Consider the following 70,515-nt stretch of genomic DNA (forward strand, 5'->3'; position numbering starts at 1 on the left):
AAAGTACAATACAGTACAGTAGGCGGAACTTAGGGGTCTGAGAGGCTTTTTTTTAGAGCAGGTGGAGATGGATATGTGGGATACATTTCAAGTCAATCTGACATACTGGCTGAGGGGCGTCGACTGTCCAACTTCTCGGGGGCACTAGAGACATTTTTTAATACACAAATATGACACCTATATCAGATGTCTATCTTCACCAAGCCTGACAAAGCGTGCAACATTTGGTGAGTTTTGGAGTATGGCAAGTATCCCAAATATTGCGTCCTTAGAATTTCAATAGGGTCCTCCGGACTGTGTCAGTGCCCGGACCCTAATAAACATGACAGTTAAAATGGGGCCTTCACTGGCCCGACTTGGTCGTTGCTCGGGCCCTAATTAAAAAACATCGGAACGCACAAACATACTCTATGTAGACGCTCAAGTGTTCAAAATCCTCTTCAAGCATTCCTATGAATGGAAATCAGTCATTGCACTTTTCATCTTTTTTGAGTGAGATGAAAGGGGATTAAAGCTGTGCTTGTTTTCTGTCTCAGAGGTATACAGATATGCATCGATATCAGATGTCGGGCTGATACTGACTCATATAGCTGGATTGGGTATCATCAGTGACAAGGGGCAAGTGACAATTTATTTTATTCGCACATTTGTTGCTGCATTAAAAAGATGTGCCTGATATCTTATTAATTAAACACTGTCATATTATCAGCTGATGCCCAAAGCCCAAGTATTTGTGTTCTTATCAGGATGGAAAAAAGTCAGATCGGTGCAACTACAACATCCTGGGTTCAATTATGGCTTTAGGGCCTGTTGTTATGCCCCTTTATCCCACCTCCAGTCTGCCTCCACCCTCTCATCTGTCTATTAAAGCTGAACAAATGATCGTTTATGCCCTCTTTAAAATACAGTAAATAAAGAAGAAGTGAGGTTTTACAATATATTCTATGCAGTCTTGTAGTACCTTATTTATTCTTAAAAACTCCCTTTATTTTGGTTGTGTCATGTCCTACCGTCCACCGTCAGTCAGATTTGAAAGGATTCTGTCTACCAGAAAGGTTTTTTTATTTTCCAAAATCTCCTTGGACCGTTGGAGTTGACTAGGACTGTCCTTCAAATCAGACACACAAGAAGAATACTTGTTTTTATTACTGTTAAATCATAACATTATGATAAAGCATTATATTTTAGCTTTGTTGTGGAGTAACTCAACAGACCTTTCTTACAGAGAAACTTGTGATGACACAAACAGCACAAATATATGTAACTAATGCTTCTCCTGCATTTAATACTTTTTAAAATTAAAACGGTTAATACTGAATACTAAGATTATTATCTTTTTCATTCAGTCACTACAATAATTGTTGGGTAATATAACTACAACATTCACTTTCATTCGCTAATGGTATGTTAGGTTGTTTCTTAATTTTTGGATTGTCTGATGTTTTAGAAAGTGTAAGGTTTTAGATACATCTGATCTTCCGTCACGTGTGACCTCCGCTCAGGGACTACAGATGAAAATGAGCTTATAGCTATATCTGGGAAGATATATGTATAGTACAGTGTCCCGGCTCAGTACAAAAATTAAAAAGAAATAATATGTATGAAACCTGAACTTTTAACCTCATCCTCTTAAATATGTATCACACGAGAGTCTCTTAAACCAAAGAGTCTATGAAAACCACCAAGCTGTGATGTCATGGAAGGTCCCTCTGGAGAGTACAAATAGATCGAGAGATGAGGAAGCGCAGCAGAGTCGAAGTGTGACTGTCTGTGAGATGGAAGTGAAGCTGCAGCTCAGTGTCTTCGTGTTACTCATCCAGGGTGAGTCCTTCGTCATATAAAGTATACTGAAATGAGACAATGAGCTGAATCTGATCATTAAAAAGGCAGAAGAACCAACTTGGAAGTGATGGTTTTGCTCATGGCTTCTTAACATATGACAGTTACAGTACTCGTCTAAATGTGAGTGTTCATCAGGGAATATTTTGGCCAAGTTATGAACTCTGATGCTTCTGACAAATCAAATGGTTGTACTTCCATAAAAAGCCATGTTGCCTGAGCTCTTGCTTTTTGAGGCGTTAGATTTGTTTGTTTTACATGTAAAGTTTTTAAAGTAACAGTGCCTTTGATGAATTGCATTCCCGTTTGGATTTTTATCCAAATTCCCCATGTTATATTTCACGCTTTTTAAATTTTATTTAATTATTTTGTATATTTCAATTACCCACATTCTAATACCTTCTGTATTCAATTCAGTTTATTTTATATATATATTTATTTTATGCATGTATGTTTACTGCAAATATTGTCTTATTTGCTCTTATGTGATTCATTATTTAATTTACATTGCATATAGTATCTCCTGTAAAATGAAATGTTCTTTATAAATCAGGTTTTAAGAACTTTAAAAAAAGTCTGAAGCCCAATAACTAAAGTCTAGAGAAAACTCTCAAAAACATGTTGCATACAGTAAAACCAAAAGGGTGTAACTCGTATAGTTTTCCTTTGTTCCAATGTTCAACTAATCAATTGTCATATCTATAACCCAACCAACGCATGTAAAACACTCTTCAAGCCCACTGCCCTCACTGCTGGTGTCAATATGCCCCCACAAGTGTGTTTTCCAATCAGCTCGTCACTCTCCCCCCATAGGAAAGAAAAAGCGCACAAAGCCCCTGAGAACAACCTGCAGCATTTCTCCGTTACCCACCTTTACTTTCTCTTTCACCGTGAAAGAACTGACCACATTACTTCCTGTCACATCAGAATATGCATGATGTGTTTGACAGGGGGGCTGCTTCTTTTGTAGTTGCAGTACAGTGAAGAACAGTAGTGTTTCTTTCCTGTCACCCACACACACACACACACACACACACACCTACACACACAGTCCCAAGCCAGGGGTACAGACAGGAATTAGGTAGAAGGGTCGCTGCCTCGTATTGGTGTCATTTTATAAAATGTTACATGTATCATTAAACTGCATGGAGGGAAAATAACGTTGTGCTCTCAGTATAAATGTACAAGGACATGGACGTGTCTATGTGTTTGATTGCAGTTTCACTTGCGGTGTGGCAGCGTGTGACTGTAAGAAAAGGTCAGACGCTCAGCTTAAGCTGCCCAATAACTGACGCTCACATCAACCATGTCGACTGGAGGAACCCTGAAGGATATGTTATGTTCTTCAACAACCAAGAAGGTGAATATGACATATCTTGTGCTTCAATCACTCAACACATCTATAAGCAGGAAGATAAATGTTCTCTGATATTAAACATCTTTTTATTTCCCTTCACTCGCTCCCAGTTTTAAAGGACAAGCGCTACAGCATCAACAAACTGTCTCTGTCGGAATTCACCATCAGTATTTCCGACATCACCTTCAAAGATGGAGGCATCTACACATGCTCTCAGTATGACGCTCACACAACAGAGAAGAAAGTGGAGGTGACAGTGTTAGGTGAGGATAACTGAGTCACAGATTGCATTATTGTTAAAGCCAGCAAACGATGTGACGTTGACAAGGATTCTTACTACCCTTCGCTAGGACTCATCCTGACCATTAATGATTTGATGAGCATTTCAGAATAATGTCATAACATCTGCTCTGGTGTTGATTGTTTTAAAGGCCGTCCCAAAATGGAAGTAGCAAAGAATGAAGGAACGTTTGTCATAAAATGCACTGCTGAGGGGAACCACTATCCTCCCCAGATCTCCTGGAAATTGGATAATGGACCTGAAATTATTGGTATGTTTGTAATAACTGAAGATGTTGACTGACTTAGAATAAACGGCAAAATACACTGTAATGAATAAGTGAACCAAAGTGAGGGATAGAAGTTAAAATAACATGAATCTGCCGTCTTTAGCTGCATGTCTTTGCTCACTGCTATTCTGAATCTCTACTCTACTTAAAGAAGCTGTTTTGCTCTGTTGAGATGAAATGTCACCTTATGACATTGTCATTGTTTTTGAACAGCCAGCCCTTTGTACTGGCCTTTCCATTTGCACTTTTGAAGGTTACACTCCACAGAGTGGGCTCTTCTTTCTGTGACATCATCTTTACCACCTAAGGTGGGTTAGTGGATTGGCGGATGTTATTTCATGCCCTTAATGGCCATAACCTTTACCATTGTTCGTTAGTGACAGAACTGGATTATATAGATTATAGATATGGATTGAAAATCTTTGGACAGTTCTCATCAATGTCCTATTTTGATTGTTCTTTGACTACTGATGCCAGCTGGTTCACCAGTAGAAATGATACTAATGACATCTGTCCCATTCCACAGCTCATGGCCAAGAAGAAGTTAGAAAATATGACGACAAGAAATATGTCACAATGGAAATGCTACAAGTACGCTCAGTGGAGAACAGGATCACTGTCAAATGCCTTGTTCGCCATCCAGCTCTGTACTCACGTCCTCTGATGAACTTTGTCCAAATTGGACCAGACTGTGAGTACAATTTATTCACTCTCAACTTTCACTAGCAGAGAAAATAAGTAAAAATGGCGTTTGCATTAACCAAAACTTGTTTACTTGAAGTACTTCTGCATAAAGGCGGCTATTTGAGGAAGAGTGACAACGTAGTTATGTCGTCACAAAGCATGGAAAGCCCTGGAGAGGGTTTTTTCCCTCTATGACACTGTCCACAGCACCAGGCTGTGAAACTGACCAAAATACAAAACAACCCCATGTGATTTCCTCTTCTATGTGCTGCAAATAGTCGGGTTTGCTGTATTCTAATAAATAAAAAAAATACGATTGTGTTATGTGCATATTGTTAACATGTCAGCAAGGGTTTTTCACTTAGCCTGTCCATGTATTTAATGCTGCTTCTGCTTCTGAGTAATAATAATAATAATCCCCTTTCCGTCACAGCAACAAAGCCCTGGGGCACAACCACGACCAGTTCCCCCAGCACCCAGCCTAGAGGGTCAACAGAGGTGCCAGGAACAACAACCGTCTTCAAACACGGGAGAACAACTGTGTACCTTGCAACCAGAGGCTCAAAGGGGCCTTCATCAGAGAGCTCAATAACGACGGTCACAGCACCCAGTGGACGTCCTCTGGTCCCTGTAAAATCCACAGGCTCACATCTCAGCACAGACGGTGAGTTGCTCGGTTTTTATTTATGTATCATTTTTATGTTATGTGGACCTTAAGTGACAAAATATTCCACATCGGATGATATGCAGACTTGAGAGGGACACACAAAAAGTCCAAAAGAATCTTTAAACAACAACAACAAATGTTTTTTTTATGTAACATCAGATTCAAGTAGTAGATTATGGCATGCCCCGAAGACTCAAAATTCATAAAATATAATAAGAATGTCGAAATACATTTAGTTTTATCAGTTTTTATTTATTCTTATATTTTTTTCTTTCTCTTATTTTTCGCATTATTAAAACACCTGAATATAAAACAAACTGTCAGTCCGTTGGATGGAAACTATAGATATCTCAGCTTTCACAATGCAACTAGATCAGGCTGTCTTTTATATAGCCCAAAATCACAAATTATTAATTTGCTTCAGAGGGCTTTACAATCTGTACACATACGATATCCCTGTCCCAGGACCTCACATCGGATCAGGAAAAACTCCCAAAGAAATAGAAAAAACCCTTTCACACTCCTCTGTTGCTTCAGGAGAGCAACAGAGGAGCGCATCAGGGCCATGGCAGGAGGCCGGGGCCAATAAGGCCAGGCCTTTGAGGCAGGAGGCACAAAGAAGGAGGCAGGGCCATTGGGAAGGAGGCCAGGTCCAGGCCAGGGGCTGGATGCAGGAAGCAGGGGCAAGGGGTCAGGACCCAGGACCAGCTTCAGGCACAGCCAGGTCCAATGGACCCTATGAGGCAAGAAGGCACAAAGACTCTGGGGAGGAAGTAGAATTAGTAATGTGAAATGAAGAGACGTAAAGGAGAGAGAGAAGAGGAGAGAGGAGCTCAGTGTATCTTAAAACGTCCCCCAGCAGCCGATAAGCCTATAGCCAAAAATATGGTGCATCACCAATCAAGGCTTTGTAGGTGAAGAGAAGAATTTTAAACGTGATTCTTGATTTTACAGGGAGACTTATTAGAGCAGCCTGATAGATTTATGAAAACAATTTTGTCATGAGGCTTATTCGTCAAATTACAAATGACTCAACAACCTCTGTGCTATTAGGCTCGACCAGGAGGAGGAACGACACTGTTAGTAATGCAACCAGCACAACAGCTATGATATGAGTGTATTGTACGATTATATTCAAAACTATTGTTAACAGATGTCTACCCCCACCTAGTGGTACATCTGAGCAACCACAGCTGAGTTGTTCCCTTTAGGAAACAGGGTTGACTCAGACTGCAGCCGCTTGTTTATTGTCTGTCGTAATTATTCCACCTTTCTTCTCCATCAGGCCTACAAGACTGGACGTCTGTCTCTGAGACAACAGAAGACATCACATCCAATAACAGGACACAAAACCAAACAGGTACGTTCACACTGTTAACAGAGGTTGATTGAAGTTCAGTTGCCCTGGTATGAATATGATAATGAGATAACTTTAAAAGGGATTCAGGTTGTGCTGAACTAACTAGCATTGTGTACATTTTTTTAAGGGAGCTTTAATGACTCAAAGATGCGGACAGGAACCGGAGGAAGTTCATCATTACTGGTCTTCCTGGTCACATGCCTGATCTTCGGTCTACTGGTGGTTGTCATTTTCTTTGCCATCAAGCTGAGGAGAGCGCACATCGCCTGGAAGAGAGGTAAGCAGACCGTATTCCCATTTTCTGCAGAGCATCTTGTAACAATGCATGCTTTCTTTTTTTAATTATATATTTAAAAAGACATGACAGTTTTTATTGTTACAGAGAATGAGGATACTGATCCATCAGAGGAGAGCAGTAAATCAAAATCAAGCCAAGAAGAGAGGAATGCCCAAGGACAGAGGCGAAGAGGTGAGCAGATGATTCAGCACTCTTCTTAAAGCCTGAAGAAACGTGGAAAAGTACTGCAGGGAAACATTTGTGCCAGCAGAGACTGTAATACAAGTGCAAACATTCAAATGAAGCTCAGGAAAACATGGTTACGTGGAGAGTGTTTGCTGACTGTAGGAACAATGCACAAGCTTTCCACTTGGAAATAATTTGATTCAATTCTTTAATTCCCCCCCAAAAATCCCTTTTTATTTCACAGTTTTGATACATTAAACTCGCAGTACTGGTGACACACTTGTCTTTCCTCAGAAACAGGGCAGTAACCTGTTTCTGAAATGAGTCACTGATGTAAAAGTCTCGGGCGATGCAGGGTCGTCCTTCAATCGATCGGCGGTTCGATCCCCGTCTCTGCTAGTCCATGTCCTTGGGCAAGACACCTAACCCTAACCCAAAATTGCTCCCGTAGCTGTTCTACGGCGTGTGAATGTGTGTGAAGATGTTAGTTACTGCTGATGAGCAAGTGGCACCTTGCATGGTAGTGTGTGAATGTGTGAATGATGTCATGTAGTGTTAAAGCGCTTTGAGTGTTCGGAAGACTAGAAAAGATCTCTACAAGTACAGGTCCATTTACCATCTCTCTCTCTCTCTCTCTCTCTCACACACAGGGCTCTTCAACACGGCATTCACAAAGTACGTCGTTGAAAAACCAGCAGCGATAAGCTCAGTGATAAACACAAATGCGATGGCAGCAGCAGAGATAGATAAAGATCAGCCTTCTCAACCTCAAACCCTTCAGCCAAGTGTGACATAAAGGAGACAGAGCTATGATAATCTGTCAAATACAGTACAATATCAGTAATATCATTAGCCCCATAAGAATGCTCACAGATTCAACTGATTAGCTTTTTACTGTAAGAAAGAGTGTATTTTTACACAGAAAATCATATGGGGAACTTGCTTATAACGTGTAAATATTGTATACATTTTGTCTTCACATGTACCAATAAAGTATGTTTTGCACACTGGCATATTTTGTTTGAACCTGGATGAGGGATTTTTAGGGCAAATGGTTGTAACTGAATGTACCTTTGCCGAAGACCATCATGTCTTTGATCGGCACCCTGAGACAAATCTTTGCACCAGCGTTCAAAAGGTAGTGACATCAGGCTAAACCACTGTAAATCATTGTGATATCTTGCAAAAACACAATATGTTCCGCTTTGAAAGCTTTATAAGTTATTCTAGCTTAAAGCTGATTTTTTAAAATGCCTACATGGTCATGCCCCTCCCTGCTTAATGAATGTGTTACAAGACACCAGCAGAGTGAACACACAGGCCTCAGGAAACGGGAACTGTCGTATTGCTATGCACAAGGCCTCATTGGGACAATCAGTTTTCTCTGTTCAAGGAGCAAAAGCATGGAACTGTCTACCAACAGAATTGAAAATGGAACACAATCTGAATCTTTTTAATAGAGGTATTAAATCATGGTTCAAAGAGAAACAACATTGTTCTCACACCTAACACCCCTGTAAACACACTTGTACTTTGTACTATGTATCTGTGGATTTATTTTCTCTTAAATAAGAAAATACAGGTGTTGTAAATTAGCGTTTCGCTACAAGCACTTAACACAGTGTGTCTAGTTATTGTGCAAATTATAATGCCACTGATGTCCATATCAATTACAGTCAAGTCAAGTGAAGATAACATACAAGACCTTTTGGACGTTGGACTTCAAGTGCTAACAGGCAGCCTTCAGATTGTAAAGACAAACTGGGGGAAGGGAGGAGGTAAAAGAGGTCATCAGCTATAGCTCTACCCAGCCTTTTCCTTGTCTACGTATGGTCTCGGGTGAACATAACGGTTGAGCTGAGGCTGCAAGGATTGATTCCCCTCCCTAGGACAGTCTGACCACCTCTCATTGTTCCTTCTCCTTGAGTAAACACATATGAAATGACAACAACAACAACAACATTCCCAGAATCAGAAGCTGTGAATGAACAGGTAGGTTTGATTACCGCTTTCCGATCAGGTGCTGTTTAGGCCTCCAGCTCATCCAGGACAAACTTGAAGAAGGGCAACAAGAGAGACATGCGAAGCCACAAGCCAAGGATTGAAAGCAAAGGTTGGACTTGGGGGTGGAGAGAAGGACGGCTTAGGTGGATCTGAGGGACTGAGAGGGTTGGTTGGGGAAGAGGAGGTCTGCAAGGTATGGGCGGTGGTGGACAGTTGGTAAAGGGCTTTGTGGGTAAATACCAGCATTTTGTAGTTGATCCAAAGGGACACAGGAAGCCAGCAGAGGTTTTGTAGGACACGATGGAGTTAGCACTGATGCCTTAGTGATGTGTTCACACTGTGAATACTGTCCATACCACGTTAACATATTTTTATTCTAGGTATTGCCACCAATACATGTGTACATTGCTTTGCACTTTCTGCTTCTTGCTATTCTGGTTTAGATGCTAAAGTCCAGAGCCCTAAATCACCCCTGCTTATTTCCTCAATGGAAAAATAGTATAAACATATTATATTGTATAATTATATAGATACTTAGTTAATATGATCTTGAATTACGTTTGCATAACTGCATACATCACGAGATGATTATCTCGACAACAGCTGATTATGAATGATGTGATTATGAAACACAGATCATGAAACAGGAAGTATGCTGGGTCGTTACTAACGTCATCAACTATACTACGGGTTATTGGTGGACCGTTCGGTACAGACTCCAAGCCTCGGCGTCTCATTGGCTGCCTTGCCGATCATATATAAAGCTCCGATAACGGTAGCTCCTCTCATGTCATTCTCATACCGGCAAGGACAAGCAAGCCTCGCCGCTGCCCATTCCAACACAGCACTTTAAGTCACATTTGACTCATCAATTCGGTAAGGTATTCTTTTAGTGAAACTTCTCACATTCCTCGTAGGTCGTTTAAATGGGGTGAGTGCTGTTAGCCCTAGCGTATTGCTCACTCGCTGTCTGTTGTTTACGTTATTTACAGACATACGAAAGGTAATTACTGGTGCTGAGTTGTAACAAACAAATAAAAGATTCTCTCGCGAACATTAGCTAACGTTAGCAACTTAGCAGTGGGGGTAAGAATGAGACGTTGGAGAATGTTCGCGAACAAACGATGGTAAGCTAGCCGTTATGAATTGACTTCCGGTTCATTTTTCAGAACAAAAGTCTTTGTATTGCCATTCGCTTGAGAGTATTTATATGCTCTTACAGTTCAGTCTTAACTGGTGTATGATCAAACGATTTTATGGTAATGTATCGAATAGTGTATTGCGTTGTTGTAGCAATAAACGAACCAGAAAGTTCCTTTTTTTTCAACTTCCGCTCCTAACGCCGTCGGTCTGTGGTACATTTGATGTCCCGTTGTCACATGATCAGAGCTAGCGTGACGCTCTCTAGCTGCTTAATCAGTGGCAGTTTAGTTTATTCTCTGCGCAGTGAAGCCGGCTGGGCAGACAAGTGGTAATGACGCTCGGTCTCCCACCTAGGGCTGTATGTCTAGGATTTTAACAGACCAATTCGATTTTAAATGCTTTAGAAACTGGTAACTCTTCAGTTAATAATTTGTAAATTGTCTATGCCACTCTTCAATTCGTCATTTATGTTTTAACAAGTATTTGTACTTGAGTGTCATGAAATGACTCAATGAGGCTAACAAATAAACCATTTATTTTTTTTGTGTAGGAAAAATGTCCAAGGGACCAGCAGTTGGTATTGATCTTGGGACCACCTACTCCTGTGTTGGTGTGTTCCAGCATGGCAAAGTTGAAATCATCGCCAATGACCAGGGCAACAGGACCACACCCAGCTATGTGGCCTTCACAGATTCAGAGAGGCTGATCGGAGATTCAGCCAAGAATCAGGTTGCCATGAACCCCACCAACACAGTTTTTGGTATGAATTCCCTCTTTAATTTATTGTAATAGTGATATTGTAGTCTGTCATTCTTGTCACACTTGCCTGCTTAAAAATTGTAACATATTTATTTCTTATGTTTTTTGCACCTTGACTGCCTGGTACCTGGTGTTAAGTTTGTATTATATTTTTTTTTAATTATTAAAAAGACCCTGGTAAAGAACTTTTCCTGCCATTCGTAGTTTCCACCAGAGGTTGAACGACTAAAGATGGCTTAATTCCTTCCTTGGATGTCGGAGTGAATTTAATAGAAACTGACATCAAAGTACATTTTCAATAAAATAAAAAAATAAACTTTTTTAAAAATGTTTAATTTAACAGATGCCAAACGACTGATTGGTCGCAGGTTTGACGACGCCGTTGTGCAGTTGGATATGAAGCACTGGCCATTTGATGTCATCAATGACAACACTCGCCCTAAGGTTCAAGTTGAGTACAAGGGAGAGTCAAAGTCTTTCTACCCAGAGGAAGTCTCGTCTATGGTGCTGACAAAGATGAAGGAGATTGCTGAAGCCTACCTCGGGAAAGTATGTAATTTGGCAGCGCCAAGAGTAAAAGAAAGCAATCTTTGATTGGAATTATGCTAATCTATGGCTTGTTTCCTTTTTAAGACGGTCAACAATGCTGTAATTACGGTACCTGCCTACTTCAACGACTCTCAGCGACAGGCTACTAAGGATGCTGGGACAATCTCTGGCCTCAATGTCCTGCGTATCATCAATGAACCAACTGCTGCTGCCATCGCCTATGGGTTGGACAAGAAGGTAGAAAACTTGGAACAATTCCAATTTGTATGATCAATATTAAAATGAATGAAAAATATTTTATATTTTAGTGATGTCCAATGTATGTTCAAATGGAGGAAGTTCATTATGATTGAGTAGCTTTGGAAAATGTTGACATTAGTTTTAATTTCAAGGTTGGTGCTGAAAGGAACGTCCTCATCTTTGATCTTGGTGGTGGCACCTTTGATGTGTCCATCTTGACTATTGAGGATGGCATCTTTGAGGTAAAGTCCACTGCTGGAGATACACATCTTGGAGGGGAAGATTTTGACAGCCGCATGGTCAACCACTTCATTGCTGAGTTCAAGCGCAAGTACAAGAAGGACATTAGCGACAACAAGAGAGCCGTCCGTCGTCTGCGCACGGCCTGCGAACGGGCGAAGCGCACCCTGTCTTCCAGCACCCAGGCCAGCATAGAAATCGACTCTTTGTATGAGGGAGTCGATTTCTACACCTCAATCACCAGGGCTCGTTTTGAGGAGCTCAACGCTGACCTCTTCCGCGGCACCTTGGACCCTGTGGAGAAGTCACTCCGTGACGCAAAGATGGATAAGGGGCAGATACATGACATTGTGTTGGTCGGTGGCTCAACCCGTATCCCCAAGATCCAGAAGCTGCTCCAGGATTTCTTCAATGGAAAAGAGCTCAACAAGAGCATCAATCCAGATGAGGCTGTGGCTTACGGAGCTGGTAAGTGTCTTCAGCCAGGTGGATGCACACATTAGTTCATATGTCCTCTCAGTTGCTTGCATTGGGAGTGCTGCACAACTATAGCAGCTCAGAGTCATAGGTCTTGGTGACCTAAACTTAACTTAGTTGCCTTCAAATTGTCTTGACGTCTAACCATTGTTTTTTTTGTTTGTTTTTTTACAGCTGTCCAGGCTGCCATCCTGTCTGGGGACAAGTCTGAAAATGTCCAGGACCTGCTGCTGCTTGACGTCACCCCTCTGTCCCTGGGTATTGAGACTGCTGGAGGTGTCATGACTGTCCTGATCAAACGAAACACCACCATTCCTACAAAGCAGACTCAGACCTTCACTACCTACTCAGACAACCAGCCCGGTGTGCTCATCCAGGTAAGCACACCACAAACTATACCTGTATTTTATTTCGCAGTGATGATGTTTATTCCTGCCATTCGTAGTTTCCACCAGAGGTTGAAAGACCAAAGATGGCCCTGACCTTCCTTGGATGTCTGAGCGAAACAAGTTGTCAGGACTGTAGACTCACCGTTCCAAAATTGTCTGATTAACCCTGCATACCTCAAACAGGTGTACGAGGGTGAGCGTGCCATGACCAGAGACAACAACCTGCTGGGCAAGTTTGAGCTGACGGGCATCCCTCCTGCTCCCCGTGGTGTTCCCCAAATTGAGGTGACATTTGACATTGATGCCAATGGCATCATGAATGTCTCTGCTGTAGACAAGAGCACTGGCAAAGAGAACAAGATCACAATCACCAATGACAAGGGTGAGTTTATTTGGACTCTAAAATCCAATCTCAAATGTGCTCTGACTAACAACTAACAATACTAACAATTTGCAATTTTCCCCCAGGTCGCCTCAGCAAGGAGGACATTGAACGCATGGTCCAGGAAGCTGAGAAGTACAAGACTGAAGACGATGTTCAACGTGACAAGGTGTCTTCTAAGAATGCCCTGGAGTCGTATGCCTTCAACATGAAGTCCACGGTGGAGGATGAAAAGCTTGCTGGCAAGATCAGTGACGACGACAAAACAAAGATTTTGGACAAGTGCAAAGAGGTCATCAGCTGGCTGGACAAGAACCAGGTAAAGCTCTCTTTTTGTAGGCTTTTTCTTTTTGGGCTATTATAAATTGGCAAAAAAAACTTGAATGACATGTTTTTTTTTTTTGAAGACTGCCGAGAGGGAAGAGTATGAGCATCAACAGAAAGAGCTGGAGAAGGTGTGCAACCCCATCGTCACAAAGCTATACCAGAGTGCTGGTGGTATGCCAGAAGGCATGGCTGGTGGCTTCCCTGGAACTGGTGGTGCCGCACCTGGTGGTGGTGGTGGTGGTGGTGGATCCTCCGGACCAACCATCGAGGAGGTTGACTAAACAGTCGAACATCAGCCGCTACTCCTGGATGTTTTCTAAGAAAGTAACCCTCTTTTTGCACAATTGCAATAAGCTAAAAGAGTGTAATTAAAGACAAACGGGTTCATGGATCACACTTATTGCATGGTTTGGGACAACTGGGAACAACTTGTTTGCACAATTGAGCTGTTGGTTAATGCGTGTGTGGTAAATTGTTTTTGTACACTGAGATGCCACTGCTGTGACAATAAAACAATCTTGTTAACCCTCTGCTGACCAAATACATTTGTATGCTCTGTAGAACCCATCAACTCACAGCAGACACTGACTACCATAATAGTTTACATGGTAGATAATCTGTTTTTATAAAAGTGTAAACAAAAGCCGTGTATATGGCTTGTATGCGGGAAGCATTAGACTGTGTGCAGGGAGTTATACTTTGGGATTTATAATTTTTGGGACAGTCACATTACATGACTCACCAACTGCTTTATTTCTGTCTTGTACTTAGATTCTTAGACTGAAAATGAAAGCAGCTGGTGTAAGATCATTTGGGTTTATAGCGACATCTCCTGGTGAAAGTGGCGTTCTGTACCATCAGCCAGTACGTGAACCCGTTTTTGTCATGCCATGCCAGTTGATGTTGGTACTACGAAGAGCCGTGGTGTGCAACACGTGAGACGTTGAGGGTGATCCTTCATATCATGGTCTAGTGGGCTTGTTGAATAATTTGACGTCAGTAACTAACGAATGTACGGAAGACATTACTTTTTTTTTTTACAAGCAGCACCGAGGGACGAAGCCGTTCATTTGTAGATTAAAAGACACATCTGCGCCGAAAATAAATATATGATGAATTCTTGGTGTACTGTTTGACCTCTTGTAACAAAAAGTCGGAGGTTTTATAAGGAGCACGTGAAGGCAACGTTTGTACGTCTGCGTTTCCATGGTTGCGTTGCTGTAGACTACCGGGAGGCAAACAGGTCCGTATCTGAACGTGTTAAATTTTCTCTCGATGTTTATCTAACACGCCACATTTCACTGCTGTCTTCCGTCACTATGAGGAAGGCGGTGGATATTGTCACGTGGTCTGAAGTTTCTTCTGTTTTTACCTCAACGCTCGCGTCGTCTGTCAAAACAGCTGCTAAGCTAGCTGGCGGGTAGGGGGTGGGGGCATTAACCTGGTACTAGTGAACTAACCTAGCTAGCTAGCTAGCTACATTAGTTTGTAGTTAAGCAATGGGAAATAAAGAGACATACCTACTGGCTATTTTTCACCTGTATAAGGTTTCCTCTTTACAGTACGGGCCTCATTTGAGGAAAACGGCCCAGCTGTTAATATCTACCGTTATTTCATTTGACGTCACGTATTCATACCCACAGTCACTCTATTCCTCCACGTCTGTATGGGACGTACAGCTGCTGGACAATTATCATTTACTTTATAAAGGTATGTGCACCTGTGTGAACTGGGATATTGAGTCTTTGTTTTGGTTTTACTCATGCTGTTTTAAAAAAAAGAAGTTGTTATTGTCTTTCACTGTTTTATGTTGTATGTCTGAAACGTTGTTTAACTGCTGTCTTGGCCAGGACACTCTTGTAAAGGAGATTTTTAATCTCAATGAGGCTTTTCCTGGTTGAATAAATTTAAATAAATAATATAAAGGGACGCTTTATACATATTTAGTTCTGGAAATAAACGTCTGTTTGCTGTTCCTTTTAAGACATATGCTGGCTGGTCAAACTTGGCTGTAACCAACGCCATTAAGCTAGTGACGTCTGCTTTCCATTCAAATGCGTGACTTCCAGAATTTTTTGATTTCAACTTTTATTTTTGCCCTCGCTCAATCAAGTACATACATACATACATAGTGCATAGTGGACATTTTGAAACGTGGGTAAAACACAGGTGTAAATAAAAGAAATTGAAAAAGATGGCCATTTAAGTGTTTCACGGTTCACTGGAACACTTGGGTTGCGGCCTAAAAATGACCTAAAGTGTAACCCTAACCACTTTGGAAAACGTCACAGGGTCAAGAAAAGATGGAAAGTTAGAAAAAGACAACTGCGAATCTCACTAATTGACGTAGTTATGATGCGACGGCAGGCGAATGTTAGTGACGTGCAGCGGTGAAACTACAATGTTCTGAAGATGGACTACAACAAAGCGCCTCTTAGCTACTTCGCCCGTGTGTTCTTACAGGTTTGCGTCATGCAGACGACATAAACAACCCTGTTCAAGGTATTACTTTATTACCAAGGTTGGAATAGAAATGAAAGATGAATATAAAAGTGAAACCAAGGGATTGTCACAGAGTACTACTAAACTCATTATTCAGTTTCAATTAAATAGGCTATCCAACTAACAACGTCTCATATCCCTCTTTGTTGTTATGGTTTATATGCAGATTATAATCTGATCATAAGAATATTCAGACAATAGTTTATGAAAAAACAGACAACTCAGTGTGACCCTAGAAGTGTTGACTTGATAGTGTTTTATTGTAATGTGACACAATTGTTGATTCAAAAGATGATAATAATAAATGATTCAGACGTCCCACTGAAGAGCTGGTCCAGTTTAACCCTTTTATCAAAGCATCTGGAACTGACATCAAAGAATGAGGGCTGAGGCTGCAGTACAACACCAGAGAGAGCAGATCAATATGTCAGTTTGATCACTTTACAGCAGTTTGATCACTTTACAGCAGTTTTCAGCAACATCAATGTAATGTGTTGTAACTCTTTAACTCTGTTCATTCTGTACACATGACATCTATTGCTTCTGTCCATCCGGGTAGAGGGATCCTCCTCTGTTGCTCTCCTGAAGGTTTCTTCCCTTTTTACCCCGTGAAAGGGTTTTTACTATTATTTGGGAGTTTTTCCTGATCCGATGTGAGGTCAAAGGTCAGGGATGTTGTATGTGTGCAGATCGTAAAGCCCTCTGAGGGGAGTTTGTTATTGTGATATTGGGCTATACAAAATAAACTGAATTGGAATGAATTGAACGTTTGCAGTTTGCCAGCAGGTTTAAAAGTTCACAACATTGAACTATTTCCAAGTAGCAACGGTTATGTACACGTTCCGTGTTTGTCGGTCACGATCGTTTGTTATTGTGAGCGGCGAATGGTGCGTCACTTTAAATGTTCCTGCCGCAAGGAATTGTGGGGCGGAATTATCTCCCTTCCTTTCGTAAAGGAAGATCAAGTGTTTCCTCTGCTAAGCAAGGAAGCATTGAAACTAAATTCCTTTGCATTTAGAGAATTCAAACATCTCTTATCATGGAGGCCACTTAGGTACTTCCGGGTCATTTCATTCCGTTAGAACCTTCCTAACCAAAAAGGACTATTCAACCACAGCCTTTGATAGAACAGAGCCATGATTATCATAGTGACAGCTGTGCTTTTCACACTGTGACCAGGAAGGCAGGTTGACTCTTTCCTCTGCTAGGTTTCCCCTTTGGTGGAGACTAATTAGTTTGGCATTTTTGTTTGGTGAAAGAAGTTTGATTACACTGTGTATAAAAGATAAATCAAATTCAATACATGAATGCTCAACATACTTCTGCTGCTTTTACAGCCTGCTGTTCTTCCTGCACAATTAATTTGTCTTGTTGTTGTTGTTTGTTGGTTGCAGAAACATGGAAAGATGTCTCTAGTTTTGAAGACTGAGCAAGTGAGGCGTCCTTCTCTGAGACAGCCAGTTCTGGCCAGCCAGTGGGACTCTGTTGAGTCCGACACCGAGAGCATGGCGCACGAGAGGGCGCACCAGCAGCAGCAACAAATGCATACCGGCCACCATGAGCAAAAGAAATGCACACTGCCTCAAAATGAGAATGCCGACCGCTTACAGCAGGTAGATGACAATGCATGCAATGATGATGAAGCGGAGCATCATCAGGTTTATGATAGCCTTGATGCCAAACGGACACCCACCCTATTGCAGACAGAATATTTGGACACCCAAATGGACGAACGAGAGGGAACAAGGTAAGTCACTTTGTCACGTTACGTTCTGTTTGTCGGAAACAGTGCAACTCATTCAATGTTGCAATTAAATGATGGTATTCAAAGTAACATGTGTCCATGCGTTACTTGACATACCATCATTTCATTGCACCATCAAGTAGTAGTAGAAAGAGGTGTGTTCTGTTGCACATGAAATGGCCCCTAACAATGACATCAGGCTGTAATGAACACTCTGAGTACATCTCAGTAGTCCAGTAAAACTAGGATTTGTTAAAATATGGTGTTTTCTATATTTGGCCTCCTTGGTTTATTTGTGCTGAAACAGTTGTGAAGCTTTGGTGCTTCATACACAGAAGAGACACAGTGACATCTGGTGGGTTTGTAAAACTTAGAGCAGCCCTTCAGGACCAGACTAGACTACATTTGAGTGGTTTTAGTCTCTCATTATGTGCTATAAGAATCCAAGAAACCTGCGTGTCGGTCCTACACAGTAGCTGTTTTCACCGGGTCTCCATCCTAAGGCCTGTAAATGGCATTTGAGATAAATGGCATTATTCACGAACAAAAACTATGGTGGGAAATACTCTTCAATACTTCATCTTGCAATGTATTGTAGTTTGGTCTGTATCTCTATCCCATGGTGTGCTGCTGGCATTTCTGTTGGTCCAGCCAGGTTCAAAGTGCAGATGTTTTTATAAGGATTTCTGAAGTCAGACTGTTTAATGTTCTAAGGACTTAAATGATGCCACTGGACATAAGTATGCCCCTGTTGTGCATCAGTGCTCTGCTGCGTCTGCTCCACTCCATCATTTACTTCCATTAATAAGAGATTTAGCATTTCTCCTTCCTGTATACAGATGGCATGCTTCTATCATGCGTGGCCATGAACTGTAGTTCTTTCATGTTTTAGATATGACCAATGTCAGGATAGTTATAGGTCTATGCACAACAAATTCACCTATGCGCTATCACTTTGAATATTATGTATCTGAATTATGGAGCTGATTCACCAAGGACATCAGCACAGAGCCTACGTCGACGCCCTCTGATGTTGATTTTAGGTCAAATTCGTTGAAAGGGTTGACCAATAGCAAAGTCCGTTAGAATGTCCTCATAGAACTGTAGTTCATCCACAATGAACTCATACATGTTAGCTCAGCGGCCCTCAGCCAAACCACTATTACATAGGTTTTTAAAAACTGTATGTACCTTTTTGTTAAACAAACAGACAAATGTGTTATGCAAGATAAACAGACATTAATATAAGACGTATAAAACAGATGAATATGGTACGGACTTAGCTTATATTTGTTATAGGAAGTATTGTAAGTTTTAAACATTCCTACTGTATGCTGTACAACATAACGTAGGTTAAACGTAAATTCCTCCCAGCATGGTTAAACATGATAAAACATACTACTTGTGGTCTGGGAGTTCCAGTTGTGTGCATGGAAGTCACTGCACATGATAGAACCTGTAAGCATAAAAAAACTGGAAAAAAAGACTTGTCGTTGAAAGGCACATAATGCAAAATGAAATGAGATAAAAAGATTTAAGGGCGTGGTAAAAAAAAAAATCAAAAAAGTATGTTACATTCATTCTTTATTTTCTCATGCCTGTGTTGTATTATTCAGCGGCAGTATAACCTTTCACTGCCAATGTTTCCATTTACACTTCGGGTTTTGTGTTCAATGCTAAAATCACAAGTCCTGACAATGTAGTGAGTGGCATAGCTCATTAATATGTCTCTCACAGAGAAATCAGATACACTGTTGACACGTTTTCAATCTCCGGCTAAAAAAGCGTGACAGGCAACAGTCAGATGTCGACTACTCTATATTTGTAAATGGTCTTTCATGCTTTAAGATTGAAGAACGTCCTCTTTACAAACAGATGTTACTTTGTATGAAGGCATGTTTCATGCATGGAGAACAACCACTAGACACAGGTAAAAGAAACGGGAAGCTTGGCATGAAAATGTGAGCAGATTTCAATTTAAATAGGAACGTGTCAAAAGTAAAGTGCACAGACAAGCTGGAATTAGCATTCTTCCAATAGCACGACTGGCACATGAGCAGTGACATCAGCTAAGCTGTTCAATCTCACCGCTGAGTCGACTGCAGACAAAAAGCTTCCCAACATATTCAGAACCCAATTGTACTGTACCGTGCATCCTTCAAGTGACTCTACATGTGACGAAATGGAGTTTGGAGGTTTGGCCAGTAGATGGCAGTGATTTATGTTAGTGGCACACTTCTGGAAAAAAATGAATCTGTGGCTAAAAATGTAGAAAATACCTTTTTGTTATGTTTTTATCACAATATTTGCTGTGCACCCTGGTGTCTCACAATAAGGACATAGACGTGGCATTATATAAGCTATTCACCATGATGAGATTGAGATGGGCCCGTCCTTGTTCAATTTGCCTATTGAACTAGACCGTCACTTTCAGTGTCTGTGACAAATTAATTAAAATTAAGCAGATAATAGTGCTGCTTAGATGCTATACAGCAAGGAGAATGGCAGCAGCAAATCAAAGCTTTTTACGTTTAAACAGTACATGGATGATAAAAGATAAATAGCCCTCATTCAACACTTAACAATGAAGTGGTGTCAGTTATTTAATGAGATGCAGGCACCGATGGCACATTGTAGTGAAAATGGCCTAATTCAGGAGCTTTCAGAATAACAGCTTTCATTTGAGGTAAATTAGATTTTTGTTTTGTTTGGGTGGATCACAATAAGTGATCACTCGTGCTCCATTAACAAGGAGCATTGTTGCTGAAAAGGAGATCTCTCTTTCTCTCGTTTGAAGGAGCAGAGGTAGGCATCTATGGTGGGAACAACACCACATCTGTTTGTGCACTCTATTCGACTCGTACGTTGTTTCCCTTCTCTCCCCAGCAGACACAGGGGGCATTCTCCATTTTCCTGTCAATACCCCGTGCAGATTGATGCCCACCAAGTGTGGGTCCGCTCCCAAAGTACATTGTTTCAGGGAAAAATGACCATGACATATTCTCACAAAAGGCTCCATTTCATAGAGCCAAGGCAGTGGCCACAGTCCCATTCCCATCAGCGTGTTCTCACAGTCCTCCTCAAAGTGGTTAAGCCTTTTCACAATGCCATTGCATAGTTTACAAACCCAATGGGCATTTCTCATTCAAGCAAAAAGATTCCTATTTAAGCAACTCCATTCATCCCTCTTAACTATGTTTTACACCTCGCTCGAAATATTGTGAAAGGGTATTTGAGTATAGTCAGCTTTTTTTCATTTTACCATTCAGTGTTTGTCACAATATTTCTTGGGCTTTTGTATTTAGGTGTCTGTATCTCGGGCAAGAAATATTAGGCTGCGGTGTTTTGCTAGTGTTGGAACCATCACGCTCAATGTCTATAATGCATTCTCCAACTTGTTTGAGTCCGAGTCATTAGAGAGACATCCCTTACCCTTTTGGCCTCATCGAACTGAAGGGCCCTACACCTAGGCAACCCTCCCCCCCGACGCACAACATAACGGCAGGAGAATTAGGCTCCCCTCGTCCTCCCCGTAAGCACAACAAAGAGGCTCTCTGCTATTTATTTTAATGAGATCTTTTCATCACCATCAGAAAGAGCATTTTAGCCCGCAATTTTCAAGCCATTTCATAAGCTGAAAATTGCCGTTTATGAACCATTCCCCCGCTAGTAGCTCTCAAATACACTCTCATTAGTGCGCATGGAGGTGAAAATACGAAAATTATCTGTAAATACAGGCACATAATCTCCCTCATCTGTTTCAATTTCTGAATTCTCTGATAAGGCCCAGCTCTCTTTGTTTGAGGACCTCATCATTCTAATAATTGTCTAATGCCTCTTGTTCCTTTGACCTGAAGTAAAGGCCTATGTGACATTCAGGTGTCTGTAAAACTTCCTTTGGATATGGAAGTGTCCTTAATAAAGCTGCTTACCAACAATTTAATATGATTGAGCCTATACTGTATATATATGGACATATTCTTTGATCATTCTAAATTGCTTTTTCATCTCCTATTTTCTTAATGGAGTGCACTTAACAATAAAGTTATACATTACTGATGCAACTATTAGACTAAGGCTAGATGTATTGAACATATGATCACTATTGTCGTTTTTTTTTTAACCTCGCAGCCAGCTGCCCTCTGGCGATGCCTATTCTGACCTACGCTATGACCCGAACTGGAGGACCAACCTGAGGGGAGCCGGCCGCTTCAACAAGAATCCACACGTTTCTGTTGAGGACTATTACCAGGTCCCAAAAGAGAAACCTGGTCAGTCACGTGGTGACAGCCAAGGACCCGTAATAAAGGGAGGTTACAGATACATCGTCAACACAAGTCCAGCTGTTGCAGTGACTGCTGATACGGCTGGCAATGAGCCTGACCAGCCGTACCACCTCCACCCACAAGATGATCAGACCGGCGCAGTAACATCTCCCCACAGTCACAACCACGCCTTACAACCTCAATCACCAGAGGAGGACCATTCAAAGCCATCCTGCAGTGTCACTAAAAATGACGGTGACAAAAGTTTACCGATGGGATTCAGAGAGAAGTGTGTGAGGAGTTGTGACATCCAAAACTTGAAGACCCTCTTCCTGCAAGAACTGGGAGGTACTCACGGGGGACCCACTCAAATACAGCAAATGAGCACATTTCCCATTGTTTTATTCAACAAAATGTCAGAGGATATAGTGGAACGCAACAAAACAACCCTGGGACGCAAAACGTCCCAATGTGGCTCCTATGCCAGTGTGTATGGACGTAAGCAGGAGATGCCTCATAATAGCAATAAGGTGTGTACATCATTCTCAACCAACAACATATGGTTAAAATCTCTGAATGAGTATTAGATGTGTGTCATGTGGTAAACTTTCAGGCAGCTCTGTAATGGCCACTCTTAGGCAGTCCCTCTCTTGAAACAGGTTGCAATGACAGAAACAGACAGCAGGAGCTGCACTAACATTGATAATGATTCTTGGACTGTCAAGCATCTCTTACACTTACAGGACCGAAGGTTAGGTTTCACTGGGGCCTACCGGAAATATTGGAATGAAATATACAATATGAATTATTTAAATCACAAAATCCAAATGACCGTTTCCGCTTGAGTTTTTGTGATGCCCAGATTCATCTATTGGATATACTGGCCTCTATGAATGGCTTTTTTACTCTTCTACATTTGAGTTTGTTTTGGAAACAAAGATAGTTTGTGATGTGTATTTTAGGCAGTAAGTATAGCTTTTGTAGTATCAGCAAATGAACGTGATAGTGATGATAGCGTATGTTTTGTTAAACACAGAGGTCAGTTCTGGGTCTTGTTAGTGCTCATGCACAGCACATTCTGTTGTGTCTTTATATCTTTCAGAGATCTGCATTTACTGTCCACTCAGGTGAGAGGTAGTGTGAGTGTCAGTATATTTACTCTTCTTGGAGACACTGTTAATGGGTGCTTCCTTGAATGCAGCTTTTCCCCAGAGCAGAATATAGGCCTTGTTTGTTTGCTCTTTTTTGTTTTTTTCCCCTCCTGCATGAGCCAATGTTTGTGCTCATTTAGTAATATGATTTGTATCTATAGGCCTTTTATTGTCATCTCAGACAACTAAGAGAATATCCTATGATGTTTTGCTCTGACCCAGCCTGGAAGATTAATTTGGCCTAGCTGTTTTCATCTGCCTTCTTCTCCACCATATGAAAAGAGCCATGTCTGGCAATGCAGTGCTTATTATGAGTTGATGTGTACAACAAGAACATCAGAGACGCATGGTTACCAATAGGCTCTTAGACATCCCTGCACCTGGCACAGTGGCATAATTGGTCGGATGGGCCGCATTCCCCATTTGTTGGGCCACAAGACTGTTTGCTGGCTATAATACCCCCCCCCCCCCCCAACCATCTGAGCCCCAGCACTCGACAATGTCTCATATCATCACCATTTACATAGTCAAGAGCCGTTAGCTTTGTGCAATGGTAAACAGAGCCAGAGCCTTTCCCTCTCCGGAGCCCTTGTGTTTTGTCATTTCCCTCTGAATTCGCTTATAGTTTTCCATTGCGCCGTCTCCCAAAAGACGTGTCTAACTTAATGGGGGACATAGGCCACAAAAGAAGGGGCACCAATTTGCACGTCGTCTATTTCCTGTTTTATCATAAGATTAATCTATGAATTTGGTATGTTCTGGCAATTGTGTAACATATCAACAAAGCTGATCAGAAATAGGCTTAAAGTGAAGTCATTTTAAACCATATTTTAAAAACAGCCTCACCAAAATAAAGGGATATATATGTAACAACTGCAGTTCATTGCAGCATTCTGATTAACTTGCCAATAGGGACAATCCACCCGAGACATAATAAACATATACCATTTGTATAAACTTGGATTGTTCATTCTTGATATGTGAACATGAGAAAATCCCAAACTCTTTAGATGCCATCATCATGGGACTTCTCTTTAACCTGCATTATTGAATAATGATGAAATAAGAGGCTGAATGAGTCTGGCAATTTTTGTTTAACTGTTAAATCAAAATGCACAAATATTGATTTACAGTTTCTGGGTATTAAGACAGCCCCTATTGTGCCTCACGTATCAGTTTGGAAATAGGTCTGCTCATTTTCACAAGCACTGAATGAAATATTATATTATTATAAGATCAAAGAAGTAACGTATGAGAATATTGTTGTCTTCCACCTTCACTATTTAATTTTTGGAAATGTCATTTTAAAGGTCAGATAGAAAAACAGAAACAACTTTTCATACATGTTATATCACAAAGATAGTTGTGCTTCCTCCTACCCTTCCTTATCCGTGGCTCCTTGCAAAAGATAGCAACACTCCATGTACAAATCACATCAGTTTCACAAATCAATATGTGTCCAGACAAGCCAGTTGTTAAGAGGCCCTTTTTAAATAGCCCATTTGGTCTTTTGAAGACCGCAGCCATCTGAAGGCAACTTGTGATAATTAGATGTGGTATTAAATGTACACAATTTCCTAATGCAGCAAATGTTTAGCTCAGCCAAGTGGCAGTGGTCATGATTGGCTTCATCGGGGCTCGGGCCTCCTTTGATAAAGACAGAAGTAGCAGATCAATCTTCTGCTATTGCACTCACCCCTTTGAGTCCCTACTCCTCTTGCAGGCCCTCACTTCAAAGCCAGGGCAACATAATGTACAATCTTTTAATAGCTTTAGACCAAAGCTCTGGGGAGCTCTCTGCCACTGTATACCCTGCCTCAGTCTAAACACCTAATCAAGATTACCTGGGCTGGACACAATAGCAGCTAAATGCAATTCAAGATCCACAGCCCCTTTGAAGTCTTCATTGCGAAAAGCAGATGTTTCTCGGGTACGGGAGGTAATACAACTTGCTGCAATTGCCAGACTTTGTTGTGACATCATGTCGCAGGGAAGCAATTATGAGCCTCCCAATTTAGTCAAAAAGATATTACACAGCTTACCATGCTCAAATGCAATAGGGGCTTGATCATTTGCTCCAACTGATTGGGATGTTTATAATGGGTGACAAAAGGCAACAGCAGGGGGAATGTGTAAAGGTGTGTTTGCAAGTGTACACTGCTGGACATGAAGTAGTCACTGACACCTGTGCCCCTGATCAAACAACTGCTCCATCCTTATTGGTCATCTGTAACAGCACCCACATCTAAAAGGCTCTCTGTCATTTGAAAAAGATTCCCCTATTTGGTTGGTGAGTTCATGTATGGCTCAGTTAATTACCAAAAGCATAACAGTGTCTTCAAAAGCCGGAGACAGAGGACCATACATATTCCATGAGGACCTTCCATATTGAAACAGCATGAGATCTAGGGCCTTTACTTCCTCTGAGCATAATAGTAGCATCTAAGCCTATTAGATGCAATCATAAACACACTTATTGATGGATATGTTACAACTGAATCCACTCATTCCTTGTGACCTTCACCTATTCAAGCTCACAGAATCGGTGGCATTCAGTGGAAAAGTCTTCAGCCTGTCAATAGCATCGATCCACTCAGATGGTCCTCTGCCACACAGGGGAGTCCTGAAGTTAACTAAATAATTTTCATTACAGCATTAACTGAATATATTTCCATGCCACAAACGGGTAAATTAGGAACAACTAAAACAGTATATTGATGTATTACGATGTGGTCCAATAAAACAGGCATTGATAGTAATGGACGCAGTATTGATGCCACTAAGTAGGTTTAGTTGTGTTGGTTTCAATGGGCTTCAGTAAAGGCTTCAGTCCCCAGTGTATGGACAGACAACATATATAGAACTTCTGTTTCAACGTTCCTCACTATCAGCACGTTGCTTTCTCTTTGTGTTCTCTCTACAGGTGCATGCAACTCCCAAGGAGACGGAAAGTCAAAAGGACAGTTCAGATCCCGAGCTGAAGACACAACAGTTGAGGGTAGGACACTCTTGATCTTTTCACGTGGTTGATATGTCAGCCCAAACAGCAGTGGTAAAAGTAGTCATATCTAGTTATTATGCATTATTATGTGGGACACTGAGATTTCAAAGTTCTTGCAAGGGCCACCTGCTGCATAGTGGAACCTATCACTATATTCTAACCTATTCTAATTTCCTTAAGGGAATATGAACACAATGGCAGATGCTGTAGTTGCACTGCGGCTTGCCAGAGATGATTTAAAAGAAAATAGAAAAAAGAAGAGCCAGAGTGAAAAGGATTTTTAGAAGGATTATTATTTTGAGCACTTGAGCAGCCACCTTGGCGCTGCCAAGCGGATGAGAATAAATATTTTCCCACTGGAATGGGCAAAGCTGATAGTTGCTAAATCAGCGGCATTAGGTGCATGATGTTATGTTTCTTCATTTGAACAGGGACAATTTTCACTTGCTCATAGACCTCCTGCTAAATAATAAGATCATGCAAAGAAGAGCTCCAGCCCTTCTTACACTTGGGAATGAATTGTGCCTCTTATAAAGAGCTTGTGTTTGTCTCTTGTTGTTTTTCTGATGTAGATGTGTTGTGCTCCAGACCACCTTCCAAGCTATACTCTGCATGTTAACATATCTCACAGAACTGCAGAGGATCCAGAAAGTCAACATTCATAGCAACAGTCTTTGCCTATGATGATGGCAAAAAAAAGACCCACTATTAGAGTTTGTTTGCTAGTATATTTAAAACACTGTATTCTAGTTGGGTATGATAGTGACTGTGTCTGTCATTATCATGTGTTTATTATATGCCTATTCTCTGTTTGTATACGGAGGTTTTATGTGAGAAATCATGTGATATGCTCAGATTTTGCCAGATTTTTAAGTTTTGTGAAATAACAGCCCTGCATACCAAAGTCACTATCAGTACCCTTTTATTGCTCTGACTTTTTACATCAATGAAAACATGTTATCCTCAGACTGTTAATCCTGCTTTAACCACATGTCACCCAGATCAGTGAAAGGAAGAAAGCCCAGCGGAAAGAATACCACCACCCCCCTCGACCGCGGCAGCAGCCTCCTGCCCTGGAGGTCAAGGCTGAGTGGGGAGACTGTCTGAGCTCTACATTGGCAGGACCAGCCGCCGTAACTCAGCCAAACCCCCAGAAGACGACTCCATCGGAGCCTTTGCGCGCCACGATCCATGTCAACATCAACCTCAACACTTCTTCCCATCTCCTTCCGTTAATCCAGCAGAGAGGCCAGGATGAGATCATCAATTTAGCATCTCTTCATGGTTGTCCACATTGGAGGCCTGCATCTGAAGATGAACTTGCCTTGTCCCCTGGATGTCAACAAACAAATCCAGGAGTGTCCTCCCAGATGTCTTGGAAAGGGGTAAACGCACATCTGCACCATCGAGGCCTGGAGGGTTACTTGGAACAACGGCAAAGGTGAACCATTTATACAATTTGTTTTCGGACCTAGTGGTCAGATGGAAGAATTAAACTTGTGGTTTATGTAAACTAACAAGCAATGATACACCATATGAAATTGAAAGAGAATATAAGCATATGCAATATATAAAAAAATAGAATCTGAAAATCCTCATGGGTGTTCCCAGTATTTCTCCACCAATAACTTTGTGTTTCAGGGCAACTGCATTAAAGTGGCCAATAGTCTGTGAAGGGGACGACCAGGATTGTCCGCATGAGGTTCACGGGAAGGAATTTCCACAAAGCCTCCCCAGGACACCCACCACCACTTTGTCACTGGGCTCTGGCTCCTACCCAGTTCTGCCGGCTATAGAAAAGTCAATGACAGGAAAAGAGCCTGAGCTGAGCCCTGGTGTGAACAGAAGCAGCTCTAACGGCTACCTGGTTCAGATGGAGAACCAGAAGCAACTGAGGGCGAGAGTCACCTACAAGGTTGGTGTGTCTGTGAGCTTCATCTGTGTCCCAAAACGAGGGATACTGAATGTTGACGGCTTGTTCACCTACTTTAGAGGTTGTATCATTGTATCTGTACGGCTGCCATCTAATGTGGGATGTCACACAGATAATAAAAAAACATGTGAGGATTTTGTTTGAAATGCATGCATTTTAAAACTGTGGTTAAACAGGGCTCAAGGGCCACCAAACTCACTCAACACATACTGAATAATTGCGTTTCAGTTAGAAAAATAAGAACTCATTATGCAGTTTCACCGAACAAAAGTGACACATGAATTCTTCAATTGAGTGGCATTCCCCTTTAATCCTCACGTACACGAGAGGTTACACAAATAAATGCCCCTTTGAAGTCCCAGATAATCCCCTCAGCTGTCTCCATGCAGGGACAGCTTAATCCAGCAGGAGTGTTCTGGTGACTAAGGGCACAAAACATCAGGTTAATTGTCTAGCTCCAGTAAGCTCCACTTAATTGCCATAAGATGATGACTATATAAACCACAGAGCGGCAGGCTCTGAAAAGCCATTTAAAGATGTGTTAGAGGATAAGGTGATTAGAAGGTAGAGAGTCTGTGAGGCGCAGGGCCACTAAAGATGACCATTTGCATTTAATGATTTGGCTGTTGTTGTTTTTCCCCTTTCCTTTGGTTGTCCAGGCTGAGATGGGTCCTGATGTTACTCAGTCGGGTATATATTTAAATACAGGTGATGCAAAAATACTTAAATCTTACTTCTTTGGCACTGTTTTAAACATGCTTGCACCTTGTACTGCAGCCAGACCAATCACTGTCAGCTTCGGGCACGGTTTAGGTGTGTGAGACGATGCTGAGAGTTGTGAGTTATATCACAACTCAAGAGTATTTCTTCATTGAAAGAGGAGCAAAGAACGTCACTCAGGGCTTTTCCTGATGGAAAACATGTTTTCACTTCCGGACTCACTTATGCAAGAGTTTGATTGACAAACGCTTCATCCAATCACTTGCTGAGTTTTATTTTTTTTAAGTACCTGACCTTTTCCAAACAATGGTTTTGTGCCATACTACGAGAGGATAATGTGATCTCTTTGTGCATACTGACTGGCCATGCTCTTAGCAAATGATACGCTTTTCTCCCGAAATGTCCCCAACTGCAAGCAAACGGTAAAATTTAGGCACAAACACTGACAGCTTGATTATATGTTGACAGTATCCATAACTACAACATATATACTGTGTTTGTAACTGTGTACGGTGAAATGTATCAAAGTCTGAGGTGGCATTCGTTGGTCGGATCAAATGGGGTGAAGTGACCTTAAGTGCATCTACTTGGGGGATTCTTGACACGATACAACCTGGTTCTGTTTCAGGCTCAGCCATACACATTCCTCACACAAGGGACTGTTTTCATGCTTAATGCTTCGGTCAGTCCAGGACTTTGGTCCAGACTGAAATATCTGCACCAAATAACTATTAAATGGTTTCACATGACATTGGTTTACGAACAAGCTCCCTGACGTGGATGATCCCCTGATGGGTGTCATGATAGTCATGGTGCCCAGAGGATGTATCCTAATGCATTTGGGGATTCTCTGAGTAATCATCTTGTCCCACGAGCATATCCAATTTCTAATTTTCCCCATTTCTCAAAGACTTCTTGATCAATTGGCAACCAATTGTATGCAGACATTCATGGTTCCCAGACAATTTATAATAATTACATTTTTACTCCCCTAGCTCAACCATTATGCATTATGTTACGGATGCACTGTAGTTCAGTGAGATCGCCTCTCAATCAAACAATTTGTTTTTTTCTTTCAATTTTGTTGGTAATTGTTGTAATTGTTGTTTTGTCCGATAGATGCTATATATGTCTTGCTAACCACCCTAGCTATTACTCCTGTATATTAGTTTGTGTACATCAGCGGTTGTTAAATACCATGACATAAACAGTACAGCAGCCACTAGTGATGATGGTGTGTGTGCGTGTGTGAGCGTGTGTGTGTGTGTGTGTGTGTGTGTGTGTGTGTGTGTGTGTGTGTGTGTGTGTGTGTGTGTGTGTGTGTGTGTGTGTGTGTGACCATATGCGCATGGGGGCATGCAATCCACAAGCTGCTCCAGACAAAAGCGAGCTAATCATTCCAGATTTTACTGGCTGCTTTTCGGAAGGAGGATTTCAGTTTGCTTTAGCCAATTGGCCACGGAAACAAAAGGGTACCTTTCTTTCCAAGCCCTCTCCCCTCTCACTCCACCTCTAAGTCACGCTCATCTGCTTTCATGCCCAGGCGCTGCAACAAGACTGCTTTACAAATTGAGCCTGTAATCTCGTCAGACACGATGGCTAACGGGAGGTCAGGGGGTGAGGAGTGCTGGGCAACACAGGATGAATAAAAGTCTAAACACATAATCATACTTTCTAGCCTTCCTTGGGTCTAGCTAACTCAATTATTAGTTACGGTAACAAAACATATGATACACTATGCTAGGGGTGCCCAAGACTAAGAATGTACATAGTCCAATCTGATTGGTCAAGTCTTGCCTATCGTTGACTGATTTGCTCACATGTGATTATGGTCTAGCTGTTGTTTCACAATAATGAGCTGTGCTGTTATTGTACGTCGTGTACATGTACAGGGTCGGCTATCCGAAGTACCACAATGGACCAGAGAGACCAGCTTTTTATTTCACATGTGGCGTTTACCAAAAGGGAACACGCTAAGGAAGTCTTAAGCTTAACTGACTCTATTCATAAACTTGATCAGCTCTATTCAGAATCCCCCAATGCTGAGTTACATAAGAAGCCGATAGAATTGCAAGCCTAACTGAACATTCTAACTACGAAGCACGCAGAGCAACTTCTACTAAAAACCCGTGGAACCTCCTGTGAATATGGGGATAAATGTAGTCGCTTACTTGCTCACCAATTAAAGCGGCAGGCCGCATCGCGTCTTATCCCCCAGGTTAAAGGTGAGCAAGGTAATTTAGTTTCAGACCCAAAACACATAAATTACATATTTACTTCACATTTCATCTCACTTTATTTTTCAGACTTCCCCACAGATATAACACCCATGACAGCCTTTTTGAATAATATAGAGCCCCCCTCTCTTGACCAAACAGTTGTTTCATCACTGGAGCGAGAGTTGGAGATAGGGGAGATCATTGGAGCCATTATGTCCATGCAGAATAATAAAACTCCAGGCGTGGACGGATACTCTGTAGAGTTCTATAAGAAGTTTAAGGACCAGCTTGCGCCTCTCCTCCTGGAAGTTTTCAATGAATCTTTAGATAGAGGCTCTTTACCCCCCACTTTTTCTCAAGCGTCCATTTCACTTCTTCAAGATAAGGACCCCACCCACTGTGGATCCTACCGTCCAATATCTCTCTTGAACGCGGATGCCAAGATTCTAGCTAAAGTTTTAGCCCTCCGCCTGGAAGATCCACTCCCTAAAATTATATCTGAAGATCAAACAGGGTTTATTAAAGGTCGACACTCATTTGCAAACATCCGCCGCCTGATTGATATAGCATACACAAAAAATACAGTTGTTGTGCCCGAAGCAGTAATTTCTCTGGATGCTGAGAAAGCATTCGATCGGGTTGAATGGCAGTATTTATTTGCAGCTTTGGAAAGATTTGGTTTTGGCGCCACCTTCATTAAATGGATTAAGCTTTTATATAAAGATCCCCAAGCGTGCGTACAAGCCAATGGTTTTCCGTCATCCTTTTTTCTTTTGACAAGAGGCACAAGACAGGGCTGCCCACTTTCCACACTTTTATTTGCGATCGCAATTGAACCATTTGCCATAACTACACCAGCATTTCAGGGCATATTTAGAGGGGGAGTTGAGCACAGGGTCTCACTGTATGCTGATGACTTGTTGATTTATGTTACTCACCCAACTACTATTGCTTCCTCTATTGTGTCTATCCTGGAGGAGTTTGGAATGTTCTCTGGATATAAGCTCAATCTGCAGAAAAGTGAGTGTTTTAGACTTAACTCTCCAACTCCTTCCAGGCTAGTACCCTCCTTTCCTTTTCGCCTTTCTGAAGATGGGTTCAAATATTTAGGAATTCATATTACCAGATCTTTCACTTCTCTACTTGCATCTAATTTAACAACATTAGTTAACCAAATGAAGGATGCCTTTAAAAGATGGTCTGCTCTACCACTTACTTTGATGGGTTGTATAAATGCAGTGAAGATGAATGTGCTTCCAAAGTTTTTATACATATTTCAATGTTTACCTCTTTTTCTTACTAAATCATTTTTTTAAAAGAATTAGTCATGCTGTGAACTCATTTATATGGGGCAACCAAACACCCAGAGTTAAGAAGAACAGGCGTTGTGTTGGTGGACTTGCTTTGCCCAGCTTTATCCACTACTACTGGGCTGCTAATATTCAAAAAATACTCTGTTGGCTGCACTCTCCTCATACAAGCTGGTGTGTTCTAGAGGAACAATCATGCAAACATTCTAGCCTTAGGGCCTTAATTTATTCATCCTTACCTATAAGACCTTCCAACTCCACCTCTCATCCTATAGTACTCTCTACTCTGAAAATTCTGAACCAATTTCGCTCTCATTACAAATTCATGTCTGCCTCAACCCTCGGCCCTATTCACAAAAAACATTTTTTTCGTCCCTCTATTATGGACCTATCATTTATGGAGTGGTGGAGGAAGGGTATTTACTGTTTTGAGGACCTTTATAGTTCTAAAACACTGGATAGTTATGAGAAGCTACAGAGATTGCCTAATTTCCCCTCCTTTCCCTCCCTGCCTAAGCATGATCTCTGGGAAGACATAACTCTTTTAAAACCAGAAAAAGGAATTATTTCAGTTTTATATCAGAAATTGCTTTCCTTGGAAAACCACAACTTGGCAAACATTCAGGCTAGTTGGGAGGAGGACTTAGGAATGGAGTTGGGAGATTATTGGGACCACGCACTGGAAAGAGTTAATTCATCATCATCCTGCGACCGCCTCGCACTCATTCAGTTTAAAGTGCTCCACAGAGCACATTATAGTAAGGCAAAACTGGCGAAAATGGATCAGGGGGCTGATGCTAGCTGTAGCAGGTGCTCTTTTTCACCTGCAAATCTCACTCACACGTTTTGGTCCTGCCCCTCCCTTGAAACATATTGGTCTGGAGTGTTCAAAATGTTATCTGAGGCTCTTAACATAACTATAGATCCAAATCCTTTGATTGCTATATTTGGTGTTCCTACAGACACAGTCACTAAAGTCCAATCTGATGTTATTGCATTCACTTCACTGCTTGCCCGCCGTAGAATTCTCCTTATGTGGAAATTCACCACACCCCCATCAAGTGCCCGTTGGCTGGAGGATGTCATGCTCTTTCTCAAGGTAGAAAAAATTAAATTCACACTGAGAGGTTCCATGAAGAATTTTTACCGGAGATGGCAGCCTATTATTGTTTATTTTGACAACTTAAAGGAATTGGAGTCCACCCTAGCTTTCCAGACTGTCTCAGAGTGTGCGGTACTGGTAATAATGCTCTCAAACGCCTAGTCACATTCGTGATACATAGGCACCTAGGGCTTAAGATATAAGTGTGTGTGCTTTTCTTCTCATGATTCTTATTACTGTGGGGGTTTATCATTTTTATTTTTTATTTTTTATTATTAGTATTATTTATTTTTTATTTATAGTTCAAAGTACTGTTGGATGATGTTATTTTTTTAATGGAGATTGTACCATTAATGCCTCCCAATTTACTTTCTGTATACCACCAATTTCCACCAATAAAAAAATAAAAAATAAAAAAAACAATGGACCAGAGATCAGAGACAGACAGAATGACAACATGGTTTCTAAGCCTGCTACGCTTTTTATGGTTGTAAATAAAACTTTAATTTCTAATTACATTTCACCTCATTGTCTCAATCCACAGACAGACGTGAAATGACGAGGAAGTGAAGAGACAGTTGACGAGAGAGAGACAAGACGCTAACATCTATTTATAGCGCCGCTCTCTGCTGATTTTAGAGATCGATCATGAATCAAATATCTAGAGCTCTGGTAGTACTACGTTCTCATGTGAGCACCCTAATTAATTAATATCTTCTTTGATTTTGAAACAGTAGCCTTATGTTGTTGATATTTCGCCTTTCTGAGGCCATGATTCTGCTACGATCGTCCTGCAAATTTGGATAGTGTAACTTAGTGCAGATTTATTCACACACACTAAGAAGATTAATTAATACATTTGTACTTCCGGTATTAAGGATCAATAGACTGATAAACCAAAATAGGATATATCTCAAGATTTAATGGGAGAAACCCCAAATATCAGGCTCCTCCTGAGATCAAATGATCGAACAGTCAGTTCGAGGTGTTGAGGTCACCCAAACACGAGTGTAGTGTAACTCATAGTACTGTATATCAGCAATAGACAAAATATTCCTCAGATTGCGGAGTGCTTTCTAGCACTCTCTTATAGCTCTCTGGTGCACACTGCATTGTAATGTTTAATTAATTTCTCAGTGTCTTTGTTTGTTTCTGCCAGCCAAACAAGTAAGGAGTGTCACAGAACGTTTGGTGAAGACTGTCGCTCACCCCGAGGCTCTGTCTCTCTATGTCATCTGTCAGGCATTTGTCTATTATTTGGTTTATTATTATTATTTTCTCAGTGCACCATTTGAACCCAATGGCAGACATACAAATTGGTTCAAATTGCAGTCAGGAATTTATTGTTTAAGCCATGGTGCCATTTGGACTGCCATCATCTCTCTCTCTCTCGCTCTCTCTCTCAGGCATACAGTCTTAAAAGCTACAAGCAGCTGAAGTCAGATATGAATCTGCGAGGCCTGGGTCCTGACTACACAGCCATAGAAGAAACAGTGAGTATTAAGTTTTAGACACATCTATGTGTTTATGCAACCAACTAAATACCCCTCAGCCCCCCTTGTTCTCTGTCCTCCTGTCCTCTCTCCTCTTGTCCTCTGTCCTCTCTCCTCCTGTCCCCCTGTCCTCTCTCCTCCTGTCCTCTGTCCTCTCTCCTCATGTCCTCTTGTCCTCTCTCCTCCTGTCCTCTCTCCTCTTGTCCTCTGTCCTCTCTCCTCCTGTCCTCTTGTCCTCTCTCCCCCTGTCCTCTCTCCTCCTGTCCTCTCTCCTCTTGTCCTCTGTCCTCTCTCCTCCTGTCCTCTTGTTCTCTCTCCCCCTGTCCTCTCTCCTCATGTCCTCTTGTCCTCTCTCCTCCTGTCCTCTCTCCTCTTGTCCTCTGTCCTCTCTCCTCCTGTCCTCTTGTCCTCTCTCCCCCTGTCCTCTCTCCTCCTGTCCTCTCTCCTCTTGTCCTCTGTCCTCTCTCCTCCTGTCCTCTTGTTCTCTCTCCCCCTGTCCTCTCTCCTCTTGTCCTCTGTCCTCTCTCCTCCTGTCCTCTCTCCTCTTGTCCTCCTGTCCTCTCTCCTCTTGTCCTCTGTCCTCTCTCCTCCTGTCCCCTGTCCTCTCTCCGCCTCTCCTCCTGTCCTCTCTCCTCCTGTCATCTTGTTCTCTCTCCCCCTGTCCTCTCTCCTCTTGTCCTCTGTCCTCTCTCCTCCTGTCCTCTCTCCCCCTGTCCTCTCTCCTCTTGTCCTCCTGTCCTCTCTCCTCTTGTCCTCTGTCCTCTCTCCTCTTGTCTCCCTGTCCTCTCTCCTCCTGTCCTCTCTCCTCTTGTCCTCTGTCTTCCTGTCCTATTTCCTCTTGTCCTCTTGTCATCTGTCTTCCTGTCCTCTCTCCTCTTGTCCTCTGTCCCCTGTCTTCTTGTCCTCTCTCCTCTTGTCCTCTGTCTTCCTGTCCTCTGTCCTCCTGTCCTCTGTCTTCCTGTCCTCTCTCCTCTTGTCCTCTGTCATCTGTCTTCCTGTCCTCTCGCCTCTTGTCCTCTGTCTTCCTGTCCTATCTCCTCTTGTCCTCTGTCCTCTGTCTTCCTGTCCTCTCGCCTCTTGTCCTCTGTCTTCCTGTCCTATCTCCTCTTGTCCTCTGTCTTCCTGTCCTCTCGCCTCTTGTCCTCTGTCTTCCTGTCCTCTTGTACTCTTGTCCTCCTGTCCTCTGCCCTCCTCTCCCCTCTCCCCCTGTCCTCCTGTCCTCTCTGTCCTCTGTCTTCCTGTCCTCTCTCCTCTTGTCCTCTTGTCCTCTGTCCTCTGTCTTCCTGTCCTCTGTCTTCCTGTCCTCTCGCCTCTTGTCCTCTGTCTTCCTGTCCTCTTGTCCTCTGTCCTCTGTCTTCCTGTCCTCTTGTCCTCTTGTCCTCTGTCCTCCTGTCCTCTCTGTCCTCTGTCCGCATGCACACACACACACACACACACACACACACACACACACACACACACACACACACACACACACACACACACACACAGACACCCCACACACAGCCACTTCTGCATTTGGCCACAGAAAGGTGTTTCTGAACATGGCAGCCCATCTCATCCTCCTCAAACTCTTCTTATTCCGATCAGTGAATGAGCTCAAAACAGAAAGTTAAAAGAAACAATACTATTGATTGAAAGAGAAAGATGGAGTCGCTCTGTTGCCACTGGCAGAGCAGCACCAGACCAGCAGGGAGACACACATCTGCCCCTGCAGCTTCCATGTCACCTGCACATGCATTTATATGTCAGCAATATGAGGCAGAAATGAATCTGTAGACTAGTGTACACATTTCCAAAGCCTCTTTGGTCTCTAATATTTTCTTTCTAGACACAAAATAGCAGATAATACAAAAGAACACAATACAAAAGTTGCCCTGATGTTATATGAATGTGCTGTTAGGCAATACCAGATGTAAGCAGTAACTCACAGAAACAAATGGAATTAGAATGAGTTAGTGTCTAAATTCTGATGACTAGTGTCACTGTGTGTCCACTGACCCTCTCCCATCGCTCCCAAAGATAAAATGACATCTACAAAGCAAATGCGGGTACCTCTAAGAAGTTAAGTGCTTTATGCTGAGATATATATATTTTGTTAATCCCCAGTTGTAAACAGTGAGCATGTTTGTCCAATTTACATTAGATTGAGCCCTGGGCATGTCCAGGTCCAAGCCTATTAGTGAATGATATGTGTAAATGCCGAATGGCTGGCTGTGTTTGGTTTTGTTGGGCTGAGTGGAGAGGCTCTGCCGGGGGAGAGAGCACAAAGAGAAGGGCCTTAAGGGAGAAATGGCCCAGTTAATTAAAACCCTCTTTTATAAACTGCTTCTATTTCTCTCTCACTCCCTCCTCTCTCGCTCTTTCACCGTCATCATGCTGAGAAACTGAAACGACAGAAGCTGTATTCAAATGTGATCCGCGAGCAGAACAAAAAGATAAGTAGGATTCCCTTTCTCCTGGCCAAGGACCCGGAAGGCAGTGACAAGAAAGTTCCCAGAGTGAAGGTGTGTGCGTCTTTGAATGTGTAAGTGTGTAAAAACTAGCACATGTGTGCTTGTGGTTGTTTAAGAGACACGTTGTGACTAAGCAAATGAAAAAGAGTGTATGAGATCAGGACACGGCTTCAATGTCTTGTCTGGAGTCACTAAGCACTACATTGTTCATCCTGGATCTCACTTGGTTAGCAAATTATGAGCATGCATTAGGGAGAAATACTGTTTTATTTTTTACAAAATGAAAAAGTTCACAGTTATGCTCTTGCTGTATTTAATAACCTACTCATTGTAAATAAATATAACTTGCACAAAACACCACGATAATTTAAAGTTCAAGTTGTTGATAAAAAAGCTTGGATTGATAAACCTTAGTCTAAGTCTAAAAACCTAAAGTCTCATCATTGATGGTGAAAGAGTCTGGAGTACTTTTCTTTATCTTACTAAATCAATATAAACTTTTATTTTTTATTTACAATGTTACATGCTTTGAGATCAAGCAGTAACTGAATAAAATGAATTAATTTCACCATCATGTAACGTGTAACTAAGTCAACGTGCCGGCATTCCAGCAATAAATGTGTGACAGACTTTAAGTCTTTGAATGTACATCACATGAATGTTTTTATCCACACCATAAAAACTTCCAAACCTTCAGTGCATGTTCCTTTCTGACCATGTGGGCGTATCCCTTGTGGTCCCGGTAAACAGCTGATTCTACGACAAGCAGAAAAGTGATATCCAAGCGATAAATCTGATTTTCCCTTCATGGAAATATATATATATAAAGATGGAGTCACTCTTTGTTCCCATTGACAGAGTATCAGTCTTGAATATATTACGCAGTGCTATCAGCTCACAATAAAATACAGGCGGACTTGAGGGACAGAAATCATTCATTTTTTAACTGATTTAACAATTTGGCATTCTCTCTTCCAAATAATTATCCACGTAACTATTCACCATGAAATGAATCACACTCTTTAGGATCAACCATAATTCAGGAACATGTACCAACATGAATGGTTTGTAAGAGTGTTAATAACAATGTTATGAAATTAATCCAAGAGGAGCGCATAGCCCACTAAATATATAGAACATAATCAAACTATGTAATCTATCAAATCAGACTTGTGCATACTCTCTTACTAATGATTAAATTCAGACTGATAATGTCAGCAGATTAATAAGCACATCATGAACGTGGCTGTGAGAAACCTTCACAATAAAATGCTCTCACCTGGATTTGTTAATGTTCAGTGATCCAGATTGATTTATTAATTACTTTCAGTTTAGTTTATGTAGGCTATTTGTTTTAGGTATGTATTACTTTGAGTTTGATGTTCAGTTCAACAGTTTTACACTTTGTACAGTCTGTATGAGAGTCGGAGGCTGTTCATTCAGATTAATTCTATTTTTTCACGGGTGAGGAGTATTGGTTGGTCAATCTGCTGTTGTCTTTTTCCTGCTCCCATTCGGAGAAATACAACCATGAAAGGTTGCAGTGCACAGAGGTTTAAAGACATTTCTGGAGGACCAGTACCATTTTAGTATACAGTAATTAGGTAGAACATTAACCTTTCTCTCTCTTTCTCTCTCTCAGGCCTTGGAATATGCCAAGACCATAGCCAAACCCCCTGTACAGTCTCAACCACAACAGAGACAGAAACATTGGGCCAAAGGCTTCACTGAGCACGCTTCTTACTTGGACGTCTCCCAGCTGGCGACACTGGACGTCCTTAGGAAACGTCATGAAGAAGAAAAGCAGGCCGTGGCGCTCTTCAGAAAAGTACCTGCTGTCTGAGGCAAGGTGCACGTCCTGTAAACAGTCCATGGATCCCATGCCTCATTCAAGTTGTTAGGCCCATAGTGTCACATCATTCCCACATACGTTGTCAATTCTTTTTTAATAGTAGTTGCGAAAGAATGAAGTAATATTAAAGATCTCTGGGAAGACTGGCAGCATCAGCTAGCATCTGTGTTACTTTTAACATTGTGTCACCAGGAGAGATTTGACAAGAAATGCATCAAATGAATCATTTCTAGTGTTTGTTTTAACCATTAATGCTTGAGATGATTACAATAGTCATTTTGAAGTTTAATTTGTTTCTGGAGGCACCAAGACAGATTACAAAAAGAGGAATTCACTTCTGAGATCCTAACATCTGGAGGTGTACTTTAAAAAAGAAATGAGCAGTTTTATGGACTCACACTGTATCTAAGATTTTTATTTTGACACTTAAAGGAACTGCAGTTTAAAGCATTTGGGCATTTGCTTCACTACTCAGCTGTAGCCACAGGCTCCTCCTTACTTCTGAATAGGCTGCAGCAAAAAACACCACTCTTCCCTTTCATTTGAATGTGTGTGTTGGCTACCGCAGAAGATCAACACAAATAAAACATCAGTGGCGAAAAGTTGAAACGGAATCATCTTTTGAATAAAGTAATGGTCCATTAAAATGAAATGGGTCAATCAAACGGGTGTCATCAAATGGGTTGACTTTGAGCTCATGGCCTGATTTGAAGTGAATGCAACCTTCTTGGCAGTGTTGCAATGTCTGCATCATGTCTGCAGCGTAGGACATGGATAGTTGAAGTTTGAATAAGATGGTGGTAGCAGCGTGATAACACTAATGCTCCTGTCAGGCATGATCTTTGAGTAATCAAGTTCAATGACATTCTCTCACCGAGTGTGCACCTGTCGGAAATGGTGACAATGTGGCATAATCCAAAATATAGCATTTTTATATTATCTTGATATTGACTTCTCTGTAGAAGTACATTTCTGTTTGCCTGAGGTAGGCTGAATAGGAAGTTACTCGATTTCTGAGAAGCTGCATGTCAGTGAAAATACACACACTCCAAGAGCAGCATGCACTTCCTAAATAGCAGAAATGAACCGTTGCACTGGGGACGTCCAACTTGTTGCTCCTGAAGCGTGAGAACATGAATGATGAAGCATGGTGTAGTTCTAATCAAACCTTCCTGTTGCTGTAAATATATATTTACACACAGGAACCACCCTATCACCTATCATAAACAGTAAAGATTAGATTTGAGTACTTATGCAATATTATCGGACATAACTGTATGTCTCAATAGTCCGATATTTAACAGCGTCTCTCCGAACGCCACTGAAGACCTACTGGCCTTAATGCAATAAAGTGGTTGTTGTATGTCACACAAAGCCTTTTTTCATTTTTATAATTCAGACCTCCTCCAACTATCCCACAGCACTGGCTAATGCCCACACTCTATTTTTCATTTTATCCCCATATTGTTGTTTTGGCCAGTTGGTCTTCTCTCGGCTCATTACACACTGTTTAATTTGGAATATTGCACACGCCCTTTGTTGTGGGTCACAGTCTTCCCTTTACCGAAAAGCAAACCTGCTCCAATGAAGACGACACTTTGAAGCTCCCCTGATTTGCTCGCAGTCCCGCGTTTTGTAGCCTAACTCCTCCCTCACACAAAACACTCTCAAGCAGCTCATTTTACTAATTGAACCCTCAGATCATTATCAAAGCACTATTTACCTCTGTGCAATATTTTAATGAGATTATAGTCTCTATTTAACCCATCATGGACTCTTTGAAGCCCTGTGTTTTTAGTGTTAAGTCCTCACATGCATGGTTGGAAACAAATGACGGAGCCCTTTTTAATTTAATGAGAAACGCCGCCTATCTAGACTGAGTCTCTTTGCTTCTTTTTTGAGTCCCACCTACTCATTTTTTTCCATTGAAATCCAGTTAATTGAAAGAGTCTCTCGCCGCTATATATGAAGGGGGCCAAATTAGCATCCCTTTCTGCCCATTGGGAAGCGAAGGCAAACGTGGAGGCTTTGATGTGAGAAGCACGCTTTCAGTAGGCGGCAGGCTTCCTGAAAATGAGCTGATGGCCCTGCTATTAGGTCCAAATGCAGATGCGTCCAATGTGTTGCAAAACGCTTAATCTTTTAATTGATCACCTTCTGCATGGCCTGTTCTCCACGTAGTTCTTTCCCCCCCACTGCATGTTAATCACAATCACATTTTGAAGATGGCATGAATTGAGAGAGGATTGCATGTTGTTGTGCAAATGCCCATGAGATGCAGCTTGTGGTAAAACAAATGAATACATGTAATATAGGGCTGTTTTAAGATTGTTATATGTGTGTGGCTCGCGTGTCATCAAATTAATAATTATTAACTTTATTACCCTTCATGCCTCCATTGTTATCACAGTAATAATTGGACATTAAAGAATTGACAACAACACTCAGGAAGACTGATCTTTTTTTATGAATCTTCTTCTACAGTCTTGCTGTCTCTGGACCGGGGGTCAAATGTGGTCACATGGATTTTATATTAGTTGATATGATGGACATTCTTTTAACAAGAATATTTAAAGAATATAGAAATGAGATATCCTGCAGCATGACCATTGCCAGTGAATTAATAATAATTAAAAAAACTGAAATATTGCTTAAAACATTTACTGCACTACTTACAATACGGCACTGCTGCATGAAATTCAAGATCCGATTGATAATGTTACCAGATTACACAAACAAAAGATCTTTAGAATGTCCACTGACAAGGAAATGCCAAAATGTGCATATGTATTTAATCTTTTTCTTGGATTGATTTTTTGGTTCTTGTTTTTTTCCATTTGTTCCATGAACAATACTCAGAATGTTATGTCTTAACATGATATATAAATGAAATGCGGAACAATATTTCTTTGAACTGCTGCTGATTTAGAAATAATAATAGAGTTAAAATCTAAATACAATATTTCCTTGGGCACATTCTGCATTGAAGAACCATATTTAATGTCGGCACAAGAAACACATTTAATGTTTGTATGCTTGAACTATATTGCATTTTTATTTAGTTTCTTCGCAATTCTCATATTTTTGTGCAGATAACCTAAACATGTTTTAGGTCATCTGTTTTATCTCATTAAATTATTAACCATGACTCAAAATAAATGAGAAAAATAATTTTTTATGACAAATTAATGCTAGGATTTCCAAGCACTTGCCTCTAGGATCAAATATTTGTCATAATCTGAATTTTCAGAAACAGAAAAACACATTGCTGAAATAAGCACATGTGCGCAACGAAGCTGCGCCACTAGAACTCATTTATTCTGAAAAATGAACCATTTCTTTTGGTGGTCCGGATATGTGCTAAAGGTTTTTTTTCCACGGTTGTCATGATGGATTTTTCTTGATCGAAGTTCATCCATCAAGCCTTTACCACTAGCAGACGGGCGCGTTATTGTTATTGCATGCATTGCCCATGTGCTTTATGAAGGAGACATCCTGCTGCTGTTGTTGGTGAATTTCATTCTGAACTGCGCATCATTGAACTCGAAACATCCTTGTTGGATACTTGAGGTTCAGTGTAAACGAACCCAGATCCTGCAGAGGCTCACTGTGAGGAACACACACAGCTGCTGACCGGGGGTGTCTGTCTGTGCTCCGCCTCGGTGTTCGTGGGTTTAAAGCGCAGCGGGCTCCGGGAAGAACAAGCTGCGGCTCGCGTTCAGATGAAGCTCCACGCGGCGGAGGCCGGTTTCTCCGCAAAGAGCCGCCTGAGCGCACTGCACCGTTAGACCGGAACAACGGGGCCACGTGCACACGCACAGCTCCAATAACAACACTGCGTTCATATTGATGCAGAATAATAACCGCATACATAATCCCTTCGGTATAGCTACGTATAGTCATTTTTCTTCTTCAATATAATCCCTCCCAGGTTGAAAAAAATGGGCTTTAAAATAAATAAAGCATAACAGAACAAACGAAGCCAATAACCGATTAAATGATATACTATATATATATTTACAGACAAATATGAATGCCATGTCACTGAAGTGTCTTCGACCAAAACTTAATTTACAAAACGTTCCACAATATGGACAAACAGCAAAATAAATATAAAAAATACACTAACTAAAATAAAAGAGATAGCCATAAAAAAAGAAAAGCATAGGATATTTCGTTTGTGATAAAAGTGCAAAAAGATGGGGTAGCGTGATGCGTTCATGTTACAAAGCAAAGAGCGGTTCCATTTGCCTATTTATAATCATCTGTACACAGTTTCCGACTATAAATTTAAAAAAAACTAGGTGACATGTCAAAATAAACATCTACATTTTAGTGATAATATTGCGCTCATATTAATAGTAATAATAAAAGCGTAAATTATATTCTGTCTCTTGTCAGACGTAACAATACGAAAACTGTCATAGAGGAAATGGGGCAAATGTTTAAAACCAATGGGCCCACTTTGCATGTTTAAATAAATATGAACATATTGTAAAGTCCGTTCCCCCTTCATTTTGAAAACAGTAATCGGCGATATATTTGTAATAGAAAGGGAAAGGGCCAGTGTTACTTATGTACAGTGCATGTATAGTAGCTGCGGATGGATCGACTCTGCAGCCTACTATAGTAGATGATCCGGGGAGCAAATGTCCTCCTCGATGTCCACATCGTCGTCGTTTTCCTCCAGCAGGTAGGAGTCCGGCTCCAGTCCGCGCTGCGCCTCCTCGGCGCTCTTCTCGTTCAGCTCGCTCTCGCTGGAGTTCTCCGCGGACCGGTCCAGCTCCCCGGGCGGCTTCCGCTCGTCCTGCGCTTTCCTCAGCTGCTTCTTGTGCTTCATCCGCCGGTTCTGGAACCACGTTTTAACCTGCACGGGACAATGAGAGGGAATTATATATCACATACGCAAATTATATTGATCTGTGAGATCCCCAAATTCAGAACTATAATTGTTCATTCAATCCAATTTATTTGAATAACCCAAATGAAATCACAAATGTGCCTCAGTGGGCTTTACAATCTGTAGAGAATGACATGTCGAATTAGAAATATCATATATTCCCCTGATGTATATCATTTATGTATTATTAAAATATACTTCATACCAAATTACACATAAACAGCAATTGTGAAATAGCCACATTTACAGCCAATATTCATTGTCTTATAACACAGTCTAGGCTCTATTGTCGCGTACTGTTGTATGTTTAGCTACATATAAACATCACTTTGCCGATGTCTGTATTTGTATTGATTTATTGCTTTGTGGTTGGTTGGGTCGCCGCTCTTCTTTGGGCCATGAAGAGTAAATATGTAACGAATAAACAAAGGAGTTCAGAAACACGCTGCCAGCATCCCTGCGTCTCCTGGTGTGTGTGTGTGTGTGTGTGTGTGTGTGTGTGTGTGTGTACCTGCGTCTCGGACAGGCTGAGCGCCGTGGCCAGCTCCACTCTCTCCGGCGTGGAGAGGTACCGCTGGATTTCGAATCTCTTCTCCAGGCCAGACAGCTGCGAGTCGGAGAACACCGTCCGGGCCTTCCGGCGCCTGCAGTGCTTCCCCGGTAACTCTGCGTGGTGCTGGAACAGGGCCGGCATCTGCATGCCTACAGGTGGTAGGAACCAGTGATCAGACAAGCTCACTGTGCAACAACAACATAACACACACTCATAATATGTCTGAGAAACTAGAACGGGATTACAGAATAATCTGAGCAGCAATAATTACCCGTTGGGCTTAAATTAAGATGAAAAGAATATGCATTTTAATGCAGTGTGAATAACTTATTTATTATATAAATTGGCTATTTATTAAATATCTCCTGGAAAAAGACGAACTGAATTGTTATTGTTATTTCCGGAGAGTTCATTCCCACCTGCATTTCGGAGGCTAAATGATTCATTTACACCAGTCTAACACTGCCAGTGTCGTTATTCCCTACTAATAAGTGGGAATATAATGTCATGCAAATCCATAGATTCATAAGAGTTGACATGACGTTCCATTTTGACTAATCATACAGTGTTTATAGCAGATTCTCCAGCAGAATGGCCCTTTTGAACTGTATTTGATCCGACAGAAGTGTCCTTGTTCCTCGAGGCATCTCTCTCCCTCTCTCTCTCTCTCTCTCTCTCTCTCTCTCTCTCTCTCTCTCTCTCTCTCTCCACCTCTGGTCAAGGCCCCCTCGTGCTTACCAGAAGTGAAGAAGTACTGGTGGTGCTCTGGCTTGTGGAGAGGATGGTGCGGATGCGGCGCCAGGATCGGGGTTGGCATCAGCGGGTATCCGTACTCCAGGAGGGGCATCCGGGAGGCCAGGGAGCCGCAGAACGGCGAGGGGAAGACCTCTCTCAGCGGCTTGGGTTTGTGCAATAAGATGTCCTCAATGAAAAACGACGTGGACCTCTGCGTGGGCGCCGCAGATACGTAGTTCATGCTCATGGTGCTGGTTTGGGTTTGTTGTGTCCCGTCTTTAAACCTGCAGCCTCTTCTCCCCAAGTCTCCCAGGCTTCAATGCAGTCCCTTTGATCAGTGACCGGCGGTACGCTGGGCATGACAGCCATATCGGAGGGCGGGCCCACTTCCAACAAGCCGTGATTCAGACAGATAGCGGATTGGGGAAATTGATTTACGCATCAACCAATTAGAGCTGTGGATCGGCGGTGGGGAGACGTAAGGGCCCGCTCTTCGTTCTGATTGGCTGAGACGCGTCCGGAGCTGGTGGAGAAAAAAAAGAAAGAAAGAAAAGGCAAACAAGAGTCCAGAAGTGCCGCGCACCTGTGACCGCAGCATCACAGTTCATTTGAATAGCAACTAAAAATCCTTCCAAGGAAATAACCACTCATAGCGGTGCTTAGTAACCATGCTGTTTTTGCAAGGTTCGTGAGCACAAATGGCCTTTTGGAAGAATGATTCTTTATTGAGCCTACGAAACAAAATGATTACTAACTGTGATTTATATGATGCAGCTACTTGTATTATGATGCTTATTACGCATGTATGGGCTATAGTTATGTAGTACGTACTTTAACAGCAGTTCTTCTAAAGGGAAATAGCCACATTTATAGCCACAATTTATATAATTTATAAAAGGCTTAGTGAACGTGATCTGTCTATTTCTTTATTATGAATATAGTTTTGACGGATTCTCTTCTTTTCTCTTTTTGTTATTTGTGGGTGGGTGCGTTTTTGTTGGCTCGCCACTATTTGTCGGGCTCTGACTGGACAGAATAAACAAAGGAACCACGTTCAGAAACACACACTTAATGAATAACATAATGAATATAGGAGATGAGCTGTCATCATGCAATCTGCAGCGCGTCGCCCACGAAGTTTCCAACAGGATGGGGTCCTTGTTGGCGCTCACCATGGTGCTGAAACCCGCGCGTGTTGGTGGTTCCATGCGGTTATTATTATTTATATTTATCTATACTTTCCATTTTAATCCTAATGTTGACTTCAATACAAACATTTATATTATTCCTGGTTGAAACATTTAAATTTACGAGTTCGTCTTCGGCAAAGAAGCAGTGAGTTATAAGAATAATGCTCCTATAGAAACATATATATTTTAATATAGGGACAATACATTCATGTCATGAAGTGGCATGGATGTATTGTACCTTATTGCGTTATTATACGTGGCTTTAAAAAACCTGCACCGTCATTTATATTTAGGGTATTTGTTTGTATTTCACCATTAGTCTATTGTATTTCCCATGGCACCATGGCGTTTCTTTAATATTCCATGGAAATGAACGATTTAGTGTAACTTCTGGATTATTCCAATATGTCTATAATGACTGTCTAGTCATCTGCGCTTTTAAAACGTAACTTTATATTTCTTATCTTGAATGTTGAATTATGTGTTTTTAATATGCTCGGGTAACTTCTGAACTCTCCGCTGATGTTATGGTTTTTGAATGTGTGGCCGGTGTCGCAGGAGGAGTGTACCCCTACAGGTCTGTCTAATTCCGCCCAAATTGGCTGTAATTGTCGGTATTAAAATCTGGGAGAGTACAAGTGCCGCTCCTGTGCCCATTTGTGAAAGAAAGCGCTGCGCCATAATTTGTTGATATGGTGTTGTCATCACATTTCCAATCAGGCCGGTTAATGTGAAAGTGTCTTAATGTAGGCAGAATTCACGCTGCAATGCTATTAGGCAATTAAGGGAGATGTTAAAACGGAAGTTGTAATCCTGGGGCTGGAGGACAGGATTTCCATTTGATCAGATGGAGGGAGAACAAATTAATTACTGTCTCTCAGTTGCGGAAAAGTGCTGCATTAGTTTGCATAGGTTTGTGTTAAATGGGCACGTGCTCTCAATATTCAAATGAGCATTGTTGGATGGTTTCAAATCCAACACAGTTTGTCATTAAGCTCTAAGACCACTCTACAATGTTTCCTCTGATAATAGGTCGGAAAGGTCATTCGGAAAACCCATCATCTTTTTTTAATAGACAAAACCAAAATATAAAATCTATTTTGTTTGAATTTTTCTAACATAAGCAGCAGCAAAGAAACGCGCTTTTAAAGCAGATGGAGGTGTCCTGCCGCACCTGCTGTGCGCCAATCCCTTTAATGATGGTGCGCACCGGGATAACAAGATGCTTTCGGGGAAAATTAGAAAGTAAATGAAACAAATGGCGATGACATCGTCTTAAGGATCCGTTCTTAAGACGCGGTTAAGCGGATTGATGTGGTCATTTCATTAAGTAAAGATGTGAGCCGGCCCGGCAGTGCGTCACTCCGTTGAGTGGCACGTTTTTATAAGAGGTTTGCGGCAGCGCATTTTATTAAGAGGTTTGCGGCAGTACATTTTATTAAGAGGTTTGCGGCAGTGCATTTTATAAGAGGTTTGCGGCAGTACATTTTATTAAGAGGTTTGCGGCAGTGCATTTTATAAGAGGTTTGCAGAAGTGCATTTTTATAAGAGGTTTGCAGAAGTGCATTTTATAAGAGGTTTGCAGAAGTGCATTTTTATAAGAGGTTTGCAGAAGTGCATTTCATAGGAGGTTTGCAGAAGTGCATTTTTATAAGAGGTTTGGGCGGCAGTGCATTTTTATAAGAGGTTTGCAGAAGTGCATTTTTATAAGAGGTTTGCAGAAGTGCATTTTATAAGAGGTTTGCAGAAGTGCATTTTTATAAGAGGTTTGCAGAAGTGCATTTCATAGGAGGTTTGCAGAAGTGCATTTTTATAAGAGGTTTGGGCGGCAGTGCATTTTTATAAGAGGTTTGCAGAAGTGCATTTTATAAGAAGTTTGCAGCAGTGCATTTTATAAGAAGTTTCCGGCAGTGCATTTTACAAGAGGTTTGCAGAAGTGCATTTTACAAGAGGTTTGCGGCAGTGCATTTTATAAGAGGTTTGCAGAAGTGCATTTTTATAAGAGGTTTGCAGCAGTGCATTTTTATAAGAGGTTTGCAGAAGTGCATTTTACAAGAGGTTTGCGGCAGTGCATTTTATAAGAGGTTTGCAGAAGTGCATTTTTATAAGAGGTTTGCAGAAGTGCATTTTTATAAGAGGTTTGCAGAAGTGCATTTTTATAAGAGGTTTGCAGAAGTGCATTTTATAAGAGGTTTGCAGAAGTGCATTTTTATAAGAGGTTTGCGGCAGTGCATTTTATAAGAGGTTTGCAGAAGTGCATTTTTATAAGAGGTTTGCGGCAGTGCATTTTATAAGAGGTTTGCAGAAGTGCATTTTTATAAGAGGTTTGCAGAAGTGCATTTTTATAAGAGGTTTGCAGAAGTGCATTTTTATAAGAGGTTTGTAGCAGTGCATTTTTATAAGAGGTTTGCGGCAGTGCATTTTTATAAGAGGTTTGCGGCAGTGCATTTTATAAGAGGTTTGCAGAAGTGCATTTTTATAAGAGGTTTGTAGCAGTGCATTTTTATAAGAGGTTTGCGGCAGTGCATTTTATAAGAGGTTTGCAGAAGTGCATTTTTATAAGAGGTTTGCGGCAGTGCATTTTTATAAGAGGTTTGTAGCAGTGCATTTTTATAAGAGGTTTGCAGAAGTGCATTTTTATAAGAGGTTTGCAGAAGTGCATTTTATAAGAGGTTTGCAGAAGTGCATTTTACAAGAAGTTTGCGGCAGTGCATTTTATAAGAGGTTTGCAGAAGTGCATTTTTATAAGAGGTTTGCAGCAGTGCATTTTTATAAGAGGTTTGCAGAAGTGCATTTTATAAGAGGTTTGCAGAAGTGCATTTTTATAAGAGGTTTGCAGCAGTGCATTTTTATAAGAGGTTTGCAGAAGTGCATTTTTATAAGAGGTTTGCGGCAGTGCATTTTATAAGAGGTTTGCAGAAGTGCATTTTTATAAGAGGTTTGCAGAAGTGCATTTTATAAGAGGTTTGCAGAAGTGCATTTTTATAAGAGGTTTGCGGCAGTGCATTTTATAAGAGGTTTGCAGAAGTGCATTTTTATAAGAGGTTTGCAGAAGTGCATTTTTATAAGAGGTTTGCAGAAGTGCATTTTTATAAGAGGTTTGTAGCAGTGCATTTTTATAAGAGGTTTGCGGCAGTGCATTTTATAAGAGGTTTGCAGAAGTGCATTTTTATAAGAGGTTTGCGGCAGTGCATTTTATAAGAGGTTTGCAGAAGTGCATTTTTATAAGAGGTTTGCGGCAGTGCATTTTATAAGAGGTTTGCAGAAGTGCATTTTTATAAGAGGTTTGCGGCAGTGCATTTTATAAGAGGTTTGCAGCAGTGCATTTTATAAGAGGTTTGGGCGGCAGTGCATTTTTATAAGAGGTTTGCAGAAGTGCATTTTTATAAGAGGTTTGTAGCAGTGCATTTTTATAAGAGGTTTGCGGCAGTGTATTTTTATAAGAGGTTTGCAGAAGTGCATTTTTATAAGAGGTTTGCGGCAGTGTATTTTTATAAGAGGTTTGCGGCAGTGCATTTTATAAGAGGTTTGCGGCAGTGCATTTTTATAAGAGGTTTGCGGCAGTGCATTTTATAAGAGGTTTGCAGCAGTGCATTTTTATAAGAGGTTTGCAGAAGTGCATTTTTATAAGAGGTTTGCAGAAGTGCATTTTTATAAGAGGTTTGCGGCAGTGTATTTTTATAAGAGGTTTGCAGAAGTGCATTTTTATAAGAGGTTTGCAGAAGTGCATTTTTATAAGAGGTTTGCAGAAGTGCATTTTTATAAGAGGTTTGCAGAAGTGCATTTTTATAAGAGGTTTGCGGCAGTGCATTTTTATAAGAGGTTTGCGGCAGTGCATTTTTATAAGAGGTTTGTAGCAGTGCATTTTTATAAGAGGTTTGTAGCAGTGCATTTTTATAAGAGGTTTGCAGCAGTGCATTTTTATAAGAGGTTTGCAGAAGTGCATTTTTATAAGAGGTTTGCAGAAGTGCATTTTTATAAGAGGTTTGCGGCAGTGTATTTTTATAAGAGGTTTGCAGAAGTGCATTTTTATAAGAGGTTTGCAGAAGTGCATTTTTATAAGAGGTTTGCAGAAGTGCATTTTTATAAGAGGTTTGCAGAAGTGCATTTTTATAAGAGGTTTGCGGCAGTGCATTTTTATAAGAGGTTTGCGGCAGTGCATTTTTATAAGAGGTTTGCGGCAGTGCATTTTTATAAGAGGTTTGTAGCAGTGCATTTTTATAAGAGGTTTGCAGCAGTGCATTTTTATAAGAGGTTTGCAGAAGTGCATTTTTATAAGAGGTTTGCAGAAGTGCATTTTTATAAGAGGTTTGCAGAAGTGCATTTTTATAAGAGGTTTGTAGCAGTGCATTTTTATAAGAGGTTTGCGGCAGTGCATTTTTATAAGAGGTTTGCGGCAGTGCATTTTTATAAGAGGTTTGCGGCAGTGCATTTTTATAAGAGGTTTGTAGCAGTGCATTTTTATAAGAGGTTTGCAGCAGTGCATTTTTATAAGAGGTTTGCAGAAGTGCATTTTTATAAGAGGTTTGCAGAAGTGCATTTTTATAAGAGGTTTGCAGAAGTGCATTTTTATAAGAGGTTTGTAGCAGTGTATTTTTATAAGAGGTTTGCAGCAGTGCATTTTTATAAGAGGTTTGCGGCAGTGCATTTTTATAAGAGGTTTGTAGAAGTGCATTTTTATAAGAGGTTTGTAGCAGTGCATTTTTATAAGAGGTTTGCGGCAGTGCATTTTTATAAGAGGTTTGCAGAAGTGCATTTTTATAAGAGGTTTGCAGAAGTGCATTTTTATAAGAGGTTTGCGGCAGTGCATTTTTATAAGAGGTTTGTAGCAGTGCATTTTTATAAGAGGTTTGCAGAAGTGCATTTTTATAAGAGGTTTGTGGCAGTGCATTCTCAGAACTGGTCATATGGCCGTGCTGGAGGCGGGATGTAGAGGAACATTCAGTCCGCCATAGACACTTCATGGTCCTTTCCATCCATAGATTTGTATTTATATATATTTGTTGGTTCGTTCTAAAGATTGCCCATATAACTAAACAATTTAATCGTGGTTTATGGTTTAAAATATCTCATATTGAAAATATGAAATATATATTTTATGTTTTCAATATGAGATATTTTATAAGAATTTAGATCTAAAATGTAGTTCAAATGCACTCTCTAGAATAGTGAGGTAATTATGGATGAGAATAGTTTTCATGTAGGCATAAATCATCTTCTTAGTGTGACTCTGAATCTGTCAACAACCTTTTGGAAAATTATCTATTTTAATTGGTAATAAATTATAATGTGCTATATGGTCGAATATAGTTATCATTTATCATACTTTATAACATTAATATTATTGTGTAACAATAATAACTGCAGCAGTGATAAAGTATCATAACACTTCTTAGTTGGTCATAATGTAATCCTATAATGCATTATGGTGCAAGAACAACACACACAACATTTCCCTGAGTGACTAACAATTATGAAGTATTATGATACTCGACCTTATTAGTCACTCTACAATGCTGTATAATGTGTTTTTAGGATATAAATAGTTAAAACGCATTATGAGTATCTCTGACTGCTTAAAACAATACAGTAATCATAAAGTGAAGGGTGGGGAATCTGAATAGGTGACTGACATAAAACCAGCTGGCCAGCCTCCATAACAATGCAACAGAACTTTAGAGGCATAACAGTGGATTAGTAAATCACGCATACTTAAAGTACATAGACCATGAGTCATATTGTCCCCAATCTTTTTATTGGAATCATTTAAACGTTGATCGTTCATGTTCCAGAGGTAAGCTCTGCTTCTGAAGGTGAGAACACAGCCTTGATGCATCTCTTATGATCACATGGCTTATTTCTGGATGATGGTTTCAGTCTTCTAATGAGAGTTAGTGCTCCGGGGGCACTCATGCATCCGATAGGCACACAGATAGAAGATACCTGGAAACAAAAGGAGGTCTTAGAGAGAATATGTGGCAACATACATGCTTATTCGTTTTTTACTGTCACAACTATGTGTGATTTGTGTCATCTTAATTCAACGCCACTTAGTGGTGGTGATTATTATTTCTTTGGCCATGTAAAGTGACATTCTGAGAAAACTGCATTTGTTGTTCTTTATTTCCTTCGTATGCGAGTCGATAGAGCTTTCATATCGTCATCAACCTTACAATACATATTTATGGTCCTTTTGCCATGCCCAAAGAACATTTGTAGTGCATAGAAAATCTATACAGAAGTCACTTTACAATTAATGAATGCAAATTGTTAAAAATAATTATAAATAAAAGGTGTACCACTTCTTTATTAGTGACTATTAGTGCAGATGTTTTTGGCCTCAGTAAAACAGTGTATACATCATGGTGTTCTCAGCATATGGATGCTGTTTACCTCCAAACCATTTTCATATTCAGTATAGTGAAAGGCTTGCTGAACAGCAGGTTCTGCACAGCATGGTGGAGGATTCAGAGATGAGCACTTACTACAAGCATCACTTACTGATAATGTCCCATCATTGATTCAGCTGGGTTTACGGTCTTGTTTTCTGCTCAGGAAGTGAGTTGTTGCATTGTCTGATATGACCTAGTCTCTGTAGTTGTTGTTGTTGTTGTCTTTATAGCACACGCAGTATGAGTAGCATTAGCAAGGCATGCAGGTTCTAGTTGAGGCCTTGACAATACGAAGGTTAAACCAATTGGATCTGCTATCCACATTGAATTGTCAAAAGGTATGCATGATCTAATGTCAAATTATTCCTAAATCTAAAAAGTATTCTGAGCCCGTCGTTTGCCATGACTTCATAAAACACGTCCTCCAAGCAGAGGTTTCATCTACACCTCACTGAAGGCACTATTTCTGTCCAGGATGTCACTCAAGAAGTTAACATTTAGCAGAAAGTGACCACAGCCAAACTTTACAGGATTTCAAAAGAGAAGACGCCGTAAGTGGAACTGACACAGTTAACATTATCAGTAAGTGATGCTTGTAGTAAGTGCTCATCTCTGAATCCTCCACCATGCTGTGCAGAACCTGCTGTTCAGCAAGCCTTTCACTATACTGAATATGAAAATGGTTTGGAGGTAAACAGCATCCATATGCTGAGAACACCATGCTGTGAAAGAGGAGACATAATGCAGTTTGGTCGTTGGGTTGCATGTTTACCTGAAAAAAAGGTGAGCACCACTGACACCCAGCCAATGATGTAGGACCAGGAGAACCTCCAGTTCCCATAGCGTTTCCCATAGTAGTTAATAGTCACACCAGTGTACACCGTCATTGCTAGAAACACTAAAAAGCCTGCGCAGGACACAAAGAAAAAGTCACATGTAAAGAAATGTTTGTAGAAATGGGCAATCATGGAATATTTCAGTTTGAAAAAAAATCAATAGAATTATGCTTTTTTAGGGTTTTAATTTGTGAACGTGGATTGATAAATTACGGTCAAATCAATTGCAAATTACAGCTCAAACCAAACCAACAAAGTAGAAAAACAATACGAAAAAGTTGAACTTACACGAGATGAAAAACAATATGCCTGCAGCAAAGGTTTTGTCAAACCTGTCGAAGGAGGAGTAATGGATGAAGGCCATAATGCCAATGATGATGCCGATGAAACAGGCCAAAAGAGAGAGGATCATGAGGGCTCGGGTGGCGTCTAAGTGGGCTGTGGACAATGGAAGTCAGTGGTGGGGTCAGTGCAAGTCAACAGAGGTGAATGAGATGGCATGTTAACGCCCCACTTTGAAGAAGAAGGGTGAAGATCTTTGAGAAAGAATAGACCTCATTTTATCCACGTCAGATGGAAATCCTAAATCTATCAATCAGATCTTCAACAGAAACGATGTGATTTACACTTATTTCTTTTATCAGGAGTTTGTTAATGTATAGTGCCTGGAAATAGAAATATGTTTAGGTTTACATGTGTTAGCCTACCAAATGTTTTATATGTCAAACGTACTGCTTTGTCGAATTTAGTTGAATGTTCTCCTCAAAAGTTCATTGGTCCTTTTTCCTCTAAACATCCAATGACATTTCAACAAACCTTTGCTAACTGTTGATGACATTGAACCAATAATGATCCACAGAAACTGACCCAGTGTTGGCAAAAATGTGTTTTTTTCACAAAATTCCAACATTTTAGACATTCTAATAATCATGCCATTGTGAATTCATAATTTCCCCCACCATAAATTAAGGATACATGAATGAAAAAAACAATAATAATTCCTGTATTTCTTTAAAACCTCTATTTGTCACTTCTCTACCATGCCAGTGAGCGAGACAGTTGTTTACATCACCCTGGAGAATGTTTGTGATTATCCCCATAAATCTGCCTCTTTGATAAATGTGTGTGACACATCTTCTCCATGAACCCTCCGTGTCCACGCTTACCGATGCTGTCGCTGTGTGGGAAGCATTTGCCCGGCATACAGTAGCGCCACAGGCCCTGGTGCATGTAGTTGCTGGACTGCCGATACTGCATCCAGTAATCGGTTGCTGTGGAAACGATCAGGAGGATGTTCCCCACTCCTGCACAGAACAAACCTCCACCCATAAAGCTGTACATCCTGCACCTGCACACACACACACACACACACACACACACACACACACATAGAGAGGAACATAAGGTCACTTAGCATCAGCGGTCAGTGGCAGGGCCCCTCCTCTCTCACACACACACACACACACACACACACACACACACACACACACTCTCTCAAACACACACACACACACACTTCAGGGAGAGAGGCTCTAAGTGTCAGTAATTGCGTTGTAATGAACATATTATTTCCAATAGATTGAGCTGTGGGATCGCCCGTGTGTGTGTGCTCCACTTTGTTCTCCAGGAGATCAGTCAGTGAATACACCCCAGGGCGCGTACACACACACACATACACACACACACACACACACACACACACACACACACACACACACACACACACACACACACACATACACACACACATGCTAGTCCAGCGATGCTTTGATACTTGATACATCTATTGCTCATTGTTCCACCTGAATGCAATATCCTGCAGCCATCCTCTCCTTCTCAAAGAGGACTGTCATGGATTTATTTTATTTTATTTTTTGGGAGGGGGCAGGTTGATAGATAGTTTGAAACCTGAAAACGTGATGCTCGTTGAAGAGCTCTGTATTTCCGCAGGATACAATTTTCGTCTGAGCAGCGTCGATACAGGAGCGGTCTTAGTCCAAAGCAGAGCACATAATAATACAATCCATTTCATCCCCACCACGTAAAAAATGAATAAAAATGGAGATCTCACAATATCAATGTTAGTTGGAACATATCAAATTCTAATCATTCTATTGAATAATCAGTCTGCCAGTTGGATTTAAGGATTTTTTTAGGAACTAATTTCCTCCCAGCCAGGTTAAACTCCTCTTAAAAAAAACAAGTGAAGTGAATTTCCTTTTCATTCAGAGAGATGCCTTGTGACTGGCACTGACCTCGAGGTTGCCTCTCAATCACGTCACTCAATCCTTTCCCCTGGAAATTCTCCAACTCTCACTTCAAATGTCTTATATTCCTGTAAAACAATGATCCCACTGGGAAAAAGAAAATACGACTAAATAAAGGCTCACATTCATCCATCTCTATCCTTCCTTAGGTGTTGGCCTTAGCTGTTGCTTTTTATTCGCTTCATGAACACAGCAGCGTCTCATATCTGCACATTAGTTCCTCTAAAGACATTTAAAAAGACAATAAAGTGATACAAAAACCGCTGTGTACATTCTCTGATACAGCAAAGACTCATATTTACAACGCTCCCTGGGGCTCCTACAGCTGCAGCTGTGTCTCCACATGATGGAAAATATAAAGAAAAACACAAATAACTAAATGAACACCATTGGACCAAGTTCAGTGTTGACTTACCTTAATCAATGCCTTTTATGAAGATGTTTATGAAGACAGGGTTACCTGACAATATACAACAAGATCCTATAATGCCAAGACAGGCAGATTTCCAGCAGGCTAACAGCACTATCGTTTGAAAGGGAGAATAGGGAGAAACTGGGGCTGCAACAAACACAGCGCTCAGACAATAGGCCAGGCCGGACACCGGCCAATCAGCACGCACCAGTTAGTTTGGGAATCTGCTGAAAAAACAGAAATGGCTAAAGCTTGGCCAGCTGAAGTAATACTGATGACTTCATGGTTTTGATTGAAAGTAAAGGGCTAGCTGGCTTTAGTGGAGGGCAAGCCAGGCATTAAATCAGTCTTTGGCTCGGTATCATTTCAAACTCTGTCACCCCGTTTCAAAGTGTCCGTGTGCCGGTTCAATTGGAACTATTTCACTTGATGAGTACACTATATGTATAGAGGGCTTTTGGAAATTTTACGACAATTAACTTTAGTTAAACTTTCACATGTGGTCATATTATCACATTCACGTCATATAGACCACCAATTCAAATTCATTTTAAAATGTTGAGACGGCAGATTGATGCAGATTATTGCAGCTGATTGTATATCGGCATGATGTCACTATTTATGTACAGTGTAAATGCAGTGCTTTGACCAACAGCCATCAACCTAATGCTGCTACACTTTAACTTGTCATTATGCTGCTGTCATTTCAGTAATTGCAAACAGCTCCCCATTTCCAACAAAATAATTTAGATTAGGAAAAACTAATTTAATTTCTATTACTCCTGATTTTTAATTGATCAATAAGTAACAATGGCCATCTAAATAGTGTGCGCTGATCCCAGTTGCCATCGGTTCGGTTACATCGCAGTACAACAGTAAATATTGAGATGCACTGAGGATGCAGAAGTCATCTTAATGGGCTTTCCTGGAGAATACTCATTGAGTCATTTCCTCTGCATGTCTGCAGAGCATCAATGTGTAGACGGTTCTGTTCAGCAAGTGAGTTTGTGCTTTACATTTACACCCACCTGGATTACGTATTTCTTTTCTAGGAAAAGTATGAAACTAGTTAAAAGACACTCAAAGGTAAACACAATTAAAAGCATGTATACATACTCCTGAGAAACTCCTTGTTTGAATGTAAACGGTCTTTCACCACTTTCAGGACATGGTGAATACAAACAGAGCAGTCTGCAAGTGATACAACTATTCAGGTTAAAGTGCTGACAACAACACATGCTCGGGTGGATAGAGGTCATGTGACTGACCTGTCAAAAGGGATATTTAAAACAAAACGTGTGTTTAGGATCGTTATCCTGCTTCCTGCAGTGACCTACATCAGTGTGTTCTGTATAAAAAGAGCTACACGCCTGACACTGTTGACCAAACATGGATGTGAACAATTGAAAGATGTAAGTTATACTGATGGTATCCTCGGCAACGTAATTCTGCTTTGGCATGTGGTTCCAATGAGAAAGCACCTTCAAACCCAGCAGGTGGGCCAGGTGGAAAGACACAAGTACCCAAACCCAATGCACAGTACCTGCTCAGGACCAAACACTAGCCAGTCAAAGACGGATACTGAATTAGAATCCAACAGCCGAAGTGAAAGATATGTTCCTTGGAATCGTGAAGAGTGAGGAGGAGAGTGAATGTTTAATGCCTCAAACCCTAAACCCTAAACCCTAAACCCTAAACCCTAAACCCTCAGGGACTTACTGACATCAACTGGTAAATGGTTGAGTGTAGAGACTGAGGGCTGGAAATGGTGCAAATACCAATGGGACAGCACTTTTCTGCAACATGTCATGTGAACTTGACAACATCAAAAATATATCGTATATAAATGTGGGTATTTATTTTATAGTTTTTACTCCCTGATTGGAATGTCTTTCAGAGGAGACGTAATTTCAAATAATCTATTTACTCGTTTTTGTTAAAACAGCTTCAATGACAAAACCAAATGTTTGATGAATAAATCTGTGATAAATATATATATATATATATATATATATATATATATATATATGATGTTTGTATTCATCTGATTTCATGTTTCCATATCCCATCTTTAATCCTCAATGTTATTGAGTAAATGTTATTTATCGAACACCCACGTGCCTCTTTGTTTACGTTTTTTTTTTTACTTCTCAATGCTTCCATTGGTAACTGCGTGTTTTAAAGGGTTCATAAAGGGCTCAACGATGTGACAGTGGGACAGAACTAAACCCTCACGGTCTTAGTGGGAGCGCGCCTCAAAGTCTGTGAGTCCGTGAGGTGGAGACTGGGATTGGACCTAGGACTTCCATTCATTAGGTTGCTTCCAATATGCAGGCTAATGTTGCTCTGTGTCTGCTGGATGCTGGATGATAATACATGTTATAGTGCTTTAAAGGGTACTCAAAATGCACTGTGCTCTGACTCCATGTTTCCTTCCCTGTGCTCTGACTCCATGTTTCCTTCACTGTGCTCTGACTCCATGTTTCCTTCCCTGTGCTCTGACTCCATGTTTCCTTCCCTGTGCTCTGACTCCATGTTTCCTTCATTGTGCTCTGACTCCATGTTTCCCTCACTGTGCTCTGACTCCATGTTTCCTTCACTGTGCTCTGACTCCATGTTTCCTTCCCTGTGCTCTGACTCCATGTTTCCTTCACTGAGCTCTGACTCCATTTTTTCCCCTCACTGTGCTCTGACTCCATGTTTTTCTCATTGTGCTCTGACTCCATGTTTCCTTCACTGTGCTCTGACTCCATGTTTCCTTCACTGTGCTCTGACTCCATCTTTCCTTCCCTGTGCTCTAACTCCATGTTTCCTTCCATGTGCTCTGACTCCATGTTTCCTTCACTGTGCTCTGACTCCATTTTTCCTTCACTGTGCTCTGACTCCATGTTTCCTTCACTGTGCTCTGACTCCATGTTTCCTTCCCTGTGCTCTAACTCCATGTTTCCTTCCATGTGCTCTGACTCCATGTTTCCCTCACTGTGCTCTGACTCCATGTTTCCTTCACTGTGCTCTGACTCCATGTTTCCTTCACTGTGCTCTGACTCCATGTTTCCTTCACTGAGCTCTGACTCCATTTTCCCCTCACTGTGCTCTGACTACATGTTTCCTTCCCTGTGCTCTGACTCCATGTTTCTGTCCATGTTCTCTGACTCCATGTTTCCTTCATTGTGCTCTGATTCCATGTTTCCTTCCCTGTGCTCTGACTCCATGTTTCCCTCACTGTGCTCTGACTCCATGTTTCCTTCCCTGTGCTCTGACTCCATGTTTCCTTCCCTGTGCTCTGACTCCATGTTTTTCTCATTGTGCTCTGACTCCATGTTTCCTTCCCTGTGCTCTGACTCCATGTTTCCTTCCCTGTGTTCTGACTCCATTTTTCCCTCACTGTGCTCTGACTCCATGTTTCCTTCATTGTGCTCTGACTCCATGTTTCCTTCCCTGTGCTCTGACTCCATGTTTCCTTCCCTGTGCTCTAACTCCATGTTTCCTTCCATGTGCTCTGACTCCATGTTTCCTTCACTGTGCTCTGACTCCATGTTTCCTTCACTGTGCTCTGACTCCATGTTTCCTTCCCTGTGCTCTGACTCCATGTTTCCCTCACTGTGCTCTGACTCCATGTTTCCTTCACTGTGCTCTGACTCCATGTTTCCCTCACTGTGCTCTGACTCCATGTTTCCCTCACTGTGCTCTGACTCCATGTTTCCTTCACTGAGCTCTGACTCCATTTTTCCCTTACTGTGCTCTGACTCCCCGTTTCCTTCATTGTGCTCTGACTCCATGTTTCCTTCATTGTGCTCTGACTCCATGTTTCCCTCACTGTGCTCTGACTCCATGTTTCCTTCACTGTGCTCTGACTCCATGTTTCCCTCACTGTGCTCTGACTCCATTTTTCCCTCACTGTGCTCTGACTCCATGTTTCCTTCCATGTGCTCTGACTCCATGTTTCCTTCATTGTGCTCTGACTCCATGTTTCCTTCATTGTGCTCTGACTCCATGTTTCCTTCATTGTGCTCTGACTCCATGTTTCCTTCATTGTGCTCTGACTCCATTTTTCCCTCACTGTGCTCTGACTCCATGTTTCCTTCCATGTGCTCTGACTCCACGTTTCCTTCCATGTGCTCTGACTCCATGTTTCCTTCACTGTGCTCTGACTCCATGTTTCCTTTACTGTGCTCTGACTCCATTTTTCCCTCACTGTGCTCTGACTCCATGTTTTTCTCATTGTGCTCTGACTCCATGTTTCCTTCATTGTGCTCTGACTCCATTTTCCCCTCACTGTGCTCTGACTCCATTTTTCCCTCACTGTGCTCTGACTCCATGTTTTTCTCATTGTGCTCTGACTCCATGTCTCTGGCTACATTTCCTACGGCTGTGCCTCTTTCCCAAGGCCAGGCCGGCCTCCCTTTGCTTTGACACACACACACAACCCCTAAAGATGAAAGGAGAAGAGTAGCTCCATTACCAGCATTACAGCAAGTTGCTCAGACCAATTGACAACAACAAAATGCCCCAGAAAAAGCATTTTTTTCTCCCCGAGATTTGAGTGCTGTACTTACATCTAACTTCATTTTTATAGACCACAGGCTATTTACTTCCATCTGGAGTGTGGCAGCCAGAAGGGTATTTGATATCCTTCCATGCACCATCAAAGTGGACAATATGCCTCTGTGACAGAAGAGCAAATCCATGTTTTCTTGAATTCATCCAGCTTTTGAGAGATTCATTTTGTTATGGAAAGTCTACATTTATGTGGTATCATCCGTGGGTAAGGAGCTCATGGGAAGGAAATGTGACAGGAGTAATTACAAAGAGTGTGTGACACTGTCACGGCCGCATTGTTGTGGTAAAGTCACTAAGCCGGGCACGTCTGGAACCCTCCGGCTCATGGGCCTGTTCATGTGCACCTGCTGGCTGAGCCAGACACCGCCATGCGGGTCTCGTCTTCGTATTGTAAAGTAGTGTCTCGAAACACTTCACTGCAATGTATCTGTACGTGCATGTTTCCTGAGCCGTGCTGGACAGTAACTTAGTACATTAACTCCAGTACAATTACTTTAATAACAAAAAATGTTAATAATACTTTAGTATTTGTTATTTATGCTGCTGGAATGAGTCCGGACACACATACTTTTTGCACTTCTGGTTCCCTAATCAACAATCAAGAAAGTGTTCATCTGTGACGTTTACAACATTATTTTCTGCAATGATTCAAAATTCAATGGGAAAATCTCAATATGTGATGCTAACTTCCTTTTGAACTACAAAAATGAGTCATCTCTTCAGCTCTTTTTTTACTTTTTATTATTACACCACATTAATCTGTCTGCTGGTTTACTATGTTATTACTCACAAACATATAATAATGTTTACGTTGTTATTATTTTTGTTAATACCTTCTCTGGGTGGAGTTGAGCAAAGCCATGGTGGGATTTATGTGAACATCAATCATGTCAGTCAGTGCCACACGGCCCTAATCAGAAACAAGTTCAAATGCCTGTTGGGATGGACCAAGCTTATGCCTTAACATTAATAGTACACTAATTCACTGATAGGGCCGTCTGCATTATGAGTAAGACACATTTTGCTGTTGATACTTTTATACTTTTACTCAAGAAGGATTTTTTAAACGGGTTAACGGTGTTATTGCTAAGCCCAAGACATTCTCCACCTTTTCATAAGAACAACAAAAGCTGAAAGTATTGCAAACTGAAGGAGACAAATGACCGTAGCTGGTAGGTTTTACAGGGGAGGATTAGTCTACAAATCACAATAACTGTTGTTTCAATAAGCTTCAATGACTGAATCAGTGTTGTGAGATATTAACAACATAAATGTATGTTCATGAAGAGTCAAATTCCCACATTGCCTGGCCTCTTTTTTTTTTTTTTATAGTTTGGGCTCTTTAATGATTAATATTTCTAATAATTGCACATTCACCACAATTTCTTGAAATCTGTGTCCACAGAAAAACATGGTAAGCTTCAACGCGTAATAAACACATGACTGCAAGACTTAGTTTGTTAACTCAAAACTATGCCTGATACCCCCCAGCAGTAATTATTGGTATAGTCCCTAAATCATGAGGTGCACAATAAACACAATCATTTTTTTATTCATGTATTAATTTGGGCACTCTGGTTTCTACCTACTGGTCAATCCTATTGTCATTTAATGTCTGGATATATTGTACTTGTGTGATGTGATGACTGAAATGAGGTGATGTATTTATTTTCCTGTTCCTCTAGGTGGGTGTACCAGTGGGGGGTGGGGGGGGGGGTTTGTTGTCTGTTTGTATATGTTAACAAAAAGATGAAATTGTACCTGTGAATATTTCCAAATTCAAAAAAGATTTTAAAAAAAGAAGTGAATTTGAGTGCTAGATACTTTATCCAGTGTAAAAGTGTAAAGTATACTTTTGACATATATAGTCACACTTCTTGAAGACCCTGCATCACACGTGTGTTTCGATACTCTTCAGTATTGCATGTCTCCGCATTCAGTTCGATGCCACACTTCATATACGGCCCCTGCCACATCAACCCCACTAACAGATCCTCTATCACAAGCTTCGATCCATCTTCGTGCTAATGGCACAAGATGACCTTTCATTATGGACAACATTTTCAAGGACAAGGCTGTTGTACATGAAAATGTCCGATAGATCATGTGAGAGGTGTGAAGCTGACAGAAATGAGCCCAAAAGTGTGAAATGCTGCTATTTTCCAGCTGTGCTGTTCACGACACAAGGCCACAAAAACCTATAATGGCCTCTGAAAGTTATCGACATTAGCGGGCAAAATGCTTCTAAATCTTTACGTTACAGCCACGCTTTGCCTAAATACTTAAATCAACTCCTCGGAACTGAATTTTCAAGCCTTCAAATGGCTAATTTGTGCAGCAGGGGCTTTCAGCGTGTTTTCTCAGCAAATGAACGGTGGCTCTAATCATAAGAGCTTGTGGATGGCGCTGCCTCCCCACACCCACCCATGAGACAGCTGCGTGGACGGGGAGAGAAACATTTCCACTTAACCACTTAAATGAATATATCAAGAAACTAATTTGCCATTTTAATTGCGTGATTTAGAAGACGCTACTTCACTTGCCCCTTTTCCATCTTGGTTGATTTGCAATGCGAGCGCACATTAGATTGATCTATGAAAGACTGCAGAAATCACAACACTTAAGTCTTTTCATTTTCCCTCCCTAATTAAATAATTGAAATTCCTGTCAGTGTCTGCACTTAAGCCGCACACAGACATTGCAGGCATGCTGCGCCGCTGAATGAATCGTGAAAGGCTTGTTTTTATCTTTTCTTGTTTGCAGCCTGTTGTTTTCTTCGCCCTCTACCTTTTTACGTTTCTGTCTTCCAAGAGCCACGGATTCATCTGTCAAGCCCAGAAATAGATCAGACATCCATTTTGCTGAGATTTGCCCGTCCCATTAAGTGATTGCTTGCAGAAATGGCAGGGGACATTTCTTCTGATATGTTCTCTGAAACAGCGCTGGCAGACATTAAGGACACATTATTGAGTCCCATTTTCTCTCAGCCACAAGGATATCCATTAGAGAGGTACACAGCCCTAAATTTTTCCATTTTCTCCCTCACCAAACTTGACTTTACACATTATTTCTGCCTCTGTTTTGTAATTTGCAGCCACAAATTATATCAAGGAAAAGCCATCTCGTCGCATGTGGCTCCTCTTCCCAGGGCTATTTGCCAAGACTTGATTCTGAAGTGTCAAAATGGGCTCATCGTTATGGCTAATCATGACTGACAGCAGGGTGCTCTAAAGTCCATACAAGTTGGCCCACACTGGAAACTTTCTGTGTGTGTGTGTGTGTGTGTGTGTGTGTGTGTGGTTCGGTCAGACTTGTGGATTTTGTTTTTATTTCTGTGCACAGAGAGTGAAATGTTGTCTTTTCTGATACTTCCTTATCAAATGTGGATCCAGATATTAATAAACAAGAGGGCTTTATAAAGTGCTACATAGGGCTTTACAAACTGAATGTAAAGATTCAAAATGTAAAAAGAAACACATCTACATTCCTGTTGTAGCCCTCAGTCCATATGCACAATGTTATTAGTAATAGCTAAGGCATGGAGGCAATATCAATGATTCAATTCCTCACACTGAACCTCCGACCTCTTTGTGTTTGCTGTTTGAAATACAGATTGAAGATTTTGTAATTGTTTTAATTTTCCTAACTGTTCCCATCATTAGCTTCTGTTTCCTTGCATTTTGAATCTCTGAAACATTATATTTGCATGAACCACAGCATACCATCTTTGAACATAACCCAACTGGTATACTGGTTTATAAACCATGGTGAAACATTGTGACAGTCACAATACCACCAGCAAATTATATTACCGTCATTACTGTGATTATGGCTGTGTACAGAGAGCTCCTTGAACACAACACAACAGAACATTGCTGTGCGGTTTGGGGGGTGAAGATATTGTAATGTGGTTATGGCGGATTCTGTAGCCCCGTTATCCACAGTGTGATATCCATACGGGAAAACATGGCTGCACATCACACATGACTACTACTACTCAAGTAAAGGCAGACGTAGCAATACAAATGTTTATGAAGAATGACTTGATTTTATTACTTTTAGCACTTCCAGGAAAAATGTATCCATTATATTATTTATTCGTGATATTTATATTTAGAAATGTATTTTATATATGACGTTGTTTTACTGTCTGCAACAACAAAACATTTATTTTGCTTTGTGGTAGAATATCTCCTTTCCACCAAGGTGTTGCCTCAGGCTTGGTAAATGGTAAATGGTAAGTGGTCTTCTGACCACTAAAAGCTCTTTAATACTACATGACATCATTTACCCATTCATACACTGATGGGAGGAGCTAAGGTTTCACACATTCATACAGTTACTGGAGCAATTTTGGGGTTACGTGTCTTGTCCAAGGACACATTGACGTGGGCCCCGGAGCCAGGGATCGAACCACCGATCTTCTGATTCAAGGACGACCCTGCTCTCCACTGATCCACAGTCGCTTAGTGTGCTCAACTTGTTAGAGGAAACACTTAACTGAAATGAGGATTTCTGCATTTTCAGATTTACCTTCCACCTGTTTGTCTTTCACCACGTTTACATTGGATTCCTTACAGTTACGTTAGCATGCCGCCTCCTTTGCCCTCACTCCAGTCAGCTTGATTTTATTTATTTTGTTTTACAAAAACATTATCTGACTGTATACGTATGCATTAGATTAAGTCCACTTGATCATGACCTCACTGCTTTACCCCCTCATTCAGAGACAACTCCAGGGTATTGCGCTATCATAAGCACAATAGCTTTGTGAAAAAGCAAATACATTCAAGACCAGATCCACCAACAAACAGGTCAAGCCTTTTCACCGTGTTGTGGAGAGCACAATCACAGAGACGTCAGAAGGCAGCTCAAAGGCCACAGCAGCCCCCCGCTGAGCTGACATTCTCATCGTGCCTTGCCCATTAATTCTGTCATTGTTGCTGCCCTGGCCTCCTGGAGTCCTATCAAAGACTCAATAACCACTGCTTAACCAAAGTCCATTGGCAATTCCCCCATCTCGCTCTCCCATCTTCCCGTCGCTCACTCTCCGCTACAAATCATCTGACAGCATGCGGGTGCGCGGAGCAACTGCCTTTCACTTCGACATGGCCGGGTTGAAAAGGCCATTATTACCCTGTAATTGTGGGAGTCAAACCCAATTAAGCAAATCTGTATGGGGGCAGATGCTGCTCCCCCCCCCCCACACATACACTTCATTTACCATTTTCTCTCGCTTGCTGTCACTTCACTTAGGCCGGCTTGATTTCTGATACGGGCTGAACAAGCGGAGACTTGGACCCCCTGGCCGGGAGGGACACGTTGCTAATTGAGTTCTTGCCGGTCATTTGCTCCTTCCAAGTGAGCAAGAAGAAAAACAGAAAACTGCTGCCTCATCTGCTGAGGCCATGGGAAGAAGAAGTGAAATGCTACTCCTGTCGGCAGCAAGCGAAGGAAAAAGTGGCAAGTGAAAGCCATTTAATCCACAGGGAAGGCAGTGAGAAAAGAGGGGATTAGGCCTGCTCGGCCGCACCAGCAGGGAACCATGCAGCAGAGAAGGACTCCGCCTTCGAGTGCAAACGCTCCCATTCAATCAGCACGCCACCCCCTGAGTCCAACACTTCCTGTCTCTGGGAGGGTTGCCTCTGGAGAGTAGAGCTAAGGCAACGTTCACGCTTACATGGATAAACCTGAAAATGCACCATATTCTCTCTCTTTTTCAGACCCACTTGGCAGGTGTTTTTGAAAAGTAAGCGTTTCAAAAAATGCACTGTAGTGGATAAATTCTCAAGAAATATTGTATTATGTAGTATGCATATCTTGTTGAATATACATTTTGTATCATTGTTGTTACATAACTATATATTCTTAATTATAAATAAATCGCTAAACAAATCTGGGATGTGTGCAGGTTGGCTAATGTTATAAATCTGTTGGTGCACTTTTGTTCTTCAATGATTCATTTGCAATAATGTGTGAAATAACTCATTATTAGGAAAGGTTTTTCAGTAGTATAGTCAGTCATTGCACATCATTTTCATGATAACAGAGTTTTAGAGGAAATTTCTATTTCATAATTCTTTTCTTTTTCTTCATCTTTCAGGCAACACGTTTTAAATGGAGTTTGTTAACTAACCCTGTTTCCCGGAAACACACTCTATTGCTTGTTTTTAGCAGGTTTTCCTGTGATTGAAAATCAAACGCATTTCCCAACATTTGGAAAAAGGTTATTGCTGGAGAGATCATTTCAGCCTCGATGAAGCACGGCAGATAACCAACCGCTGGTTACATTTCGTGAAACCAGCGGACTGTTGTAAAATAACAACAGAACCCCCATGCTTATGTGCACCTTAAACATTGTGTTGTTTTGATGATTTATTCTAATTGACACAGTTTCTTCACAGGTAGATTGGAGATGGACGTATTGAATACAGTTCAGGAACATTTTTGAATAACATTCAATTATTGTGTGATGCCATTTTTCATATATGGCAACTACCCATTAGTTTTGGACACGGAAGACTTATCCTTTTCCTCTTGTTACATACACAGTATTCTTTTAAAACCCATGGGCCACTGACCAAATGGCAGTATTTGACGAATTTGGAGTGAGACCTGTTTGCTAATACCAGCTGTATTAGGGCACAGGGTACTGCACATGAGCCTGAAAATTGAGCCCGATGTTTTTTAAGAACCATCTTCTATGCTATAACCTTCGGATTGTTGATGGGCCTCTCCTATTTTTGTGTCCCCCTGTTCCACTTAATTGAAAAAATCCTGGAATTGTTCCTGCCAAGAGCACCACAGGTGCGCCAAGTGAACATGGACACCAAAAGTGCGTTCGTTACACTCCCAACACACTAGGCAGGATGCACCTCACTGCAATCTGGACGGGCCACCAGATCCACGAATATATTCTGTGCAAAACACCATTGACTTGTGGAGGTAAAGAGAGAAAAAAAGAGAAAATACCACCTGCTGATTCTGAGGATAGGCGTGATTGACATCATTAATATGTTAACTAAAACTCGATACAGTATGTGGTAACCAGCCCGATTTTTCCTCCTGTGTCCTGTGTGCATAAATACAATGCTGCATGCTACCTATTATAAATACGTAGCATGTACGCAGGATTGTGTTACTTATACACTTTATTTATAAACACAAGTTATCAGTAATTCATTTGTTTTTTCTCCGTGTAAGAAAAGGACATGAGAGCAGTACAAAAGTGTCAAGGCTCAACTCCTTGGTCAAGCTGTCAGAGCTACCATGGAGCCCACACTGTCACTAACTGCACTCCCTGCATACATTTTTGGAAAAAGTGATTTTAAAGACAAGCAGACAGAAGGGTCTAAAATATGCATGAGGATGTCAAACTGATTCAGCAGTGAAAACAAGGTAAACAGGGTCAAAGTGAACCACCACATCCCCTGGAGAATGACAATAAAAGTAAGGAACAACACTGTCCTTGGGCAAGACACTTAACCCCAAAATTGCTCATGTAGCCGTTCTACGGTGTGTGAATGTGTGTGAATGTTAGTTACTGATGTGCAGGTGGAACCTTAGCTCCTCCCACCAGTGTATGAATGTGTGTGAATGTTAGTTACTGCTGATGTGCAGGTGGAACCTTAGCTCCTCCCATCAGTGTATGAATGTGTGTGAATGTTAGTTACTGCTGATGTGCAGGTGGAACCTTAGCTCCTCCCATCAGTGTATGAATGTGTGTGAATGTTAGCTACTCCTAATGGGCAGGTGGAACCTTAGCTCCTTCCATCAGTGTATGACTGTGTGTGAATGTTAGCTACTCCTAATGGGCAGGTGGAACCTTAGCTCCTCCCATCAGTGTATTACTGTGTGTGAATGTTAGCTACTCCTAATGGGCAGGTGGAACCTTAGCTCCTCCCATCAGTGTATTACTGTGTGTGAATGTTAGCTACTCCTAATGGGCAGGTGGAACCTTAGCTCCTCCCATCAGTGTATTACTGTGTGTGAATGTTAGCTACTCCTAATGGGCAGGTGGAACCTTAGCCACTGCCATCAGTGTGAATGATGACATGTAGTGTGAAAGCGCTTTGTGTGGTCAGAAGACTAGAAAAGCACTGTACAAGTACCGGTCCATTAGTCTCACAGCCAATGCATGAGACTTGGCAGACCCTGAGCCAATCACATGTCTCTTAACAAGCAAGCTCACCAACTGCTACCACATTTGGCCAGTTAGCAACAACTCTTAATGTTAGCTGGCTAACTCAGCTAACTTAATCTGCATTTCTGATTCTGAAGTCGATATAGAGTAATAATCCATGGAAACCGTGGAAACTTGTACTTCCTCGATATTTAACAATATAAAGTGCATCATTTGATATTGTAGTTCTTCTGTATTTGAGGACCAGGACACTCACATGGTAACCTGGTAATCAATCAGTCAATCATTCCAGTCTACATATCAGATATTGAAGTAATTACACAGTGAAAAGGCCCACATTGTAAAAACAATGATTTAATCTAATGAGCAGTGTGGCAGTTACTGCAGCCACTTCGTCCTGGGCTAATATGGGGCAGTGAACAAGCAAGGCATTGTCAACGTTCGCCCCAGTGGGTATCGCGTGAATAAGAGCACTCATCCAGTTGATTTAAATGTGTGTGATCTCACGCCTCTTTCACTCCCACCTTTGTTGCCTTCAGAAAGGACAGGTCATAACGGGTCAGTGGACACACACACGCGTTAACAGGCTGCGTATGTGTTTGTGGATGGAGGAGGGGTTGGCTGTTGGCTGGACTTCCACCCCTGTTGAGCATGTTCCTTTTTTTGTTGGGGGGGTGCAAGATATACAAAGCCCAGCCCTAAACCGGAGGTACAGGGCTTCATGTGGTTCTGAATAACCCTGCCCCCCCCCCCCCCCCCCCCCACCCCCCACCCACACCCACACACACCTTGGTAGTGTTCTCCTCCCTGCCTCTCACATGCTTTAACCCCCTTTAACCCCTCCGATAAGTCTTACAACTTGTTCTCCATCCTTCCTGGGTATTAAGTAAAGGATCAAACAAGGATACAAATGTGTCCAGATAATCACTGTGGGTGTGTGTGTGGACATTTTTCTGTTCTAATTTTGAGTCTATATCTCCTATGATGGTGGCAATAATGAAGAAATAGATACTATAATATGCTATATAGTGACATTCTCTATACTTCCATTATTAGTAAAATAAATAAAATGATATATATACTGTATATATATATATATTTTATTGTTTAGGGTAAGTTGCAAAGATGTATATATTCTATACTGTATATTGTATGTCACGAAACCTCTCTGTTTCTTTAAAATGTTACTTGAAAATGCAATTTCACCTGTCGTTTGCAGGAGGCTTTCATGCACTTAAGCAGAGGTCATACAAACAGCAATGTAATTAGCGGTCTCCCTTTTACAGACGCTGCTGATTTGAAAAGCGTTACACACCTTTTCTCCTCCATT

At 41.3% G+C, this 70,515-nt stretch overlaps 5 protein-coding genes and 1 non-coding gene across 12 annotated transcripts; 4 read left to right on the forward strand and 2 right to left on the reverse strand.

Moving 5' to 3' along the window:
• The first annotated feature begins 1,073 nt into the window (after nt 1-1,073).
• Nucleotides 1,074-7,919, forward strand: LOC117742817 (cytotoxic and regulatory T-cell molecule). 2 transcript variants are annotated; one of them, XM_034550459.1, is made up of 10 exons: nt 1,074-1,821; nt 3,059-3,199; nt 3,307-3,459; nt 3,628-3,747; nt 4,292-4,456; nt 4,883-5,113; nt 6,402-6,476; nt 6,604-6,753; nt 6,844-6,945; nt 7,590-7,919. In XM_034550459.1, exons 1-10 carry the CDS (start codon nt 1,692-1,694, stop codon nt 7,733-7,735), a joined length of 1,413 nt encoding a protein of 470 aa, XP_034406350.1. In that variant the 5' UTR covers nt 1,074-1,691; the 3' UTR covers nt 7,736-7,919. The 2 variants fall into 2 exon arrangements, with proteins under 2 accessions (XP_034406350.1, XP_034406351.1); XM_034550460.1 differs by having other exon boundaries at nt 1,075-1,821; nt 6,859-6,945.
• A 1,705-nt stretch (nt 7,920-9,624) lies between these two features.
• Nucleotides 9,625-13,979, forward strand: hspa8 (heat shock protein 8). Its single transcript, XM_034550458.1, has 9 exons — nt 9,625-9,819; nt 10,637-10,846; nt 11,189-11,394; nt 11,479-11,631; nt 11,787-12,342; nt 12,526-12,728; nt 12,924-13,122; nt 13,209-13,441; nt 13,530-13,979. The coding sequence occupies exons 2-9, from the start codon at nt 10,642-10,644 to the stop codon at nt 13,728-13,730; spliced, it is 1,956 nt and encodes a 651-aa protein (XP_034406349.1). The 5' UTR covers nt 9,625-9,819; nt 10,637-10,641; the 3' UTR covers nt 13,731-13,979.
• On the forward strand, nt 12,763-12,855 carry LOC117743299. The gene has a single exon (XR_004611097.1). It is a non-coding gene; the product is annotated as a small nucleolar RNA SNORD14 (small nucleolar RNA).
• Nucleotides 13,980-14,095: 116 nt separating the features above from the next.
• On the forward strand, nt 14,096-41,645 carry jhy (junctional cadherin complex regulator). 6 transcript variants are annotated; one of them, XM_034550451.1, is made up of 10 exons: nt 14,096-14,692; nt 15,093-15,159; nt 17,346-17,698; nt 21,827-22,490; nt 26,035-26,109; nt 27,114-27,553; nt 27,754-28,027; nt 34,803-34,889; nt 37,268-37,396; nt 38,988-41,624. In XM_034550451.1, exons 3-10 carry the CDS (start codon nt 17,358-17,360, stop codon nt 39,186-39,188), a joined length of 2,211 nt encoding a protein of 736 aa, XP_034406342.1. In that variant the 5' UTR covers nt 14,096-14,692; nt 15,093-15,159; nt 17,346-17,357; the 3' UTR covers nt 39,189-41,624. The 6 variants fall into 6 exon arrangements, with proteins under 6 accessions (XP_034406342.1, XP_034406346.1, XP_034406343.1 ...); XM_034550455.1 differs by lacking the exon at nt 15,093-15,159 and having other exon boundaries at nt 37,289-37,396; nt 38,988-41,645; XM_034550452.1 differs by lacking the exon at nt 15,093-15,159.
• A 2,176-nt stretch (nt 41,646-43,821) lies between these two features.
• On the reverse strand, nt 43,822-45,632 carry bsx (brain-specific homeobox). The gene is made up of 3 exons (XM_034550811.1): nt 45,389-45,632; nt 44,609-44,799; nt 43,822-44,064 (listed from the first exon to the last, which is right to left on the reverse strand). The coding sequence occupies exons 1-3, from the start codon at nt 45,630-45,632 to the stop codon at nt 43,822-43,824; spliced, it is 678 nt and encodes a 225-aa protein (XP_034406702.1).
• Nucleotides 45,633-52,456: 6,824 nt separating this feature from the next.
• lim2.1 (lens intrinsic membrane protein 2.1) lies at nt 52,457-56,141 on the reverse strand. Its single transcript, XM_034550688.1, has 5 exons — nt 56,059-56,141; nt 54,970-55,151; nt 54,092-54,241; nt 53,740-53,874; nt 52,457-52,518 (listed from the first exon to the last, which is right to left on the reverse strand). The coding sequence occupies exons 2-5, from the start codon at nt 55,142-55,144 to the stop codon at nt 52,457-52,459; spliced, it is 522 nt and encodes a 173-aa protein (XP_034406579.1). The 5' UTR covers nt 55,145-55,151; nt 56,059-56,141.
• Nucleotides 56,142-70,515: the final 14,374 nt, after the last annotated feature.

The sequence above is a fragment of the Cyclopterus lumpus genome, chromosome 14, assembly GCF_009769545.1.
Source record: "Cyclopterus lumpus isolate fCycLum1 chromosome 14, fCycLum1.pri, whole genome shotgun sequence".
In the NCBI taxonomy this organism is placed as follows: Eukaryota; Metazoa; Chordata; class Actinopteri; order Perciformes; family Cyclopteridae; genus Cyclopterus; species Cyclopterus lumpus.

Bases quoted from the DNA above. Each gene is read 5' to 3' on its own strand.
- jhy (XM_034550451.1), top strand. From the start codon at position 17,358: ATGTCTCTAGTTTTGAAGACTGAGCAAGTGAGGCGTCCTTCTCTGAGA. The intron at 22,491-26,034 runs GTGTGTACATCA...TTCTCTCTACAG, and splicing joins TGCCTCATAATAGCAATAAG to GTGCATGCAACTCCCAAGGA. The intron at 37,397-38,987 runs GTGTGTGCGTCT...TCTCTCTCTCAG, and splicing joins AGAAAGTTCCCAGAGTGAAG to GCCTTGGAATATGCCAAGAC.
- LOC117742817 (XM_034550459.1), top strand. From the start codon at position 1,692: ATGTCATGGAAGGTCCCTCTGGAGAGTACAAATAGATCGAGAGATGAG. The intron at 4,457-4,882 runs GTGAGTACAATT...TTTCCGTCACAG, and splicing joins TGTCCAAATTGGACCAGACT to CAACAAAGCCCTGGGGCACA. The intron at 6,946-7,589 runs GTGAGCAGATGA...TCTCACACACAG, and splicing joins CCAAGGACAGAGGCGAAGAG to GGCTCTTCAACACGGCATTC.
- hspa8 (XM_034550458.1), top strand. From the start codon at position 10,642: ATGTCCAAGGGACCAGCAGTTGGTATTGATCTTGGGACCACCTACTCC. The intron at 11,632-11,786 runs GTAGAAAACTTG...TTTAATTTCAAG, and splicing joins CCTATGGGTTGGACAAGAAG to GTTGGTGCTGAAAGGAACGT. The intron at 13,123-13,208 runs GTGAGTTTATTT...ATTTTCCCCCAG, and splicing joins CACAATCACCAATGACAAGG to GTCGCCTCAGCAAGGAGGAC.
- lim2.1 (XM_034550688.1), bottom strand. From the start codon at position 55,144: ATGTACAGCTTTATGGGTGGAGGTTTGTTCTGTGCAGGAGTGGGGAAC. The intron at 54,242-54,969 runs GTAAGCGTGGAC...CATTGTCCACAG, and splicing joins CCCACACAGCGACAGCATCG to CCCACTTAGACGCCACCCGA. The intron at 52,519-53,739 runs GTAAACATGCAA...TTTTGTTTCCAG, and splicing joins GGTGCTCACCTTTTTTTCAG to GTATCTTCTATCTGTGTGCC.
- bsx (XM_034550811.1), bottom strand. From the start codon at position 45,632: ATGAGCATGAACTACGTATCTGCGGCGCCCACGCAGAGGTCCACGTCG. The intron at 44,800-45,388 runs GTAAGCACGAGG...TACCACCTGTAG, and splicing joins CCAGTACTTCTTCACTTCTG to GCATGCAGATGCCGGCCCTG. The intron at 44,065-44,608 runs GTACACACACAC...TGTCCCGTGCAG, and splicing joins TCAGCCTGTCCGAGACGCAG to GTTAAAACGTGGTTCCAGAA.